A 70,525-nucleotide genomic window follows, 5' to 3' on the forward strand; every position below is an offset into this window, starting at 1 on the left:
AGGTAGTCGGGGCTCCCCTGGAGGCTGTTCAGCCACCACCTCTCAGCTCCCCAGCTCGGTCAGAAGTGGCTCAGGGCAAAGGGGCTCAGGGAAAGGTCCACCCTGCTCACTTCTTGGGACAGCAGCACAGTGACGCTCGAGAGCCATGATTTAACAGAGCTGGTGAGACGGGTCAACAAGAGTGACATGCCATCTACAAGATCAGAGCTTGGGAAACTGTCTGCCCAACCTGAACAAAGGGGAAATGATCAACAAATAACTGGGGGTCCAAATGGCAAAGAGTTGAGACAGAAATTCAGCCAGCAGCCAGGAACCTTCTGCCAGGCAAGTCCAGAAGTCAAACTTCCAGGCAGGCCCCTACTGCACGAAACCAGAAGGTTTTGCCCTGAGAATGAGGTTCATCCCAGCCCCTTTGAGAGACAGTACGGGACTTCTGAGAATGTCTACGTAGCCAACTTCCATACTAATTTTAAGAAATCAGTATGATGTGCTGCTGGCCGATTATAATGTAATTCCGTGGTACAAATTAGAGCAGCCTTCGATGGCTTTGAAATGTAGCGCGTTAAGAATGGTGCGCACAGGTTGAAAGACGCTGATTCGGAACACCAGGATTTACATGAAATTATCACACAGACTTTGATAGAGCCCTGGACGGATTCAAAAGAGCAAGTTTCCAAGGCGGCTGTCTCGTCCCTTTGAAAGCCCTTGATCTCCGAGCAGTCATCTATTAATCATATTGCACGTAAGGTAAATAAAGTGTGCAGTGTGGAGACGCAGCCTCTTTCTTCTGGTGGAGATGCAGCCTCTTTCTTCTGGTGGAGACTCCAGTAAGACTCCTGTGCAGTCTGTGGGCAAGGAGGCCCAGCAGGGCGACCTTCGGGCAGCAAGGGCTATGGCCAGGGCTAGAGCTGAGGCCTCTCCAGCGCAAAGGGAGGCCCTTCCTCCAGGTTTGTCACTGTTGCTTGCATTTCTTTCTTTCCTTTTCTTTTTTTAAACTGGGAATGGAACCCAGAGGCACTGAACCCCTGAGCCACATCCCTCACCTTTTCATTTTATCTTGAGACAGGGTCTATGTAAGTTACTTAGATCCTCGCAAAGTTGCTGAGGCTGGCCTTGAACTTGTGATCCTCCTGCCTCAGTCCCCCAAGTCACTTGGATTACAGGCATGAGTCACTGCTCCTGTCCGTTGTTTATATTTCAATAGACTTTATCTTTTGTAGCAGTTTTAGGTTCAGTGAAACTGAGCGGGAAGCACAGTGTTCCCATATGCCCCGACACACATCCACGTCTACCCAACCAACGTCCCAGCAGGGAGAGTCACCTTGCCATCAGCCCGCGCTGGTGAGTGTGCAGCTCACACAAAGGATTTTAAAATTTTTTTGACTTTTCTCTTCTATTCCTTAGACACCATCCGACTATGCTTGGGCTTGTGTAAAAATACCATAGACAGTGGCTCACAAGCAACAAGAATTTGTTCCCCACAGTTCTGAAAGTGGGATGTCCAGGATGGGGGTCTGGCAGGCCCCGTGTCTGCACTGTGGCTGAATGTGTTCTCCAAAGCTCGTAGGTCTGAAACGTGACTCCAGTGTCCCCCGTGGAGAGGGCCCCCTCAGCTGGTTCTGCCCCTGGGCGGGTTCTTGTCACTGTGGGGGGTGGTCTGTAGGGAAGGTAGTGTGACCCTCTCTCTCACTCTGTTTTCTTGCCCATTCACCTTCCACCATGGGATGAGCCACATGTGAGGCCTTCATCAGTTTCAGCCCCTTGATTTCAGTTCTTCCAAACTTCCAGAACTGTGAACCAAATGCATTTATTTTCTCTATAAATCACCCAGTCTGTGGCATTGTGTTACAGCAACACTAAACAGGCTGACCCTCTGCTTTCTGGCTTATGAACAGTGCTTTCTCCCTATGTCCTCATGTGGTGGAAGGGGCAAGGGGGTCTATTTGGTTCTCCCTTATAAGTGCACTAACCCCTCCACGGGGACTCTATCGTCATGACACAGTCACCTCTCAGTCCCCATCTCCTAACACCACCATCTTGAGGTCAGGTTCAACATATGGTTTGGGGAAGACGCAACTCACTGCAACATCGGGTGCAGTTTCCAGGCAAAGCCACGTCTCCCATAACCAGATGTACGGTGGGATCTGCTGCAGGTTTGCCATGGCTCAGGGATTGAAATATGGGTCCTTTCAACCGTGGAAGAATACATTTCTCTCATCCATGAGATGGCACGCCAACTTACATGCAGTAGCTCGCCGTGTGCAGGTAAATTCAGATTTGCCTTTTGGAAAAAGCTCTGATTTGTGTCTACACCATGCTACAGGTTCTGTGGATCCCAAGTGTTCAGTTCTGTCAAGGATTCTAACGTCTTCTGGTTTGTGAGGAGCTCAAGCCCCCCACAGGAGCATAGAGCTGGGCTCTGGCATCTGGGTGTGCAGCTCTCAAGGCAAACCTAGCATCTCAATCTGCTTGGTCAGCCACTGTGGGCACCACAGAGGGGCCCAAGTCACAGCAAGTATTGTCACATGTTCTGGAGGCTGGACGTCCAAGGCTGAGGCCTGGCAGGGCTGGCTCCTTTGTGGGCCTTTCTCCGTGGCTTGTAGACTCCGTCTCCTCTTCTCTGTGCACACCCCTCTGGCCATCCCTCTGCATGGGTTTGGGCTGGCTTCCTCTTGGATGCAGATCCCAGTTGGATTGAACCCAGGCCCACCCTAAAAGCCTTATTTTAACAGCATCACCCCTCTGAGAGCTCCACCCCAAGTCCAACCACATCCTGAGGCTGGGGCTGGACCACAGCCCACACCTTCTGAGGGGCATGGCTCAAACTTAGGGCAAGGTGTGCTTTGGGAGCATCGTGGGGCTTTGGCCACAGGTAGAGCTGGCCTCTGACTGTGGGCCGCCCCCGGCCAGCAGAGGACCCTCAGGGTGAGGTGTTGCTTCTCTCCTCCATCTTCAGTCTTTGAAACTGGCTGTGCCTTTGCCCTGCAATTCAGAATTCCCAGGCAGTTCCCCGAAAGTCTCAACAAATCCTGGGCCTTTTCTCTTGTGCTCCTTGCCTTGTTTGCAGTCCTTGCACTGGTACTGAACACTGGCTCCTTCCCCCAGGTTCTTGACTTCACATGCATAATGGCTGACCTCTAGGTATGGGCCCTTACTGTGAACTACCTCAGAGCATTTTTAGAAATGGATGGGAAATGAGGAAACACCATTATGTTAGCTTGTCATTGTTGTCACCAAAATACCTGACCACAACGAATTAGAGAAATTAGAGAAAGAAACGTTTGCTTTGCTTGGGCTCATGGCTTCAGAGGTCTCAGTCCATGGTAGACTGACTTCTTTGCTTTGGGCCTGAGGTGGGGCAGAACATCGTGGAGGAAGGGTGTGGTGGCAAAAAGCTTCCCAGCTCATGGCAGTAATGAAGCAGAAAGATAGAGAAAGGGAGAGAGAGAAAGGGAGGCAGGGAGGGAGAGAAAGAGAGAGAGAGGTAAAGAAGGAGGAGGAAGAGGAGGAGGAGGAAGGGCAGGGTGGGAGGAGGGAGGGTGCAAGGAGCCAGGGACAGGTAGTCCCCAAGATCATTTCTCCAGTGACCTACTTCCTCCACCCACATCCCACTTGCCATTAATCCATTCAAATTATTAATCCTCAAATGGATTAATATGCTAATCAATCTACTTACAAATCTCATAATGTAATCATTTCACCTCTAAAACATTCCTGCATTAGCCAGGAGCACAGGGACCTACCTGAGATCAGCAAGTTGGGAGGCTGAGGCAGGAGGGCTGCCTCAGTAACTTAAAGACACACTCTCAAAATAAAAATAAAAAGGGCTGTGGATGCAGCTTGAACCCCTGGGTTCAATCCCTGGTACAAGAAAGCAAGGAGGGAAGGAAAGAAGGGAGGAAGGGAGGAAGGAAGGAAGGAAGGAAGGAAGGAAGGAAGGAAGGAAGGAAGGAAGGAAAAGAGAGAGAGAGCATTCCTGCATTAACACAGAAGCTGTTTTTCAGGGACTCCTCATCGGTAAGCTCCAGGCATCCCACAGGGTTTGGGGCACTGTGTTCAAGTAGAAGCTGTGCTCATGGCCTTACTGTGAACTGCGGGTGGCCGTGTTCTTCATTGCTTCCACCTGACACTCCAGAAGTGCTTTCCTGGAAACCCTCCCCTTCCTGGCTGTGAAAGACTCTGCATGCACAGTCCCCTCAGGCGCTGTGTCCTGAGCGCTGAGGGCAGTCGTCTCTCTGCAGCCTACGGTTCTGGGAGCTGGAGGCAAAACATTGCACAAGGCCAGAGACGGGGTGCCAGCTCCCGGAACAGCGAGAAGTTTCAGGCGAGGGGGCGATGCTTGTGGTTCTAGACGGATGCATCAGTAGATTCAGGGGAGATATTTCCAAAAGTAATCTGCATCAGGAACAACTCCGGGCTAGGTTTGGCCATGTGGATGCACATTTCAGAGAAAATAGTGAGTTGTCTCTTGTGTTGAGGAGGAAATAAGTACTTCTGGTCAAAGACTATTTAACACCACCTTTGAGATGGCTGTTGAAGCAGGTTGAGTAGGAAGTGGCCACAGACCTGCTCTGGGTCCCTTGGCCACAGATCTGAGAATGAAAACAGGGGCCTCACTGTCGTGGTTCAGAGTTAGGCAGAACCCTGACCTCTGAGCCACTTGCCAACGTCCCACATTGCAAGATGGAGCAGTGCTGGGTTGGAAGGATGTCTCTCCACAACACGCCAGCCCACTTGTGTAACTGGAGATGCCCAATGTCAGGAGTAGGGCAGAGAACACTGTCCTTCCAATCTCCATCACTTCCCCAAATATCCCGAATAAAATAGCTGTTGCACAAAGAGGCGACTCCAGAGCAACCTGTCCTGACTCGACCCCAACACCACCCATGAGCCCCAGCACAGAAATACCATGAGTGTCCCTCGTTATTCCCCAGAACATTCTGAGACTGGCATCCCACTCCCTTCCAAGAGGCAGGGCCCTCCAGCATGGGAACGTGAGAGGACCTTCCGCAGCCTCCTGAGGACTAAGGCATGCTGCCCTGAAGACACCTGGCCTGACTAACAGGTTCCAGGATTGTCTGCTGTGCATTCAAACTGCTTTTTGGCTGTAGCTTTTCACTTTATTTATGTTTTGTTTATGCCAAGACCATAATGATAAACTGCAACAAGTATCCATTTATAGCTACAGGGAACTCAATTTCATAAAAATTCGTTTAGCTAGCTATTAATCCTAACCTTTTCATTAAGAAGGGAAAATAAGCTAAATGAATTGTGAATGACTGCAGTGGACACAAAGATGGGAAGCCTCATAATCTCAGAGAGTCTGTTCTCAATGCAACAATGACATTTTCGATTGAAAAATCAATTCTTCCCCTTCGTTCCTTTTAACCTCGGGTGCCATCTCCTTCCCTTCCCTGGATCCAGATAACATAACTCACCATGAAAGCCAGACAGAAACAGCCCTGGGCATGTCCGCAGGAGCTCAGCCCCATCTGAGCGGAGAAGGCCGCTCTCCTCCGGCGAAGGCTCCACACCCATCACGCCTCTCAACTCTCCTTAGTAATCCTTACCATTCCTGGGGACAAGTAAGTCCAGTAGTTTCTTGTTAATAATGCAGAAAAGCAGGAGTGCAGGCCGGGCAGGTCTGGAAGAGAGGGTTGGGGCCGCTAACCAGACGCAGGGGCAGCCTGAGCACAGACCAGTTGTGCAGCACCAGCTCTCTGTGCCTTCGGCCCTGCGGACTGAGCCTCTGGCAGAGCCGCAGGAGCACTCTGCAAGGTTCCAGGCCTCTGGTCCTCCCAGATAGGGGCCTAAAGAGGCCCAAAGAGGATAAGGAGGAAGGCCTGGGAGACAGATGCTTGGGATCCAGGCTGGGCACAGTGACACTGCTCAGGCACCTCCTGAGGATGCGAGCCAGGCTGCAGATGGAGACTCTGCCCAGTCAGCCAAGCCCTCCTCTCTGGATATGGCCTGGCTTTTCCTCCCTGTGAACCGGGCTCCTGGGATCCACGAGGCTGGCTGCCTTCATGCTCCCAGCTTCCTCTGCCCTCCCATTGACGAGAATCCTGGAGCTGGCTACGCTAGGCTTCTGGAACTCTCATCCCATCCCAGGGTCAGCCTTTCCAGGAACTTGACCTGCAACGTGTTGGAAACTTAATTTCTCCAGCTACCAACTGCGTGGCCCAGACAAGTCCCTTGACACCCCCTGCGTGTCAGTTACCTCCTCTGGGAGGTGGGATCAGCTGCTGCCACAACAGTGGGTGCTTTGTGACCTCCTGACCCTTCCCACCACCCAGGAATCCAACTGTTCACATAGGATCACATCTCCATTGGTTCAGGGTCCTCTCACCAAAGTGCCCCAGCCAGGCGGCATAAACAGCAGGCAATGGTGTCTCAGGGAGGACGCTCGTGCTGCGTTGCCACATAGTAGGTGGGCAAGGTGCCTGTCTAGGCCCTCAGCACACCACGAGGGCTGGGCCTCAAGACCTAGTCACCTCCAGGCCACCATGCAGCAATGTCCACGCAGCACTGTGGAGACACACCCAGGGCACAGGTGGTCTCAGGGAAGGGGGCGTTTATGTCTCCCTGTGAAAACCTCATTGCCTTCTGGGAAACCATGCTGAAAGGCGTGTGTATGGGATGGTATTGTCATCTGGCAAGAGACAAACCCTGGGGCTCATAACCATGGGGAACGTCATGGGATTATACTTTTTAAAACTTTTATTGGTTGCAATTACCATTCAGTAGTGAGGCACAGGAAAAATCAAATGACTTTTCCAGCAATCCAGGTAAGAGAAAGGGATGTACTGGACCTTGGCCTTGGCTGAGGAATTGGGCAAAAGTGGTGGGATTAGAGAGAGATGTTGGAGGTGGTGCCTGCAGGATTTGCCAGAGGGTTATTTGGAAAGGAAAGGGAAGAAGTCAGGGTCACCCCAGGTATCCGCCCGAGCACGGAACAGAAGGTAGCTCTTCCATTCACTCTGAAAGGCAGGAGCATCAAGGACAGGTTGGAGATGGAGGAGATCACAACTCCTTGAGGATTTCCAGGTGGGAATGCCCTTCAGGCACCTGTGGAGCACCCGGCTGGAGGACCTTGGATTCTTCTGCCACCCTTGCTATTTAAAGCCCCCCAGGTGGGTGGGATTGGCCTGGGAGAGAGACTCTAGAGACGAGAAGATGACCATGAGTCCTGCAGGACGGGAGGGCAGGAGAGAGGTGGCTGGTGTGCATAAAAACTCCCAGACGGCACAAGAGCCCAGGTCTGGTCTGACACAGTCATTCCTCAGTATCTGCAGGGGCTTTCGAGACCTCCCTCTGAAACCAAAACCCACAGCCGCCCAAGGCCCCTGTGCAAAAGATGAGGCCTTTGAAGAGATCCTTGCACATCCTTCGGCCTCCTGTAAACCTCTAGCTACTCAGAATCTCTGTGCATGCTCAGAACAGTCAGAGCGCCGCAGGCCAGCTTCACCCTGCACCACAGCTGGCTGAATTCAGAGGCCCACCCCGCCCCAGGGGGCACTGTTGGAACTCCTCTCCAGCTCCAAGGGAGAAGCAGGCCAGCTGTGCTGAGTGTCACCAGAACGAGGCACACCACCCTTTCAGACCTGCCCAAGTGTGAGGGCTGTGGAGCTTGATAGGAGCTGAGCAGAGAGGAGAGAAGGTGGCTCTGGCAAGGGGAGGTTGGGGGAGCCCAGGAGGCGAGGCTGCAGACCCCGGCGCCCAGGCGACCTCAGCAGGCATTCCAGTGAAGAGGTGGTGGTCAGGAGGCAAGGTGGTGCTGTTCTGCTTGTTGATGGTTGAAGGGAAATATGAGGATACATCTGTAGACTGAGCCAGCAGAGAGGAAAAAACTTTGAGAAGGCAGAAAAGACCACACATGAAAAAACTGAGCCCCCAAAGCAAGAGAAGGACACAGGACCCCAGGAAGGCAGGGTTTGGACTCAGAGGAACAGGTCCTCCTGGGACTGAGAGGGGCAGGTCAGCAGGACAGGTGCCTGGTGTAGGAAGATGGGCTCCTTCCTGGCTGGGAAGGGCAGGGGCGCTGAAGGCAATGGGAAGAAGATGCATGCAGTGGCTTTGTCCCTGGGTGAGTGAGTCCACAAGGCACAGTGGACATCCCCCGGACCCTGCAGTGGCCCACCACTGGCTGACCTCAGGCCTCATGGCTCCACAAAGGAGCTCAGCTCATGTGTCTCTTCTTGCTCCACACAGGCCATGGGGAGGATGGTGACACTTGTAGCTCTACATAGTTCACAGCAGACTTGAACCTGTGAGTTCCGAAGGTGCCTGGCCAACAGGTGTCACAGGATCCAGAGACGGAGGGCAACAGTCAGCAGACACTGGGGCCAGTAGCTACCTCAGGTCTCCGCCTGTGCCCACATGCACTCCCTTGATCAAACAGAGAGCTCTGGCCACCCAGCGTCTACAGAACATGGTACTGCCCTCTGTGACTACCTGAGCCTGCCAAGGGACCCAGTCTGCCACAGTGAGACTCTAGGAGAAGCTCATCAGCAAGCTTAGGAGAAAGATTTCCCTTGCTTATAAAAGAGAGAGAGAGAGAAAGAGAGAGAGAGGGATCAGTAGGGACAGTCCATCTTCCTTGATGGGTGAGAGAGCAGGCATGTGACTCCTGCAACAGCTGGGACTTCCTGTGACCTGGGGGGTACACATCATCTCTTCCCACCTGATGAGAATGGAGAGAGAAAGATGAGGTCCTGGGCTTCTGACAGCATTGCTCGGCTGCCCACCAAGACACGATGTCCCTGGTTTAAGGTCTGCACTGTGGGGAGAAAGTGGCCATGGCTTTCAGCCACACCTGGGGACTGTTTCTGCAGGACACAGGCTGCATACAGCAGTGATCACACAATTGCTCTGACTGAATTTCGCACACTGAGTCCTGTGCTGGAGGTCTGCTCCCAGCCGGGCTATTGCAGACCAGCTGTTTAGCTGGTCACAACAGCACTTCAGTTGCCGTAGCATGAGGCAGAAGCCACAGTGCCTGTGCAGATGAAGGCGAGTGTGTCCCCGAAGCCCTTCTCCAGCCCTGAAGGGGCAAGGGCAGGAGCACCTCTGGCCCTGTGCTTCTGTACTTCTGAAGAAGACTGGATGTGAAGTCGTGCTAAATGGTGTTGTCCAGCCTGAGTCAACGGGAGGGCCGGCTGCCTCGCCCCAGCTGCCCACTGAGCTCGGGAGGCAGAAACAGCAGCACCTGAGCCAACCCGCGTCATACGGCACCATGCAGCTAATTGTTGTGCAGTTGTTGCTGAGTGTGAAACAATCACAAGTGCCAATCATTAGAAGACTCAGAGCCAGACTTCTGGAAGAAGGTCTGGAGGGAGCAGTGAAGGATAAGTTAGGACCTTGCCTTTCACAATTAGACATTACAGTTCACTAACCACAAAACACAGTCTCCGAGCGGAATCCACAAGAATGTGGGCCTTGCCCTGGGGGTTGACAGAAAATTCCAGGACTCTGATCAGTACCAATGGAATTCCAGAGCCATACAGGGGTGAGCAGAGGCCTGGAACATAGAGAAGGCCAGGAGGACAAGCCCATGCTGCCCACTTCTTCTGGGCCTCTTGTTCTTTAGCTCGAAATGCAAGTTATAGCCAAGACATTGAGGTTTGCAAGCTTATTTTTGTAAACAGGAATTCATTGGGCAGCTGTTATCTGAGACACAGTCCTGGTGAGGGTTTGGGGACAGGAAGAACCTGGCCTTCATACTGGTTCTTTTATAGATAGACCAAGGCAAACGTGAACCTGATGGGGTCTTTCTCCAACAGGACACAGAGTTGGTGGGTTCAAATGTGTAGACTCAGCACACATAGCACCAAGACCACGTGTGTCTGAGAGATGCTTATCATCTCCACGAGGCACACGGAATATGGAGGGATTTTTGTTTTGCTTTGTTTTCTGCAGTGCTGGAGGTAGAACCCAGGGCCTCACAGGCCTGGCCCACACTCTGCCAATGAGCTGCTCCCACCATCTCACAGGGACTCTGCCTGTGTACCAGGGATCTGCCTCTACCTGCTTGTGATGGAGCACGCGCGCACACACACACACACACACACACGCAGGGGTTGTGTGTGATTTTAAAGGACATTTTGAGTATAAGTGTAGGATGTCTCAGAAAGAGGTTGTTTAATTTTATAACCTGAATTGAAAATTATTCCAAAAACCTTTACACTCTTGCATGTTTTCTGAATGTAAGACTTTTTTATCTCATTAAAAAGTCACAATATCATGGTAAGTGAAATCAGCCAAGCCCAAAAAACCAAAGGCTTGTTTCTCTAATGTTTTCTCTAATATGAGGATGCTAATTCACAATAATTGGGGGACATTGTTAGGGAAGAATAGAGTGACTTTAGATTAGGTAGAGGGGAGTGAAGGGAGAGGGGTATCAGAGTAGGAAGGATAGTAGAGTGAAACAGACATTATTACCTCATGTACATGTATGACTGCATGACCCACGTGATCCTGCAACATGTGCAGTCAGAAAAAGGAGAAATTATACCCCATTTATATATGATTTATCAAAATGTATAAATGCATTCTACTGTCATGTATAACTAATTAGAACAAATTTATATTTTCTTAAAAAGTTATTGATCTTAAAAAGGTTTTTAAAAAGTTCACAAATTCATATAATTATAGATAGAAAACATAAATAAGCAACATCGCACCACTTAATAGGAAAGCACAGTGCATGTTTTTGTGAATTTGTCTCTTAGCCCGTTTGGTATATAAGTGAGTAAATGCAGAGATATGGTCAGTTTTTTTTCCACGTCTGGGACAGACTCACATATGTGGTCAATATATATCTTTTGTCACTTAGCACTGTTATAAAAACATTCTTGTGTCTGCCATCATTCCGACATGTGTCATTTCTTGGTGAGGACATTGCGGATCTTCTCTTTAGCCATTTGGAGATACACAACTCATCCTCCTCACCTGCCAGAGCCAGGCTTCCTGCCTCCCCTCCTGTACCTGTGGACCGGCTTCTTCTCTCCACTTCCATTTATTTTACGGAAATTAAAAATAACACTATATTTATTTTTAAAAATTTATATCATTAATTTTTTAAAAACATGCTTTATTCCTACAGCTTTCCCATTGGAGGCTAGAAAAAAATTCAATGAATTGATCCTTTTCTTGGCATGTCCAGGTGGGTTCCCTGCTTCACTTCGGTACCAGTGAGAAGGATCCACAGCTCCCCAGGCTCCAGGCTGTCTTCATGCCCTTCCTTGCCTTCTTCCTCTCCACCTTTACACTTTCTGAGCAGCTCTCTTTCTTTTTCTTCTTCTTTTGATTTTAGCAGGAAGAATTCCCCTGGACAGCTCTTGGGTTAAAAGTTAAAGCTGGTGGCATTTCCTGGGTTGAAGTTCACTCCGCAGGGTTCCCAACAGAGGCCGACACAGAACTTGAGGGAGGAAATTCGAAAGACAGAGTCCCAGGTGGGTGTCTGGGAGGCCTGTCTCCCTCGAGGGGTTCGGAGGGAGTAATTGAGAGATGACAGAGCTGGCTCCTCAGCCACCTCCTTCTCCCTGTGTTTCAGGATGGATGGAACCCAGGGGCTCAGAGCACAGAATCTTCCTGTGACGCCCACAAGCACAGACTACACGTGGGGTGTCAATGTCTCCTGGCTCCTAGGACGATGAGCATTTCAGCTCCATTCTACCATCCCCCACTTATGATTGCCAGAATGTGCTATTGAAGAAATCATTAAATCAACCATTTTGCTTTTTTTTTCCATTTTGCTTTTTTAAAAATTTTTCTTAGTTGTAAATGGACACAATGCCTTTATTTTATTTATTTATTTTTACGTGATGCTGAGGATCAAACTCAGTGCCTCACACATTCTAGGCAAGCGTTCGGCCACTGAGCTACATATACAACTCAAATTTAGTATACTACTAAAACTTAAAAAATTCCAACAAGTAAAATGTGCTGTACCTCTCCAGAAAATGAGATTAATGACCAGAGGGTACCCATTCTGTGGGTCTGTGGACTATGCACAGACAGTGTGAGGACAGCAGGCCTGTGCATGAACTGCTCCGAGCAGGCTGGCCCAAGCCTGTGGGAATGGCAATGGCACCTTTCCCCTTGGGACGTGCAGATAAAGTTCCAGGCTCATTTTCCTGGACTCCTGTGAGGGGCAGAGCGGAACACAGGAGCAGTTGCAGAACACAAGTCACTACTGGGGCCTTTGGTCCCAAAGTGGCAATCTTCCCTCCGGGGCAATAAAAGTCAGGTGCCATTCCTCAGCAATACGGACTCACGAGGCTCATCTGAGCTGTAGCTTCTGGAATTTCAGTTCGTCTCACCACCACTTCACCTCCTTGCCCAAGAAAGAATTAGAACAAAGCCCTTGGGCCTCACATGCCTGCCCCAGCTTCATGGCACCTTAGGTGCAAGAAGGGAAGAGGTCCTCTCCATCCACTCTTCAGATGGAAACTGAGACCCTAGTTCACTGGGACCTGCTTGAGATGCTCATCTTCACATGTTGGGCCTGGGCTTGAGCCAGGTCTTTTCATGCACTGTCCTTGAAGGAGAATGACCACATGCAGGGCTATACCCGCCTTCTCCACCCAGCTGTGTGGACGTAGGCTGCTGCACGGGAGGCTCTTCCTGAACATCACAGGGTGCTAGGCAGTGTCCCTGATCCTTGTGTACTAGATGCCACGAGCAGCCTCCTAACAGCTCCCAGATGTCGCCAGACTCTGGGGATGGGTAGCCACATACCACCATGGAAAACCACCAGCCAGTGAATGTAACCCAGCAAAAACTTTCACCACCAATGCCCATATGCAGAAATTAATGGTGAATATTAGTGAGTCCCACCTTCTGCTGGTTGCGACTCCCTGAGAAGTGCCCCCATAGAATCCTGGGCATGCTACTATAGCAACAGATGCATGTTCACATTGACAGCAGCAGAGTTCACAATAGCTAAGCTATGGAAGCAGCCCAAGTGCCTGTCAACAGAGGCATAGAGAAAGAAAATGTGATATTACACACAATGAAGTTTTATTCAGTCTTAAAGAACAGAATTATGTCATTTGCAGGAAAATGGATGGAACTGGAGAACATCATGTTAAGCAAAACAAGCCAGACTCAGAAAGCCCAGGGTCACGTGTTTTGCCTCATATGTGGGTGCCAGAGGAGAGAGGGCTCTCATGCAAATAAACAGGAGACCAGAGGATGGAGGAAAGGATGGGTCGAGTGGGGCACAGCACGGGGAGGTACTGGGGAGTGAAACTGGGCAAATTTTATCACGTTCAAGTACAAGTGAGTCACCATGAATCCCAACATGATGTGCAACCATTACACACTGACAGAAGGACACACACAGGGTGCAGGTTAGAAGGCTGCAAACTGACGCATGCTGACCCCTGTCCTGTGCTCCTGCCCTGCAGGGCTGCTCCTGCTCTGCACATCTTCCTGCTCCATTTTCTCCCTGGCCTCATGGTCTTGCCTCTGCTGTCTGGGTGGACTATGCCATCCCAGCTCTCCTGACTCACTTGCTGTGACCTGCATGAAGCCAGGGCCACCTGGTGCCTTCTGAGCAGCCCCAGAAGAAGGCACACATGAGCCCTGGGTTGACCTCAAGCATGGAGCTGGTGGCTTTTTTCAACCATTCAGCCAATTTCAAGTGACACCAGCTCTTTCAAGCTCTGCAGCGAAATGTTAGGACAAAATTTGGTTGGTGAGAAAGAATCACGCCAGCATAGATCAGGAAAAGGCGACTTGACTTTAACAACACAACTTACGGTTCCTGTGACTCTGCTTTGCAAGCCTGGTGTGGCACCTGTGGCAGGGAAGTCTCTGGTGGACCCAGCAGGTCCTTGCTGGGGCATGCAGTGCAGGCACGGACAGCGGACCTCAGCCATCGAGGGGGTGCCGCAGGTCCCGGCTCCTGCTCGGGACCGTGTGGAGCCCGCTGTTGAGGAATGGCTTCCAGGGCTTGCACCCCTTGCTCTGAGGGCCTCCCACAGCTCTCAGAAAACCAACAGAGCAGGGTCATTTCTTCTCGTCCTTGGCCACGGTCAGACCTCCACAAATGGCTCATGCTTGAGCTTCATTCTTGCCTTCCTTTCCTGCTCACAGCTTGTAGAACAGGACATGATGTCATCACAGAGAATCACAGTGGCTCTGTGGAGGGACTGGAGCTGCACTCTGAAAACCCAGGCCACCACCTGGGCTCCTGAGGACTCTGGAAGCTTCCTCCACCCTGATGCTCAGGCCTGCGCTTCTGACTTCACTCAGTCTTCTCAGTCCCTACCCAGAAACCATGACACCAGGGCAGATCTGTGTTGTCTTTGCAACATTTCTGTTTGATTCACCTCCCAGGTGAGCTCTGCCTCTCACAATGATTAACTGCAAAGTAATGGTGACAGGGCAGAGCAATTGGGGATCAAATGGAATTTAGAGGCATTTGTTCTCACACCTTAAATGTCCTTAATAGTTATGATTGCAGGGAGAGAACCCAGATACCCTCTTCGTCCTGCCCCTGTAGGCTGGGGCCCCATGTAGTGCCAGAAACCACTGCCACCCAGCCGGCATGGCCAGCACAGAAGGCCTGCTCCTCCTGTCTGCTTACGACTCCGATGCCACCGACTATCCCAATTAAGTTGGGCGGTGGGGATGAAGGGAGAATGGGGACGAAGGAAGACGTACTTGGTGTACCACGGAGCCTTTGCTCTCCTGCGGGAGCATTTCCCAATGCTGTGGCGGCAGGTGTAGAGCAGAAAGTTTCTACCCTCCCGACCCGGAGTCCCGTGTGGTCCCTGCCTCTGAAGGGTTGCCTGTGTGCCCTCAGAGGCTGCTGGTGACCTGTTTACTGGTCAGGAGCTTTAGGAAGCGAAGTCAGGAAGTGAAATTAGGAAGTGAAGTGGCGTGTCCACAGCCAGACAGCAATGCATCCTCAGGAGATCCAGGTGGCATTTGGAAGGAAAAACTGGATTTCACTGCATGGATTGGAGGTGCTGCCTCTGCTGTCAGGAGCCCAGACAACCCAGCATGGGCGCTACCTGCAGCTGGCGAGAGGAGGGCTCCTTCCGGGAAGCTCGCTTCCTGCAAGGAGACTGCGGTCTAAGGTGCCACCCGCACGGTCAGGTTGACACTCAGTCCAAGGAAGCTGACGGGAGAACAACTTGCCTGACCCCAATAAGGCTGTTTAAACACAATTATGTGATTTTCCTCTCACTTTCACTTATGGGAAAGATCAACAATCTGTCTGAATTACAGAACGTCGCCTATTTGCTATGGTGCGTTGTTAAAAATGCACTCATAAAACTTTAGTATTTACTTCATGTTCTGTTCTTGGAATGCACTCTTTGGACACATCTCAAAAGACAAGACAGAAAGAAACAGTTGTACTTACTTTGTAGTGACCTGAATTCGACATCAGATGTGAAAATCGTGACATGAGGATTCGTCGGGGAGATAAAAGCTGGAGCACATGCTGCATGATCTTTGCCGCAGATGGGCTCGTCGGAGGGGCGATGGCATTTCCTCTGGGCGGGCAAATGTGCTCCTCCAACTTGGCCGGAGCGTGAGGAGCCAGGAAAGTATGCTTTGTTCCCGCGCCCTCACATGGTCTCAATATCGGCAGTTATCGCCTCCTTGTATTTTTAAAATCAGCATCATCCTGCCCTGCTGCAGATGCGGCCTCCGTGCCGCCTTGGAACCCGCCCGTGCAGATGGCCCTTCGTAAATCTCAGCGCCATGTGCTAAAAATAAGTGCAGCGGGATCTATGCTTTTCCTTTTTACTCAGTCCAACTAGACATACCCATACGCACATTCCTACAGATATAGGAATTATTTTCTCTGTTGATCCCTGTGGTCCTCAGGACCTTTCTCCCAGAGCCGACACCTCCACACATAGCTCCCTGCCCCCCAGACACCCATTAATTGACTGCAAACGCAACTTTATTGCAAAATGACTTCAGCTTTATTAAGCAACTGGATTTACAGGCAATAACATAATCAATATAGCATTAATATAGCACATAATTAAATAAGATTCCTACAAGGTTCTGCCTGTATCCTGAAATATAGAGACGTTAATTGTTTTCATCAATGGCATTAACCAGGGGCATCTGAAACCAAACTAGGAGGAACACAGTTTCCAGTTGTTCTTGTTTTCTTAAGTATCCCATCTGAAACGCACAGGGAGCAATCGTGGCAACCCACAGGAATGCTGGATCCCCCTTGCTCCCCAGGCCCCTCTCCCAGGCCCTGGGGGGCACAGTCACTCGCCTGACTAATGCTCTCAGGATGCACTGCAGAGCAAAGGGCGAAGAGCTAATTGGATTTAATTTGTTTCCCCACCAGTAGAAAAAGGCCAAGCTGCCAAGGGCTCTTGGAAAATTCCCATAGAATCTTCCACGTCTGCTGAGAAATGAACTTGGTCCTGGAATGACATCAGCAGCGTGGCTTCTGGGGTCACGTGCTCACGTTTAAAGTTCAGGGAAACCCCTTAGACCTCCTTGCAGAAGGCTAGAAAGAAGCTAAGAGGCCGCGCTGCACGCGTACATGTAATGGCCACCAGGGAGGTGATCCACAGGCCACCAGAGGAAGCTGCCGTGTCTCCAGCGCCACGTGGATTTCACTCATCATGGCTCCTGTGCCAGCCTTTGGTCCTGGCAGCAACTTAGCCAGGATCCTGTGACTCGGACCCTAGGAAGCCAGGCGGCTTTCCCGTTTCCTGCCCTTCCTTGCCACCTGCCACGACCCAGCACTCAGGTAGGTGTCTGACGTAGGTGAAGTAGCTGACATCTGGCAGCCCTTGGACACGGGGCTGTGCAGAACGTCGGTGCCCTGGGAAGTGAGGTATGCCCAGGAGCAAAGCCCTCCCAGGACCCGCACTGCCTGTTTCTCTGGCCCACCTCGATGCAGAAAGACTTCCGCCCTTGAGAAGGGCCTCCTGGTCCTGGAAGGAAAGAGAACTGCTCAGGCCCAGGTGCCAAAGAAGCACCTGAGTGCCTTCAGATGTGAAGCTGCCACAGACACTGAGACACCTGCTGTCAGCTGGGAGTTGCAGCTGGCCCTACTCAGGGCTTCAAGTCTGCTGCTCCAGGAGGGCCCTGCTACTTGGTACGAAGACAAAGTTGCTACCAGGAAGCAACAGTGGCCAGGATGGAGAGTCAGCATGATGATAGGGTCAGTGTGGCCGGCCCAGGGGACTCCAGGGTGCTCAGAGTCCAGGGTGAGACCCCAGCAGTTGCCCTGGCCCAATTCAAGGTCAACGACCATCACCTGCTGGGTCATGTCAGAGGCCTGGGGAACAAAGTCAGGAGATGAAGCTGACCCAGGGAAAGGGCAGCAGGGGGGTCACAACCTAGGATGAGCATGCTAAGCTGTGAAGACCTGAGGCCAGACCCTCCCCCCAGGCATGTTAAGAATCTCCTTACCCTTCTCTATTTGCACAGAGACTCATGGGTCCTTAGGAAGTTCACAGGAACCTGTGAGGGTCACTTCCGCACCTGGGGGCCTTGTGATAGATGGTGAACAGGAAGGCTCAAGGGCTTCAATTACTGAGTGATGACCACGCGGACCCAATTAGCAAGGTTTATCCTTGTCACCCCTCCCTAGCATCTCTCAACACGTACACACACACACACACACACACACACACACACACCACACTTGGCTTTCCTCTTAGAATCATCACAAGCTCCTTCGCATCGTGCACTACACTTGAGCTCAGCCAGGAGGTGGGCCTCCCAACCCCCAGAGGAGGCAGATTTCTGACCCACCTGATGTCCTCTCCCTGGGTCAGCTTCATCTCCTGACTTTGTCCCCCAGGCCTCTGACATGACCCAGCCACGGTCTGGGGCTACCACACCTCCTTCTTTCCCACGCTGGCCTATCTGCATCTCACTTGCTCCTGGGAAGTGTCATGCCAGCCGGGGCCATTTTCAGAGTTGTGCATGCTGGAGTCTGAGAAGCCAGCGGAAGTTTGGCCGGGGGAAGGAACAGAAAACAGAGACAAAACAGCCAACACTGGTCCCTCCGCCTTTTGCCTCTCAGCGGCTGAGCCCTTCCAGACCTCGCTGGCCTTGGCTTTCTCTTCGGCCCAATCCCTGCAATGTCTGGTTGAGTGTTTATCGGGTGGGGCCGGCGTTTGTTCCACTGGCTTTGTATGGAACTCACAGCCGGAATTGGTGGCATTTCTAGGTCCCATCCTCAGGACAGGTTCGGATACCAGGACTAAGGAGCACCTGCTTAAAACTTACCTGGGTGAGAGAAACACACGCACACACGCGTAGCTTGCGGATGCCCGTGAGCAGCTAGGTGACAGCCTAGGCCGCCCACAGCTCTGCTTCTGGCACTAGTTCACAGACTCAGGATCAGAGGAAGCCGTAGATGTCAGCAGCTCACGTTCGTCCAGCACAGAACGTCTCTCACCAGCTCGGGCCCCTGGTGTCCACCTCTCCTGGGATACTGCCTCCTGCCCTTTCTGGGAATTCCTCACACCCTTCACAGATGAAGGGCTCATGAGGGAACATTCTTCCTACAGAGCTGATTTCTCCCTTACCCTCCACCCACTGAAGCAGTCCCAGCTTCTCAAGAGAAGGGGGACATCCGACCCTCACTTAGCCTGGAGTCACACGGGCCTTACCCTCTGCTGACAGGCACCTCATTCCATCAGCAAAGTATTCCCACCCCTCATGCAGCAGGAAGCCCCACTGAAGGCAGGTGACAGACTCAAAGTAAAAGCAGGACCAGGATGTGGAGCGTGGAGTGCGAGATGTGGCGTCCAGCAGGAGACCCTGCTGAGGCATGCTGGAGACATGGAAGGAACACCTTCAGAGCACATCTCCAGACAGTGGCCCGATAATCAGGGGACCGAGAATCCAGAGGCGGGTGCCGAGAAGCAGGCAGCTCCCTCAACCAGGAGAGAGCCACGTGGCTGGGTGCCATCTCAGTGTTGTGTCACCTGCAAGTCACAGGCCCAGCGAATACCACAGTGGGGCACAGAAGCCACGAGTTAAGTGGGGTTCTCGCGACAATGAAGCGGGAGATCAGGTCTGCCTGTCTCTAGCACAGGAGGAAGCAGTGTGTCACAGAGCCAGAGTCTGCTCAGCCTCTAGCACAGGAGGAAGCAGTGTGTCACAGAGCCAGAGTCTGCTCAGCCTCTTAGCAGAAGGGCGAAGAAGACTACATTTTTTAAATTTTGCCTTCTTAGGAGAGGTTCAAATAGTGGTCCAATGGCATTGGCGTTCCCATTTCACAAGTAAGGAGAGCAAGAACAGGTGGTCTCAAGAAGAGCAGGACGGGCACAGGTCTCCAGCTCTGCTGGGTCTGCCGGAAGCCTGAGCTGTTTCCAGTGGCTCTTGAGCCCTGAGACCTGCAGACAGAGTATCTTGGGAAGCAGAGACCTGGGCTCTTGACCTTCAGTTTTGAAGGTCAAGTGCAGTCCATTCACCAACCCACAGAAGGAAAACCCTTTAAGCAGAGATCTGCTCTGCACCTGCTGGCAGGGCTTCTGGACTTAACACTAGTTGGGGATGACCTGCAAAGGGCACACTGTGACACTCAGAGGCATACATATGGGTAGGCTGTGGGTCTCCCTGTCCACCCTAGCCTGGCCATGGTCCATGTGGAAGATGGGGAAAGGCGATTAGGTGTGAAGAGCTCAGTGGAGGACAGACAGGGAGGCCAGGAAGATCAGCCCAGGAAAGCTCTTAGGGTCTGTGGTACATGGAGCTCAGATGCCTGCCACCACGGAAAACAGGGTCTTCTTCCTCCAAACAGAAGGCTGGCGCTTATGCCAGCCTGTCCTAGTCAGGCATAAAGAGAGATGGAACTACATACTGGTGACAGGGAGAAAATGCAACCAGGTTTTTTTTAAAGAAATTGGCTTTGGAAAAGGCCACCTCCATTCACAGGAATTAGCAGAGCCATGGCAGGGTCCTCAGAAGTTCATCAGGGAGCAGGCAGTTCTACCAGGTGGGCACACAGCATACAAAGCCCGCACAGTAGAGCATCCTGGCCGGCAAGCCCTCAGACAGGAAGCCACGAACCAGTCACATACATGCTACAGGAAGGCAGGACAAGAGCCGGGCTCCTCTCCACTGTCCGCTGTGTTCCAGCCACAGGACGAAGCCCAGGCTTCTGAAGGGACTCCTCTGCCAGCCCCATCGTCCCTTAAGTTACATGAAAACAGTCCTGACACTATGTGAACTACAAATGGTGCCCGGTGCCCAGCAACTGCTCGATAAAGGTCAAGTGTGCTTGTTCCAAGTCAGGCCTGAGACCACATCTCAGCTCCTCGTGCTCAAGTCACACTCTGCAAACTCTCTGCACCGCTACAGCCTGTGAGTGGGCCTTCGCTGTCCGCAGGTGACTGCGGCCAGCGCCCAGGCCCAGCACTGACCTTAGACTCACTAAGCAAAGCTCATGTTTGGGAATCTCTGACCAGCAGCAGAATCTTCAGGGAACTTTACCTGGGTCTGAGCACTTCAGAAGGCAGAGGCAGGCCTGGAATGACAGGCTGAAGGGAGCAGGGGGAAGTGGGGCAGTCTCCCCCGAGCACTGTGGCTCTCTCTCCAAGACGAACATGCAACCGGCTGGGGAAGCCCTTTTCATTGGTTTGGTGCTCCCAAACGCCTGTGTTAAAAGATCTGCAGTGACACGCAACACGAGGGCAAGAAGATCCAGCAACTTTGAGACATTCCCTCTGCTGCCAAAAGCAAACAGAGCTCTCAGGCCTGAGAGAGCCTGGTGGGTGGGGTCCTGCATCTCAAAAGGCATTCAGATGAACAGTGGACCTGATAGCTGTGAACATATCAGAAACACATGCACTGAATTCAGTCCCTCAAAATTATGTGTAGCACAGCCTTGGAACAACCAAAGCTTTATGAAAATGTTTGGGGTTCAAAACTAAGTAAGTGTTTCAGGGAAAATCAAAGTCACATGCTTCTGATTCGTTTATTTTTAGCTTATTAAAATGTTTGTTTCTGTTGTTGTTACTTCTAACAGGTATTTGATGCCTGAGAAGTTTTAGGGATTTCCTTACTAAAGTTTTAAAATATCTTCCTACTTGAGCTGGATGTGGTGGCCACGCCTGTAATCCCAGTGACTCAGGGCTGAGGCAGGAGGATCTCAAGTTCAAGGCCAGCCTGGACAATGAGGTGAGACCCTGTCTCAAAATAAAAAATAAAAATATATATATATATAAAGGACTGAGGTGTGACTGAGTGCTTCAGCACCCTTTGGTTCAGTCCCAAGTACCAATAAACAAACAAAAATAGAAAAGTTAAAAATCTTCCTTCTTAGAACTGAGGCACACTTCCCAAGAGAAAATGAACTTCAGTCCCATAGATGAAACCAGTTTCAAATGTGGCTAAGAAATTCTTTTCTCTTTATGTTTACCTGCGAATGGTGGAAGGAAGTGGTGCAGGGGCTTCCTGGCCTTCCTGTCTGCTTTCTCCCTGGGACCATCTTCCCAGTTCTGCTTTCTTAGCCCTTCCTTCCTCCAGGGACCCGTATCCAGCGCTCAGCTCTGATTCCATCTTACACTCTCATTTTGTTATCTGTTTCTAAACCACTGTATTATTACTGAAACTGGAGCTGCCCTGTACAGTGTGGGCTGTCCATCAGGCACCCTCAGTCTGTCACTCCCGAGAAACTCTAACTCCTATTCTTTCAACTAAGTCTTGGACAACTGCCACCTTCTTTTGGAATTAGCAACTGCATGAATAGTAAACAGGAAAAAAAGGACGTAGTGCACCAGCAAAGGTTAACTATATGCACAAGCAGAGACTCCCGAGTGAGGAGTGAGTGGAGACCCACGCATGGGACTGTCCCCAGATCAGAGTGCCCAGAAAGGCTGCTGCGGCCGCTTGACAAACAGAACCTCCGTGCACCTCAGTTCTCACCTTACCTGGGGCCCAGGTAGCATTATATTATCACCTGTCTTACCCCAGGGAGTTGGTGGACGGTCCTGCTGCATGGGCCAAGTGGCGCGCCCCTGCAGGTCTGCTGTCCCCCTACAATTCTGCACAGTTATGGAAGTGTCTGCTGTCTCGTGTTGCTCCAAGGGGCTGGCCAGAGGGCGCAGAGGGCTGCAGGATGCCCAGAGCACCCCTCCCTCTGGCTAGCACAAAAAATATCCACCATTAAAGATTCATTCGCCTGGTTCAGAAACGCAGTTAGACATTCCAGCCCCAGTTCAAGTGTCAGTTAGCCTGCAAGGGTGACACTGGCCCTTGCCAAAGGTGGCCTCTTTAACAGGAAGTGGCTGAATGCAGCTCAGGACCCAGGCAGCACTTCCTCAAGAGCAGCCTCCACCTTCGGCTTCAGAAAGCACGTGTCTGAGTCGCACCTTCCTGGGCCCCAGTCCACCCCTGGCCAAGTGAACTGGGGAAGGGGCTGCAGGACAACAGACAAGCTGAACAAGTGAACAAGTTTCTCTGAAGGGGCTTCTTCCCCTTCTCCAAGAGGTAAGGCAGTGAGAAGTATATGGGGAAGGAAGTAGAGAGGGCGCAAGACCGGGAAGGGGAGCCCGGCTCTGGGCCTCCTCCCACCCCGACTCCTCATGCCAACCTGAGCAGGTCTCCTGAACCCATGCACACTAGGCCGCCTGCATCTGAATGCAAAAGGTGGGGCCCACCAGGGCCCTCCTTCACTGTTCTCCCTGCTACCAAGCCAGGTGCCACACCCTCCCCTCTGGGTACCCTTCCTGACTCAGGAGCTCGCACTGACTGGCACTGAGGACATCTCAGTACGGCAAGTTAAGGAATTCCAAGAGGGTCCACTGGAATCACCTCGTCAGTAGGTCTCTGCAAATCCTAATTGATAAGTTCTAGTGTCTAATTATTCTTGGCAGTGATTCAAAAGCACCTAATGCTTCTTCAGGAGCATCTGAGTCACAACAGTATGTTCTTTGTATTCTACACACACTGCCTTTCCCGCACAGCTCCATATGTTTCACTATCATTATTGCTACATTTGTCATTATTCTTTTTTCCTTTTGAGAACAAAGTGCTGTCTGCTGACTTGTCTGAGGTTAAATTTGCAAACCCCTCCGAAGATGGTGCTGAGCAAGGACACCAGACTGCTGGCCACAGCGCCTCAAAGGAAGGACTGCTAGAGAGAAGCCCCTGAGTCTCCTTCAGGAAATGCAAACAAAGGGTGATGGGAACACAGGGGCATCATCAGGGTGCTGATCTGTCCACACAGCATCTACAGCAGGGGCAGGTCAGTGCCCCAAACAGAACATGGATGCTCTGGTAAGTACTATACCCAAGATACAAAAAACACTACTTCATGAACTTGGAGTAGTTCATGACCTTATCAGAGCCTAGGGGTGGGTCGGTGATCTCAGGAAGAGCAAAGGAAGGGAGACATTGACATCTGCTTCTTTTCTGCCCAGGGGGCAATGCAGAGGCCTGTGGCCAGGTCCACATGGCATAGAGACACTTGAAACACACACAGCCCAACAGGACCATCCTGAAGGCCTGCTACCCAATGTCCTCCTGACCAGTCTCTGGGGTGGCCCGGAGAGACAGGCCCTTTTCTGCTGAAGCTCTCAGGGGTCATGGTGTTGGGTGTGGGGGATCAGGCACCCCATTTGGGAGATAAGTGGATTTTCAGTCAGAAGCCCACTGAAATTCCAGTCCTGGCTACTGCAAGAGGAGATTCCTCTTCAAGGAGGTCAATAAGCCACAGAGAGCATATGCAAGCTGGTAACCAGGAACTGATGAGGGGAGGACGGACCTCTCACGGAAGCGCCCGCCTGGAGCGGCCTCCTTCGTCCCATCCTTCCGACTGCTCAGAACAGACCCACACGGCGCTGAGATGCTTGTGTGGCTGGCTTTCATTTTATTCTTTCACAACTCGCCACAGGAGAGCAAAGTCAAAAATACACCATTCTGATCCACAGGACACATCTGTGGTGAATCCACACAGAAGCAATTAATTTCCTGGTGGTATTTTTACACTAGGGGCCTAATGCAGGTCCCCATTATATAAACAAAAACTCCAGACAGCTCCTGCTGCCTGATAAAAAATAAATCAGATTGCAGAGGGCGGTTGGCCTAGGACTGCTACAGGCTATGGCTTGTAATGAGGCATCCCAACACTAATTATGGAGCTTATTAAAGAGAATTGTCAAACTTGTAGTAAAGTGCACACTGTAATCACGTTAAAGAAGGCGGCCTCCGGAACAGGCAGCAGGCAGTCACCTTGTGAGCAGAGAGGACCACACGGGCACCGGGCACCGTCAGCATGAGGATCAAATCACAGGAACAATACCATTGTGTTTGGCAAATTGGTCAGGATAAATCTGATGGAGGGGCAGGTGAGCATCAGCAGCTTGGTGATAATTCACACATCAGAGCCTCTCTGCATTCTAACATCTGCCAGGGAAGGGTCCAAGAAACTGTCAGGAGCAACCATCGCCAACAGTATTTTATTATTAAACTTGTTCTGACTCTTCTCTAAGGTTGCAAAAGCAATATTTCAATGTACTGTTTCAGGAGGGTAGAAAAAAAAGATTAATAAAGATGTTAGGAAGCTGAACCGCTGTGAGATTTGTTTAATTATTCCCCACAGGACTGCCCCAGCAATCTGCTGACATTTAGCCCCGACCTTGCAAATCCTCAGTAAATATTAATATATCAACTCAAACAGGACCGTTGTTTTATTGGTTCACGGAGCTCGGAGAGATTCTCCACAGCAGTGAAGAATAAGGCGGAGCGGAGGAAGGCCGCTTTGATTTCACCTGCGGCTGCACGCGGGAGGGAGCGTCAACAGGATGCAAAGGCGGCGCTCCACTGCCACCGCCGAGGAGGGACACTTCAGATGCCGCCGCCGGCTTTGTACAGCCCGCTGCAGTGGTCCCCGAGCCACGGTGGCCAGAGATTAGAAAGCCAGCAGAAGGGGAGCCGAGGGGAGAAATCACACTTCATTATCTGGGAAAGTGGAAATTTTAATAACGCAGAAGGCTCGTGTTCCAATCTGACCAGCTCTGCCGCAGAGGCCGGCTGAGGGTCAGAAAGGGCCACAGTGCCACGCTGGGCAGGGTGCCGGCCTCCCTCCCCCGTCACCTTCCTACGCCCTCCTTCACCTAGGTGCACCGGGTCCAGGTGCATGTCTGAGGATGGAAAGGCTCCGGGTGACTGAGAGTTCGTTTAAAGGAGAACCAAACCCAGCGGCTTCTTAACATGCCGTCCACGGCCGTGTGGGGTGCCTGCCCTGGAATTTGGTCTTCTTGTTTTGGTCCCTGAAATTTAGAATCTACTACTGAGTTGACCCTCATGGGTTCTGAAGTCCCTGGTGGCCCAGCTCTTGCTGTGGGGCGCAGGGGCCTACAAAGTTCTTGGGCATGAGTAGGGGCTGCCGGCCACATTTGGCTTTCAGATGTACTGTGCTGCAGAGTTAATGCGTGATTAATTTTATTCATAAAAATGTTAATCACTTCATTGTGAGATCTTTTTAGCATTCAGTGCAGCAAGCACCTTTTTAATTTCTCTTGCCCACCATCTCACAGATGTATTTAATATTTCCAGTCATTGCTGCAACTATCCAAGGAACTGGCAATTAAGCATACGTTTAAATTTCACTAACAAGCAAAGCTACAGCCCAGACAAGCAAACAAACAAGCAAAGAGAAGAGACAGGAGACAGCCACCAAGACTGAAAGCGACAAGCCTGAGACCCAGGTGGGGAGGGCTTACTTGGTATTGTTACAGCTACTGCAGTGTCAACACCTCCTGACCTTCCGGGCTTACAGATCACGACACACAGTAGAGAAATGGAGCGCAGCCGGCTGGGAATTAAACTAAGAGATTAAATATCGGAATTGTAAGTATTATAATTATAATTCATTCTGCCACCAAGTACCAGCCCTTGTGGGTGGTGGGGCTGTGTGCCTGTGGGTCCCGCTGCAGCCTGGCCATGGTGCACAGACAGTAGCTCAGGACAGTCAGAGACACGGGGGTATCTCTGGAGCCAAACAGCAGGCACCGCAGAGAGGCCTGCCACTCGGGCCTCGCCCAAAGGGGAGGCAGAGGGTGACTACTTAGCCTCTACCACCATACAGTCGAGGCCCCAGCTTCCTTGCTGCCTGCAGAAGGTCCACCTTTCCTTTCCAGCAGGTAAACTAGTCAGGAGTGGTGCCGGAGCGGCAGGCTGCGGGGCTCTCGGATGCCTGCTTTGTGGTCACGGGTCAGAGCAACAGCCTGGGGTCTTTCAAAGCAGTCTAGCCCTGGGGTCCTGGCTGGGGAGAAGACATCACTCAGCTCACATCTTGCTCCCCACTGCCCACAAGGTCTCAGGGTGACCACTCTTCTCTGTTTCTCCATTTAGGACACTCCAGGAATTGAGGCCACACAAGGGACCTCCTGGAACCTGCTTCACCAGGTGAACTTCGCAGGCCTCAGGTAGTCCACCTTCAAGGCCCCTTTCCTCCATTGAAAGTAATTTTTAAAAATTATGTTCTGTGACTGGGTATAAAGATAAATGATAATATTATATTAACACTTTTTTTGGATCTAAAAATTACCTTTTTATTGGAAAAGAAACAAACATTTTCTTGAGGCCCTAAAGACAGGAGGCTGAGTGCTTGCCATGCTGACCGGGGACCCAGCCTCCCCAAGCATGTGGTCCCTCTGGACAGGGCTCCCTTTCAGACACCGTTATCCAGCTAAGGCAGGAGATCTGCAACTAGCCACCAGTTCATGGGCACAAAGGCTGCCAGCAGCCCCACAGGATGACCTTTGAAGGCCTTTCAGCTCAGGAGCCATAATTAGAGCAGCCAGCTCAGCAGGGTGCTCTTGAGATCTGAAAACTCCTTCCCCAGCAGAACAGGGCTGTGAGCGGATGCACGCTAGATGCACTGGGTTGGTCAGCCTTAGCCCAGAAAGTTCTCAGATGGGCATGGGCCACAGGGCACCTTGGGGATGGGCCTTGCTCTCTCCAGGTATCTCCTTATCCCAAACCTAAACAGTGGAGTTCAGGGAACCCCCAAGGTGGATGTGCTCTGCTCTGTTTATGCTCCCTTCCCAGGGCCAACCCTCCCATGCAAGCCCTCCACACGTGGAGCCACATTCTTGCCTCAGGACCAGGGAGATGTCAGGACTCTCCATAGGCCACGATAGTCACTGGCTACCAGCTGCATGCTCATTCTCAGTGTGGGACACTCCAAAGCTCCCCTCCTGTCCCAGGAGGTTCCAGAGCCTGACTGACTCCTGTCACAGTGATCCATTCTACAATGTGACCAGAGACAGCTGGAGGTTTGTCTGGCCTTGATCCCCAGATCTCAATGCCTGCTGATCCCCTACCCAGTCCTGCAAGTGACCCTCTGGGCATGGCTTCCGTCCCTCCTTTTCTAGTCATTTGCAATCATACAGGCAAACTGGTACTTTCAGGAGCACATTTCAGATTCCAAATTTCCCAAATCAGTGTCCACAAAACCCCAGTCTCTACCAGGAAGCCCCCTGGCATATCCTGCTTGCCCAGGTGAGCCCAGCTGCCTGCTTGCACCCTCCAGAAAGGAAGAAGGGCAGTGGGAGACTGAGTGTCTCAGCTTGGGCAGGGTCTGGGGTGGTTTGACCAGAGCTGAGCGGCCAGGGCTGGCCTCCTCCTTCAGGGAAGCTGGCCCAAGGCACTGGGGTGCTACTGTTGCCGTCTTCTCTCTCCCTCTCCTTGTCTCCATCACTCTGCCAGAGTTCCATCCACCGGACTTACTGACACGTCACAGCCCATGATTCATCAGGCGGTACCCCTAGGTGTGTGTCCCACTCATCAGCGTCTCTCAGATAGGAATATGAATTCTCCATTTCACAGGCGAGATAAATGTGCTGGTGAATATAACTGCTCGGAACAGGAAGGGCAGCATGCTGGGAGCAGGAGACCTGAGATCGGTGGCAGGCCAGCCCTTAGGGTAGGCCCACTCCCGGGCTCCCCAAGTCCAACTGAGCTAAGCGGGCTGGCCTGGTGCGCTTTCTGTCACCAGGGCAGGTGTCCCTGGCTGCAATGGCTTCTGGACCTCCCTCCACGTGCATACTTCCAATTCTCTGTCCTGACATGGTCTCCTCTCCCCAGAAGGAGATCCTAAAACTAGAGCCTCAGTCCCACGGACAAGCCTTAGCCTGCTCCCTCTAGGGATCAGTCTCTGCTCCCTGCTGCCCTCTCAGAGCTGCTGCCGCTCCACCTGTTCATGTGGGGGTGGGGAGCGTGGACAGGGTCAGGAGCGCCTTTGCTCAGGCACACCCTTCAGAGGCAAAGGTGTCCTCTGCACATTCCATGTCCACTCTGGAGTTTTCAGGAGATGGAACACTGGGCACCTGGAGTGCTTGCCCCGCCATACCTGTATGATGCAGTGGTGAATAAAGATGTAAACAAATAGCTCACAAAAGAGAAAAATGTCTTTCAGGGCTTGATTAAAAATTTATTTCTTGCTTTTCATTGGAGAAAAATAATTCTGAGTCTGGCAGTCTGATTTCTTTACATGGGAAACTTGACACTCAGAAAGATCCATCCATACGACCTTCATAACTTCCAGACCACTATGTCCAGTGAGCTGAACTCCTACCAGCAGCCACATGCTGTCCCAGTCTCTCCGGTAGGAATCAGCAAGGTTCCAAATGTCTTGCACAGAAAAAATCAAAACAATACAAAACAGAAGAGAATGGAAAAATTGGGTGGCCTTCAGTGGACGTCTGCATGGACCATCCAGTGTGATTCAGGGAAATAAAAATATTGAGCCTGGGTGGCAGCACAGGAGTCCACCTGGATCTGCCTGCTAGTCCCACCATTACCCAGAGAGGATCTCCCGGCACATTTTGTCTGCCTGAGAAGTAAATCTGTGGGGCTGGAAATGCCATTCCTCATCTGATGCTCAGGTCAGGCGCTGTCTCTCCAAGGACAGAGGACACATTTGGCCTCTGCAGTCAGGGGGAGATCGGAGGCACGTTTCAGGACCTCTGGGGGACTGTGAGGCTCCTTGAGGCCCAGCCCAGAAGCTGGACCAAAAATACCTCTCTGACTCGGCAGGCCCCACACGGACAATGCAGTCCTACAGTGTACAGCCGGGCCCACGCTCTGGAATGCCAGCTGACAACTCAGCAAGCCCCAACCCCGCCCCGAAAACACACCCGCGCACTCACAAACACACGCGTGACCCCAGAAATACAGAACAAACCCCATCACCCCAAACCCAGACTCGTGCTCACGGAGGGCCCAGCACCCCCAGATTGGCGCCACGCCCCAGAGCGACATCATCGCGGGTCAGGGCCCCATTCCGCTTTCCGACCATAGAGGGCGCCTCGAGCACGTCCATTCAGACAGAAACTGCTCTAAGGTGGCCGCAGCCTGAGCGGGCCGGCCCCGCGGTCCACTCGGCAGCGAGACCCAGCTCCTCTCGGGGCTGCAGGCCACCCCTTCCCCCCGCGCACTGACGCGCGCTCCCACACGTCCGTCCACTCGTCGCTGCAGCGACTATAACGCCTCGGCCCTGAGGCTTTTCTTCCAGCCTAGGGGCGCGGACACTTTGCTCTGAAAAGACTGGCAAGGGAGGAGCGCTGGGGAAACGCAGGCGCCGCGAGTGGGGTTCGGCCGGTAGGGAGGTGTCTCCTCGTGCTGGAGGAGACGTGCCCTGCAGCTCGGCAGCGGAGGCACCATGGGCCTAGAAGACACCCTGTCCGACTTTCCCAGCCGCGGTGGGCCCCGCGCCCATCGCTACGCGAAGCCTGAGAGCTAGCGGGTCTCGAAGGGGCGCGGAAGAGGGAGGCGCAGGGCAGGCTCAGGGTGGAGGTGGACAGGGACAGGGTGGGGACTGTGCCCGACGTTAAGACCCACACTTCTCCCCACTAAGCGGGTTTCTCCGCAGTGCACATCCTTGCAGGCAGTGTTTGAAATGTCTGCTTTCTCAGGATTCACGAATTCAAGTCGCCTGCGTCCCAAGAGCCCCTGCGCAGGGTTCCGGGAACCACCTTTCGGGCTGCTCCCAACGCGCGGGTGGCGCGACCCCCAGACTGAGTGCCGCAACTAGGACACTCTTGCACTCGCGCGTCCCTGGCCAGCTCCTTCCCGCATTGTTTCCCCTCGTCTCTCCCAGCTGCCTCCTCCCCTGCCGGGCCCGGCATCTGGCGGATTATTTGTTCTTGGCTCACTCGGTGCGCGTTGTAGGGCAAAGAGACGCAGGCGGGGCACGAGGTTAAAGGGGCGTCCCTGGCAGACCAGTCCCCTCCGGTCTTCCTCGACTTCCACCGCCGCCACGCCCGGCTCACTCGCTGTCCCAGAGAACCCCAGAACCGCACCGCTTCCCGCCTGCCTCTCTGGGGAATTTACAAGAGTCTTCCAAGTTCTCCAGGTTACGTTTAACCAGATAACTAAAAAGTTTTTAAAAATTAAAAATACATTCGGAGCAATATTTCATACCGGATTATTTTCATACACCACGCAGACGACAACCCTACACCAAGAGACACTGTTCAGACTATGAATTGATTTCTAATCCAAATTTCTCCTTCGAGGGTGTGTTTCGAAATTCTTTCATTTACCCCCATTTCTGCCCACTTAAAAAAATCACTTTATAAACTGTAAAATAGAACTCATTTATGTCCCAAGAAATACGTGCCCCAGATAAATGCTTGCCTAAGCGTTGAAAAGAATTGACCTGCCAACAAGAAACTGTTCTAATGACAATATTAACAAACTCAACCACCACAACAAATGCCTGTTTGAGACCCTGGCTTCAGAGTGGGAACGCTCTCAGCAGGCCCTCCCCCAGGATCCTCTCTCCACAAGCCACTGGCCCTGGAGCCCTGCCCAGGATCCCAGGATCCTGCCCACCCCCCCCCCACACCAGGCGCGCACACGCACAGCCACACACTGCAGCAGGAGCGTCCGGCTTCGTTTCATTTAGTTTATTAGACAAAAATATATGATTTAGACCAATTCGCTGACGCGCTATTTACAATCTGAAATCACTCTATATACAGAAAGAAAAAAACAAAGAAAAGAAGACACAAGCACGTGGGGTCATTTACCGAATCGGATAATCAACCCGAGCGTGGTGACAGCCACCGGAGCTGCAGGCAGAGGCCTGGCCACCGGGGTCGCGAGCTCAGGCTGGACGAGCCCCTTTCTGCAGAAAGCGATGGATGAGAGTCGTTGACGTCGTTGTCATATTTGTCCTTTACACCAGTCTGAAATATTTGTCTTAATTCCTCCCTCATCTCCTCCCTCCCAACTCCTCCCCCCTCCCCCCGCAAAAGTAAAAGAAGACCCTTAATCAGGCGGACGGGAGCGCTGCTAGGATCCGCGGCGTTCCCTCCTGCGGGGCCAGCGAGCTGCATGGGAAACACGGCAAAAGAAGACAGGAGCAATGTCAGTGGGTGGACGCTGCGCCACCGCGTCGCCGCTTCTACCAGCAGAACCCAGGGTGGGGGCTGCAGCCCGCGCTGGCTCCCGGCTCCTGAGAAACTCTAAATCTACTTTGCTGGTCCGCGGCCGGCCTGGCGGATAGCAGAGCTACCGTGATGGGCGACCCCCACAGCCTACCCGCACGCTCTGCCCCGACCTAGACAAGCCCCCCCAGCTCCACCCGGTCCCTGGGCAAAAGCAAACCGCACTCACTTTTCGCGTACCGGCTGGAAGGGCGATTTTAACGGTTGTGCGGGCGAATCCGGCCTAGGAATGAGGTCTCTCTCTGCGGGGAGGGGAAGAGGCAGAAGGTTAGGAAGGGGAGACCCGCGGAGGGGGAGGGGCAGGGCGGGCAGCGAAGGTTAGAGGGCTCCCTCCCCACGCATTCCTGCCCCCTGCTCAGGCAGGTTGGCGGAGGGAAACTCCCTCCCCTCCCCTAGCAGGAGCTGGTGCCGGGCAGATCACAGCCCACTCCCCAGAGCCCCTGAGCCCCAGGGCCCAGGCCTAACCCCCCCACCCCCCGCGTCAGGCTTGCCCCTCCCTCTCCAGGATCTGTTTTCCCAGCCTCAGTTCGGGTGGACAAGGCGCTGGTACCTGGGAGCGCAGGGCTGCTATGCGCCGAGGCCTTGTCGACGTGGAGTGCTCCGGTGGCAACAGTGACGGGCGGCTGTGGCGGTGGTGGCGCTGGCAGGTGCGGCCCATGGGGCGCGGCGTGGGGCGCCCCGACGCCCAGGAAGGAGCGCATGTTCAGCAGCGAGCCCTGTGCTAGGAACGCGCCGTTGGTCCAGTTGGAGAACTTGCCGATGTGGCAGGTGTACAGTCCGTGGCTAGGCAGAAAAGCGGGGTGTTGCAGCGGCGGGCCGGTGGGAGGCCCGTGGGCGCTCGGGTGGCCCGCGGGCGGCGGCGGAGACGCCTTGGGCGCGCCGTCGGGGCTTGTGGCTGTCTCAGCCAGTGACCAGATCTTGGGTTTGCTGTGCGGCGCGCCCTGCAGGCCGACTGCCGCGGCGCCAGGGCTCAGCAGGCGAGTGCTTCCAGGTTCTGGGACCTCCTTGGCCAGACCCAAGGGCGAGTCTTGAGGCTTGAGCATGTCGGCAGCTGCTAGCGGCGAGCCCTGATCCCGGGCGAGAGCAGCAGGAGCAGCGGGCGCTCGAGGCGCCTCTGCCTTGTCCTCCTCGTCCTCATTGCTCTGGTCGCCGTCGTGTTCGTCGATCTTGTCAATGTCAATGCTCTCCAGGTCTATCTCCTCGTCGTCCTCGGCTTTCTCGGGGTCGCCCTCAGTGTCGCTGCCAAAGAGGGCACCGTCTTCCTGGTCCTTGCTGCGCGCACCCCACGTAACCTTGTTCTCCTTCTTGAGGCGCCTGCGCGCGTTGGCGAACCAGGTGGAGACCTGCGTGAGGGTCATCTTGGTGATGATGGCCAGCATGATCTTCTCGCCCTTGGTGGGGTAGGGGTTCTTGCGGTGCTCGTTCAGCCAGGCCTTGAGCGTGCTGGTGCTCTCGCGCGTGGCGTTCTTGGGCCGCCCGGGATCCCCGTATTGGAATTGGCCGTAGGGGTAATAGGCTGGTGCTGTGTGGGCTGCGAAGGTGGCGGGATGCACCCCAGGGTTGTCCTTGAGTTCGTACTGCGAGCCCTGCAGCCATGGCAGAGCGAAAAGAGGAGAGAAAGGAAGGAGGTGGAGAGAGAAAGAAAGAGAGGGAGTAGAGGTGAGTCCCCGAAGCCGGGAAAGTCGAAGCAGCCTCTCCCGACAGCCCCAGGGCCTTCTAGGAGCCCGATCCGCTGGACTTTCGCGGGGCCCGGGTATGCTCCCAACGCAAGAAGGCCCCAATCCACTCCTGGGGGGGGGGGGGGGGAGTGGGCACTGGCCCGGGAGCTGCGCTTTCCATCACAGAGATCGTTTTTGTCACTCTAGAAAAACTTACAGAAACCGTGCATTTCTAGAAGAATGCAGCTAGAGAGCCATAGCCCCCTTGAATTTCCCTAGGCCCCCTCACAGTCCCCCAACAACTGTGAAATCCGGATTTCCAAGTTTATCTTATGCTAGCTAGAGGGGAAAACCTTTTAACTAGGCTCATGAAACAGCTTCTCCAAACGCGAAGGACCCAGAACTCAAGCTCCCCCCCCCCTTCCGCCCTGAAGGGGTCAATCAAAATAAACCATCACGGTTTTCTTCGGGTCTAAATTCACCCGCAGTTTAAAACGAAAGCACACTCCTTTTACTTCCCAAATTAATCTGCATGGAATGATCCCCTCACACTTAGAGGTCTGTAGTGGTGACAGGTAATTTAAAATTTTAATCCTGGCCATCATCCACAACAATAACAAAAACACCATTTTTTTTTAATACAAAAGAAGGGCTTATCCAGTAAAATATTAACGCTGGGGCCTGGAGCCAGCGGCTGCAAGAGGGGAACCGGTTCAGTTTCCTGGGCCTCTTCTCGGTTACTTTATCTCTTAAGTTTGACTTTGATCTGGAGCAAGCAAACACAAACTGTTTGCAAGGCATTTGGAGGCGGTGATTTATTTGCAATCAATATTCTTTTTATCATCAGTAGTAAAACACAGCAAGTCAAATTATCCCATCAGGTTTTTTGGTAAATAACATTTTATCTTTCTAACAACCTCATTAGGCCTCATTATTACCATAAATTGCCCAGACAGACGTTTGCTCACAATTTTATCTTTTGACTTCCAAATACCCAATCCTAATGGCTTGGAAACCTAGGCCTAGAATGGGGTTTGAGTTTGGGCTTACTTTCCAGAAATCAGCAGGAGACCTGGAGGTAAGGCACACACCTTGGTGGAAGCATTTAAACATATTATTCCCTTAGCAAAACAAACAAACAAACAACAACGGAAGGAAAAACCTAGCTTCCCCTTTCCCACTGAACCACGCTGCAAGCAGGCCCTCCCCACAAGCTCCCTCCCCCATAGACACACAGGCGGGGTTCCCAAACAGCTCACATCTGTATTCAAAATTTCAGTAAAAAGATTATCATCCTCCATAAGATTTCGTCTAGTTACTATTAGTGAGGAGGAACTCCAGGCTCTTAGAAAGTTGTAAAGAGCACATTTCTTTGACTAATTCTTTAGGTGATTGAGACCACACAGAAACGATTTCTGTGGCCAGAATTCGTTTTTGCTTAGTCTTTGCAAAATATAGGTTGCACTTTTCAATGTATTTTGGTAGTAATTGTAAAGAAGACATTTAGGCCTCCTCTCTGCTGGGAATTCTTTTTGAAAGGACACCTTGTAAATCTCTCATCGCTTCCCCGGCATCCCCGCAGCCTGAACAAAATGGGGGCTGATCTTTCTGGATAGGAAGCAATCTGAAAGGCCGCTGGGGCCGATTTCAGAGAAATAAGCTTTCTTTCGGAACTACAAGAAAAGTTACAGGAAAACATGCCTGCTGCTTTGCTCCTGCACAGTTGGCGGGCAGTTAGTCCTGGTCTCCTCTTCGGGAGTGAGGATAATTTGGGGGTGCCTGGAAATTGTGTTATTCAGCCCGCAGCAACGCAGGAGGGGGCTGCCTCCTGGACTCTGCACCCACCTCGCAATTCATGAGCAGCCTGAAGTTTAAAGAGCTCCAACCTTGCAGTCAGACCAAGGAAAATGGCTCATTTGGATGGACCGACTGGCCAATGCCCCTGCAGAGAATTAAATTTGCAGCCCCCTCCCCCATCTGACACCCACTGGGACAGAAGACTGAGAGGACACCATTTATTTTAAGCCTAGGGACACTGTTTTCTTTAATCCTTCATTATGTAACGTGAGAAGTTAAATGCTTTCGATACAAATGAAATGAAAACTTTGGCAACTTACAAAAGTAGAAGCTAACAGCGTTTCAGGCGCCAACATTTATTTCAACTTTATGTCTTTTTAACCTTAAATTTGCACACACGCCATTAAAGGACCTCGCTATTCCTCCCGATGTCTATTGTTAGGATGATGTTGAGGGACTCTAAGCTTTACAGGGTTCCCTCTGGCTAACTGAGACAACTATCTGGGCTCTGCCAAACAGAGAAAAGCAAGTCCTCTTGACCCAGTTCAAAAGCTGATGAGACCGCGCGAGCGAGGCCTGCGGGCAGTCGATGGGAGTCCTGGTAAACTGGGCCAGGCGGCGGGGACCCGTGGGCCTGTCCTGGCTCCCAGGCCGCACGGGACGAGTTTCCTTCCGACCTCCAGCGCCGGGCCGCTCATCCCCGGCCTGCTCCAGCGGCCTCTACTCCCGCGCGACCCCCTTCCTGGCTCGGGCCTTCCGCCTCCCCGGGCCGAGATGGCCGGGCGGTTACTGGCCGAGACTCTGCCCTCCTCAGTCCCTGGGGGTCTCGGCCTCCGCCCACTAGTAACCCGCCAGCAGAACATTTCCCGCTCCCAGCCTGAGCCAGGTCTAGGCGTCCTCTGTCCCTCCCGCGGGTCAGACACCCTTGTTTGCCTTGCCCAAGGTGCCGGGTCCGAGGTTAGAGGCCGGCAAAGGCGAGGAGGGCGCGCAGGAGGCCGCTCAGGAGGCCGCGCAGGAGGCCGGCGCACTCACCATCTGCGAGAAGAGGCTGAGATCCGCGGCGTAGGGCAGGAAGGCGCTGTAGTTGGGCGCGCCGGCGTAAGGTCCGGCCGCGGCGTACATACCCAGCACCGAGGTGACGGCGGCCGCGCCCGCTCCCGCTCCCAGCTCCGCCGCCCCGGGCCGGCCCGACGAGGCGGCGGCGGCGGCGGCGGCCGCAGCAGCCAGCACCCCTGGACGCTCGCCGCCGTAGGCACCCGGCCCCGCGGCGCTCAGGTACTGCGGGTAGCCCAGCTGCGGGAAGGACATGTCCGCGGACTTGGCGGCAGCGGCGGCGGGCAAGTATTAAAGGGAGGGGGAGGGAGCGGAGGCCAACGGGGGACTGGAGGGGACCTGCGCGGGGGGAGCGGGCGGCGGGCCGGGCGCGCTCGGGCCGCCCGAGGGCGGGGGCCGGTCGCTCTTCCTCGGCCGGTGCTCTCCGGCGCCCGGCTCCCGGCTGCGCCCGGATCCGCGATCGCGCGCCGACTGCGGCGGCCGTCCTCCGCTCGGCGGCGGGGCTTTCAGACACAATTTGAAGTTGATGCTTTGATTGGCATCCCCTTGAGCGCAGGCCCCGCCCCTGGCTCCCCTCCCGCCCCCTCCCTGCCTCCCGCCCGCCCTCACCGTCCGCTCCCGCCCCTCCCGGCGAGCACGTGGTGCCCCGCGCCGGCCGGGCCACCTCCTCCTGCGGTGGGCGCGCGCTGCTGGGCCGCTGGGTCGGGGTCCGGAGGCTCCAGGCTCCTTCCGGACCAGCTCCCGAGGCTGTCTGACAACCTGTCGACACGGGTTTACAGCTGTCTGACACCCCGTTTTGCAGCTGAGGTGTGTCCCCTTTTTAACAAAAACAACTCGGCAACTGCTTTTCTACCGCTGGGGCGGCGGAGAAAGGCCCGCAGCCGGTGGAGGGTGACAGCCGGGGTCCAGCGGCCCCTCTGAGCCTAGTGCTGCCTTTCCTCCCCGGGACGTCTTTGGCAGAAGTGCACCGGGAGTCCGCGCGCCGGTGAATCCGCGTGACGATACACCTCCGACGCAAGACGCGGCGTCCCGCGGCCCCTCTAGGTATCAGCAGATCATCCTCGGTTGATGGTCGATCTCCTCGTACTTGGAAAAGAGGGAGTGGCCGAGCTCTGCGGGCTTTTGCAAATGTGAAAACTTTGAGAAGGAGCAATCCAGCCGAGAAGTCACTGCCCGGGGGAAAGATGCAGTCCGCGCGGGGGGTCTGCGGGAGGAGGGGGAGGGGAGGGCCTTTTCTTCCCCGAGGAAGCACCACTGCAGCCGGAGGAAGCACCCCCATCTCTCTCCTGCCCGGGCCGCTGGAGGCCGGCGCGGCCTGGACGCCCTGGTTTGCTTCCTAGGTGTGAGAGGCAGGAAGTAAACTTGTGAGGAGCGCGCGACCCGAGGCGGCGCCGCGGCCGGCACCGAGACAGGGCAGTCGCCTGGTCGCTGGCCCCGCGTCTTCCTTCTGTCTCCGCCTTCCCTTTCTATCCTCAGACTCGCTGGAAGAGACCGCCGTCTCAGCGGGCCGCGGCAAGCTCGGGAGTGACTCTGGGTCGCCTCGCCTGGCCGCGCCGCTCCCGGGAGCAGAAGCCGAGCGCAAGGCCCTCCTCGCCCCCGGGTGCTGGGAAGGCCCCTCAGGCAGGTCACTTTCGAGCTGCTATCGCTGGCTTTGGTCCAAGTGGCGCGGACTGAGAGTGCCCAGGTACCAGCCCCTGTTCCTGGGGCCACTTTGCACGCCACTATCTACAAGGCGGCAAGACCCGGAGTGCACCCCCCGCCGCCAGGTTACCGCCTGCTGGATCCCTCCTGAGTTTCATTTGCGACTCAGGACTGAGTTTGGGCTTAGGCGGTTGGAAACTGCCAGATGAATCTCTAGCCCTAAGCCTCCATCCTGTTCATGTTGTGTTGTTGGTTACTGGAGCCATCAGGACCCAGTACGCAGGCCTGACCCCCTCCTCCTCTTCCCCCTGGAGACTTGTGAGATGCGGGGGAGCTTCCAGGCACCCGGGAATCCTACAGCCTCAGGAAGGCTCCATTTCCCGGGCCTGAGGACACGAAGCTACCTCCTATAATTAGACACAATAAGGTGCATAATAGTAATTACTAATTACCAGCTCCAAAATCGGGCTTAATTTTTCTACTCTGAGTCAGATCTTCCTGTTCCTCCCCGTGACAGCCTGTCCCTACACACTCCAGACACCTCCACTCCCACCTCTAGCAAACATCAGGCCTCCTCTCCAGCTTTGACACAGATTCTGGGTGGCCAGCAGCTAGCACTGGGCTCTGCAACTCTGGGAAGTCCTTAACTGCAGGTTCCTCCTAATCACTGGTCCATCCCCTCAACTTCCAACTCTGAGATAGATCTCTTATTCCCATCCCCCTCTCCATACCCAAAGCAAATCAAAAGGATACAAGTGAATCACTGTGTGAGAAATGGGCCAGCCATACCACTGTCCTGGTTTAGCAAACCTAGTGTCACATTTCAAGGCCACAGGTAAATACAGGTGAGATAAGCCTTCCTGTAGGACCCAGAGAATGAGGTGGAATGTTAAGTCTAGAAACACTTCCTAGTGCCAGGATTTGACTGCATGGATTGATTACCGCCTTCCCACCTGCTCACAACAGTACACCCTGGTTAGAGGTCTCAGATAACCATTAAAAGCTCTAAGGGAGGGGACTGGAAAGGAGCAGTGGTGGCTTTGTCCTGACCCTCAACCAGCCTGACAAAGCCATCCCTCTGTGCTATGGGTGTATCACCTACATCAGGCATCCAATGCAGGTAAGCTCTTGGAAACATCTGAAGGTAAGTGGGAGACCTTGGCTGGGCCCTGCTTGGAAAGTTCTCTGGGAACACATCTGAACACTACTTGGCACCCACAGATTCCTGAGAAAGGTGTAGAAGGTTCCATTGTGGCCTATTCTCTGCCCAAGGACCAGAGATGGACTGCACCCCAGTCCTCTGGGCTTAAATCCCTTTTCCAGGAGGTACCAGCAGAACCTTGTGGGCCCGCTCTTATTTCTCTTTGCACCTAACCACAGAGAGGGAAAGAGAGGGAAATTAAGAGGAATAAAATTGCCTTCAAATTCTCCAATTAGAGAAGGGGAGAGGAGGGGAAGCAGAAAACCTCCTGGCTCAGCAGACCCAGGAGAACCCCACCCCTCCCACACACATGCCATAGCATGGGAATGTGTGTGCCAGGCCCCAGAGCTTGGTGGCCTCTGATGTCCATACCAGAAGAACACAGTGGCTGGTAGCCATTGGCCTAACTTGAATATCCTTTTAAAGGGATTCAGAACTTTTCCCAAGGAGGTTAGCTAGTTCTGCCTCTCTGGTGGCCCAAGAGGCAAGTGGCAGAAAAGAGGAGAGCCAGTGCTCCCCATCAGTGCAGTGGGTGGGAGGATTTGGGGACTACTCTGTGGGGCAACTGTTGAAAACCGATGTCAGCAGTGCTGTGCTGGGTTGGAAATTGGAACTCAGCTTCTTGACCCTCAGATGCTGTCCCCACCTACTGAAGGGTGACTCAGGCAGGCACATCCTCTGAGGAGGCTTGCTCCTGGCCAGAGATGACACATTCTATAATTGTTGAGCCTCCAGCTTGCCAGAGGCAGAGTCAAACCCCTGCAGTCACACAGACCCAGGGGTCTCTGCATCGCCTGTGGGATCTGAGCTCTGTTGCTTGAGTCCAGGGTCCAGACTGGGAGCCTGCATGCCTTGGGACACACATCAGCATGAAGCTCAGCCATGTCAGGGAAATAAGACTCCCAAGCAGGGACCCCAGGACCCTGGGCACACCGCTGCCCAGGGTCGACATGGGCCTCTGGGTGTGTGTGCAGAGCAAGCGCACTGCACTTGGCACCAGAGGGCTTAGAATAGGCCTCTGTGGCAGAGGCGGAGGTAGTGTTTGGGATGAGGTGGCTAACAATGTACCTGTGAGCCAAGTGAATTTTTAATCAGGTTTTAAAGCTCAATGGCAAGTGTACCTGTTTGTTTGGTACCATTTTGCAAATGAAAGAAAACATCCCCACTTCGGAGAACAGGCTTCCTTTTGCTCTTCCCCCAACCCCTCAGCCAAGCTGAATCTTCAGTACTGTTCCCAGCCACCCCCAAGGCGCTGTGGACCTCAGGATGAGAGTAGAGAAACCCCAGGGCGCCCTCATTTACAATTTCATTTCTTCTGATTATTTTTCCATTGCTTTCGAGGCTCTGCTGTCCCGAGTCTTTGGCGCAGAAGGGGAAGTTCGTGTGCTTCGCTCCGGAGCAGTCTTTGGAAACCGCCTCTGGCGCCAGGACCTGGCGTCGCAGACCAGTCCCAGAGATGCGAGGGCGGCGCCTGGGTCCTGGTCTCCCGCCATTCTTTGCTCTAGGGACGGCGGGGCTGCTGAGCCGCGCGGTGGCTAGGTGTTGGGGCTGGGCGGCCTGACTTGACATATACCGCGTATCGCACGGACCCGGTCAGCCCCCCCACCAACAAGTGCGCCCTGATGTAAGAGTCATATTAAACACTCTTTGGGGCTTTGCACCTTTCTCCAGCAGATGCCGGGATGCCATTTCACTCGTTGACAGCGGGAAGAGCATCAGGCAGTCCGCGGAAAGAGGCAGAGACCCGCTACAGCAGAAGAAGCTGGACTCCCACTTACAGGCGGATCCCAGATCCCCACCCAGTGCGGCGTCCGCAGGTCCCCTAGGCCCCACTCCTGGGTGCCAGGCCTGTGTTCTCTTGCTGCGCCAACCGTGCCCACTCGGGGTCCGGGGACGCCCCTGGTGACCCCGGACCAAAGTCCCAGGCAGAGTGCGCCTTGAGAGCGCGAGGCTGCAGGGACCTGGCGTCCGGCCGACCGTGCACTGCTGAAGGAGCCAGTCAGGCTGGCGGTAAGAGTTGGAGCCCAGTAACTCCAGGGAGATCCTGGAAGGAAGCGCCAGGGAGCCAAGGACGCGCCACCGCCAGGATTCAGAGCCGCGTCCTGCACCGCCCGCACCGCAGTCAGAGCGGTGCGGAGCCACCCTGAGTGGCGTAGGGCGTTGCTCCCGGGAAGCTGCGGGCCAACGGGGCCAGAGCCCGAAGTCTCCCGAGCGGGGCCCGGGTTTCCCACGGAGGAACAGCTCACAGGGGCCGGCCTTGAGTGTCATGAAGTCGCCTCCCCGAGGGTTGGAGAAAGTGAATTACATGCGTGTGCACACACGTAAATATTTTATAAATCTGGTAATTAACCAGATCATCTCCATTATTCCTCCAAAATGATCAACAGCGACAGTGTGAGGGCTTTCAGGGTTTATAATTTGATGTCACCAGACGGCTGCTCGGGGGCAGAGGCACAATCGCCGCGCCAGCTGCACTTGTATTTATTTGTTTTTCTGCCGTGTTCCTGTAGGGCTCCATTATGCAGTTTTTAATTAGTTTGTGTTTGTATTTCACCCGTCCCAAATCAATGCCATCCCAGAGCAAGGCCATGTAAATTCCTGCAGTACAGGTGTCGCTGCCTGCTCCGTACACTGGCAAACGCGTGTCTGACAAATGAAAGCGGGCTGCCACGCCGACTGTCAGCTCTCTCAGCAGCCACAGCCTCGGATCAAAGCCAGCGGGGACTTCAGCGCCCGGAGCGCCATCGTGGATGCCGCCCCTAATGCCATTAGAGGGAGTCAGGCAGAGCATGGTGTCCAGGACAAAGTGACTTTTCGTTCTCCACAAATCCTGGTTGTCCCAGGGCCAGCGACCGTCCTGGGACCCCTTCCCTCCGGAGCGTGCAGCCCCAGAGACCTGGTGCGGTAGTATTCACTGGCAGGCGACCTGGAGCCCACAGAAGAGCCCTGTGACATCCTGCGTGGTGCCACTAACATTAACCAGCGCAAGCCCGAACTTACTCGGGAATTTCCAGCCAGGCCAGGCAGCCCCAGCCCTGGTTGACTGTCTCTTCCTTCTTGAAACGACCTCTGTGGAGTGCATGTAAATCTATTCCTCCAGTCACCAGGGAATCCTCTTAAAGCTTTCTTTTTTGTTGGGAATAAGAGATTGTTCATCTTTAACTAGGCCACATAGAAATTATGATTCAACAGCAGTGTATATTTAATTAGAGTAATCTCACTTGAATTTAATTACCTAATGAATTATTTGTTTAAAAGGTAGAATGTCTTGTTTGCCAAGTACCAAGCAGACCTCTGATAAGAACTTCTGTTAGAAGGACGTTGCAGTTTAAAAGTAGGTATGCTGAGGTCTGTATCTTAACTCGCTGGACGTGCAAGGGTACTGCGCTGTGCAGACAAAAGGTCCTCTTTCCTCTGCACACGTGTCCCTCTGCAAAGTAGTGTCCTCTTTTTGTCTTGCAAGTCTAGTTTGTTTTTAAAAATTGTTTCCTGTTGCTTTCAGTGATTTTTTTTTTCTTCTAGCAAAACAAGAGCATTTTCTGTTAGAGGACTCAACTTACGATTAGTATTTACAATGAAGAGGCACATCCTTCAGAATCCTGCAGTCACCTGCTGAGGTCCAGGGGTCTTCCTGTGTTCTTTCAGCTCAGTTCCTCTGGGCACCTGAGGTATCCACACTGGTTCCTGGAAATCCATCTGATGCGTATCAAACCTTATGGAAATGGAAGCTAGCATAGACCAGACTTTGACCCTAACTTTTAATCCCTAATGTGTGGAACAATTCCATTTCCTCCTGTTTCCGAAAGCAAGAAAAAACCATGCCTGACCATGCCATCCTTCCCGGGAGACTCCCAGGTTGTCCCTAGGTAATGCCAGCAGTTGTTGCACCTGTTGCAGGACCTGGTTGAGGGAAGAGTGAGCCTGCCTGGAACTCCCGCCCTGTTTCCCACTGTCCTGGGCCATTGCTGTAGAAGCAGAGGATCTCTTCCTTCTCCATCCCCTTGTGAGGGAGACTCAGCCAGGAAATGCACTGTGAGGTCCAGGTCTCACTGAAAAAAGGACATCTCAAATCGACACGACTGACTCTTACTGTCATTTCCATTAGCATTTATTCATCAAACAATTTCCAGGCATGGCACTTATCACATAAATATTAAATATTATAAATATTGTGTCCAGTCAAGTAGGAATGGGCCTATAGAATAAAGACCACACTGGAGAAGAGTTATTAATTTTTGGTTTCTCTTTACAATCCCTGATTTTTGTGCATTTTGAAATTGATGCTCTAACAATCAAGAGTGGTTAAATTATAAACTCAATCACATTGAATTACGGTTATGTAGTATATTTCTTCCAAAGAACCAGATTTACATGAATACATTTTTAAAGCTTGTTTATGAATTTACTTCACATATTCCTCCAAATAACAACTGACAGTAACAACCAGAGAGGATGTGAGATAATAGCTTAGGATTGATAATACATTTCTCAGATCTGAGCAAATCCAAAGATGATTTCCTAGTAAAACCCTCAAAGGAAATGATATGTGTGGGATGGTAGAATGGAAAAACTCTAAATGGCATATTTATGTTTGAAGCTTCCAAAAATGTTTGAAATTTAGACCAGTGTTCTATCTCCCATGACTTCATATCAGCCCTCCAACCACGTATATTATTAAAGATAAAAGTCTACCTACTAGAAATCCCTTTAAAAATCTATCAACAAAAATATGCCCACACAATACATCCTAAGGAGAAAGTTTAATGCATTCCAGATTCTAGGGGATGTACACACCGAACATCGTGGGTCGATAGGTTAATATCTGTTCATCAGACATTAGGGACATCAGCTCAACAAAAATGTCAAACTTATGAATGTCTCAAAGGTTAGCACACATTTTGGAATTTCAGGGAAAAGTTTCTGAAAGTTTTGAAGACACCTAGGGTCTCCAAGCATTTCTCAATACTGTTGTTACAAGAAAAAAAAAAAAAAAAAAGAAGATGTGGGATATGAAATGGAGCCAAGGAGAAAACAGCATCTTCCCTGAGGCAGGCGTCTTTGACCTGCTCTTGCTCTGACTGGCCTCTCAGGGAGTTGCCACCAGGGTCACCTCCAGAGCTGCTGCGCAGTGTGGAGTTACTGACTGCGGTACCCCCGGTTCCGTATCTCATTTCCAGTGCCAGATGCAGTGCTTGGGGACTTCAGGTCTCCTGATTCTGGATCGCATACAACTCTGGGAGACTGTGTGTGTGCGCGTGTGCATGTGTGTGAGGTGGAAAGAGCCTGGGAGAGAGGGCGAGAGGAAGAGGAAGGCACGCTCCAGGGCCAGGTGGTCCACAGACATGACACGGCAGCCCAGCAGGAAGCCAGTCTAGGCCAAGTTTGCAGGTGGGAAGCTTCCCTTCCCTGTCCTGCCTGTCTCCTAGGTGTCCTCCCGAGCCCTTCTGACCACCAACTGCAGAGATGTCTTCGGTGCCACCTGCTCCAGATGGAGGGGCTCTCTGCATCTTACAGTGGAAATCCAGAAGACCTGGGGTCCACTCTCCTGGGAATAACTGAGGGAACAGCAGGCAAATCAGAGCTTCTAATTCGATCCAGGATTTTTGTTAATTGACGGAGATGGGTGGAGTTAATCCCCTGCACTGGGAGCACTTAACATTTTAATAAGGGGCCATCAGTGCCTCAACCCACCCTCCTTAGGGAGATTATACTCTGGATGATTTGAGGGAAGGGCTTCCCTTCCAGTGGCCCTTTGGGGTGGGGGGCTACTTCCTTCCCTCTTATCAAAGTTGCTCCTCTCCAGTTGCTGCTGATGGCAGTAGCAGGCCTGAAGAAGGCTTTGGAACCCTGCCCATAGGTATCAGGTTACTAGGACCACCATAACAGGGTACCTCACACTGGTGGCTTTAACAACAATTTATAGCCTCCCAGTCCTGGAGACTCAAGGTCCAAAACCTAAGTGTTGGGTAGGCTGGTTTCTTCGGAGGTCCCTGTGCGTGGCATTCACCTTCTCTCTCCATTCTCACGTGGTCTTTCCTCCATGCAAGGCCCTCCCTGGCATCTCTCTTTGTCCCAAACTCCTTCTCTTATGGGAATGCCAGTCATTGGGTTAGGACACATCTTATAAGCCTGATTCTTATAAGCCTGATTCTTGAAGGCCTTATCTCAAGATTCTGTCCCATTTTGAGGTACTAAAGGCTAGGGAGAGCTTCAGTGCATGAGTTCCTGGGGGGCATGACTCAGCCCTGACACCTCCCATGTCCACCTGTACTCCTTCTAACCCAGGTGACACATGAGTTCATCAGTGGGACCCATGTCACTTCTGGCACTGCAGTGTACCTTCAGCTGTGAGGCACAAGGTCTAGGAAAAAGCTCTGGTGTTCACCCTCTTCAGGGTTAAACCAAAACAAGGCCATGTCTATGCTCTTTGGTAGGATTATATTATTCTACACATTAAAACATTTTAACAATGATTATTATCAAAGGCTAAGCTTGCCACCCTATATGGTCTGTTCAACTATAGAACACCTGTGTTCATATGGTTTGCACACCCTAGATTTGAAGGAAGCACACTTGGGGAAGTGACTATCACCTGGCATCAAGCAAGGGCAGCCTCTTCCCTGTTGACTCCCATCTTGTCCCAGCAGGAAGGGTGGATCTGTAGACCATAGAAGCTGTTGTGTAGACCCTGTTTCTTGCAGTAGATGTGCCAACTGCAATATCGTGAAAATCTCTAAGCTACCAATTAAGTCCTTTCCTAAGATTTGCAAAAGAGGAACCTGCTGCCATTCTATCTGTCATGAGGATCCACCCGGTGCCCAGGCCCAGGCTCACTGCATGTGTATTAGGCTTGGCTTGGTGAAAAGAATTGCCAGAAAAAGAGACAACTGGAGTCTACTCTTGTCTTTGATCAGCAGCTGCGTGTCAGTGCCAGCCCAGGTGTCACCACTACAGTGCTGATGCAGGGTGGGGGAACCAAGGATCCGCAATCATTTTACAAGCTGAAGACTTTGTGACATTATCTCTAGGGTTGAGTTAAGTGGTTTGTCTAAGGTCGCTCAGCAAGTGTGCAATAAATCCAGGATTAGAACCTTGGCACCTGGTTCAACAATCTGCGTGCTGGGCCAGGGCAAAGGGGCTTGTTGATCTGATGTAGCCCTCTCCTCCCAAACCCCCAGAGCCCCGGCTCCATGCTCTTACAGGGCCAGCTGCTCGTGCCACTGGGGCCAGACTGCCACTTAGCTGCTGCCAGCTCCTGACGGTCTTACTCCTTCTCTCCCTTGCTCCCTCCCTCCTTCCCATTTATTCTTTTATTCTCTGAAGCCTGTAGTGAGACCCACTATAAGCAATGGACAGTATGTTTTGCTGAGGGGAAGCTAAGGTAAATCAAGCAGCCGTCTAAGTATCTCAGGGTCTAAATCGGGCAGTTAAGTGCAATACATGCAGAAACTGAATTATTCTACACTGCAGAAATAAGTGCTAGGACAGATGCCAGTCACGGCATTTTTGTCGAACTGCCCCACCTGCATTCCTCTCTGTGATGCTGGGGCTCTGAGCTGCCTCCTCCTCTCTGAGCGAGCCACCTTGTCACCAGAGAGAGCCTGCGGAGGAGAAAGCAGTTCGGCTCCCCTGGGGTGGCTCCCTGCCCTGCTCAGCCTGAGCAGGACACCGCTTGCACCAGCAGCAGCCCCTGGTCCTGTTGTCCAGGTTCCCAGCACAGGGATCAGAATGTCCGGTTCCCTCAGAAAGGCCTGGCCCAGTCCAGCAGAGTCGCTGCCTCGGAGCCTGGGGCTCAGCTCTGTGAGCTCCTCTTTCCCTTCTGCCTCTGCTTTCTGCATTTCTCTTCCCAGTGCTTGGTGCCCAGTCCTCCCCTCGAGCTTGTGAAGCTCTCCTTGCGCTGCCTTGGCTAGCGAGGGCAGCCTAACTCAGCACCACAAACAGGGCAGCTTAAGCAACTGAGTCATCGTCTCTCAGTCTGGAGGGTGGAGGCTGGAGGCTGGAGGCCAGGCAGCACCAGTTGAGCTGGCTCTTTTCGGGGTTCTGAGGGAGGATCTGCCCCAGGCCTCTCTGCCCTGGTTTTGGTGTTTGCCTGGCCTCATGTTCCTTGGTTTGGAGACTCGCCGCCCGAGCCCTGCCCATATCTGCAGGTGATATTCTCCCTGGGTACTGTCTGTGCCCACATATACTCTTCTTATAAGAGCACTGGCCACACCTGACCAGGGCCACCCTCTTCCAAGATAACAACATCATACATAAATAATTACACTGTGACGAGCCAGTTCCCAGATTAGGTGGCCCTCTGAGCTACTAGATTAGGACTTCCACATGTGGATTCCAGGGGATCTTGATTCATCCCCTAACAAAACCTAGCTCAAAGTCCTTCATTCTAACTTCTCTCTGTCCACATACTTGGCGTCTGAGCCGTCACCTAACAAGAATCTGCCCGACTGATGCTGCGTCCGAGGGTCAGTAATGAATGCTGTCGGGAAGGAGAGAGTGCAAGGACACCATCGCTGGCTTTGAAGGGCGACTTGGGTGGATGGAGGAGATCCTGAGTGAAGAGGGCATCGTAGTCTTGGGCAAGTCCTGGGAACCTGGGAGGGCACTGGAGAGGCTGCAGGACAGCCAATCAAAGGATGCAGGAAGGGCCGCTGAGGACGAGCAGTGTGGACTTCAGCGTCGGAGTAATGAGCGTGGACCCTGTTTCCCAGATGTTGAGGAGTCGCCACTGGTGGCTGAAAAGGAGTTGCCAGCGAGTATCATGAAGCTGGTTCACATGGGCGCTGTGGACTGAAGCCCAGCGGTAATGCAGTATCCGTGCACAGAATCTGCACATCCCCTGAGTTCACGTGCATGGGGGTGAAGAGCGAGCCCCAGGTTGGGAGTCAGACCTGGCTTCCCACCTGACTGCTCCACCTGCTGCCTGTCCTGGAGCCCGGGTCCTCCCATGGGAACATGGGAACAGGCTCCACGCTGTGGGGGTTCTGGGGAGGCTTTGCAGGTAGGCTTCCTCATCCCTCAGGTAGAACAGCTACACTTTTCTCACCTTAGGCATTGAATTCCAGAGAAGTTTTGCTTGAACAAAGGGTTTTGTGCTTAATTGTGAATTTGAAAAATCATATTCACTGTTAGGATTGGATTTTATTATCTCCAGCTGATTGTTATGCAGAACGCTTTTATTGTTTGTGAAACACTGTGAATGAAATGACCTTCCCAAGGTCAGATCCAGTGGGTTTTTCATAGATTTGTGGAGCCGGTAGCCATGTCCTTTATTACAAAATTTTATAACATTTGGTTGTTTGCTTTATGAAGTGTTGATCGTCACACAGAAATCTGGAATGGCAGAGATGCTGGCAGCACAGTGCTCTCGGACAGGGTGACCCCCATTATGGTGGCTGTTGCTAAGGACGAGGTCCTTTCTGCACGGCTTCCCTGCATTGGGACATCTAGCCTGCGACACCAGCCTGAGCTAACAGTTTCACGGGAGAGCCAGCCCAGCGGATGCTGGCAGAGGGGCCATCCTAAGCTACCCCACGGAGCTGCACAGGTGCGGGGAGGAGTGCACCCCGGCAGGAAGAAGCCAGGCTCGCCTCGTCCCCCGCTCGTCCCACGCATGCACAGTAGATGCAGAACATGTCACCGATTGCATCTGCCACGAGCAAGAGCAACGTGAGTTCAGAAGCTTCCTCAAGGCACTACGGTGCCTTCTCTTGGGGACAACCCTGCACCTCACTGTGCCAAGGGGCTTCCGGTGCAGAGGAGGAAGGGAGCAGTGCTACTGCAGATCTGTGGCAGTCGGTGGAGCCCAGGGTCTGAAGCGCCTGCACCTAACTTTTGGATGTCACCGTGCAGTGAGCTACAGAAGAGGTTGTGTGATGCCGCTCCACCGCCACACCCCTGCTTTGCCCGGAGGGGGGTTTCACCTGTTGGAAGGGAGGTGCTTTTGCAGAGAGTTCTCGGAAACGCGCCTGCGCAGGGGACGTCCACGGCCACTCAGGGACAAGCCCCTCCTCCCGACTCGCTCCGCGGGGTTCCGCAGCACTGCCCGCCTGGCACACGAGCCTGTCTACTCCAGAGTTTGATTGCTGCCGACTTCCTGTAAGTTCTTCCTCACTGCGTACGTCACCCCTCCCGCTTCACTGTGCAGGTGTTGAGGGTGCTGGACGCCATAAGGCATGGGGAGGTGACAAGACCTCAGAGCGACAACACCGGCAGGCCTGGTACCTTGATGAGCCGGCCGGCTACCTGCTCTCCTGTGCCCTCTGTATGGGGTCCTCTTTCCCACTTCACCACACACTGGGACGCATCCAGCAGGCCTCAGCAGCCACAGAATCATGACCTTAAGAGACCTCTTTCCTTTACAAAGTGTCAGATGATTCTGTTGTAACAATAAAATGCCCCAAGCTCCCCATACCCTGTCCCTGGGTCCCCCTTCTGTGCGTCACCATCGCTGGGAGGTGCATTCAACGTGCATATGCGCACAGGTGTGTGTGCAGGTTTGTGCATGTGTTCGCATCAACAACACACTCTCACTTTGCCATCTGCCTGCAACCCATTTCTCCCCTTGCCAAATCCCTTGCTGGGCTTGTTGATCCTTGCATTGCCTGTCATACTCATTGGGCAAAACTGGAGACGGGTGAAGGACATAGGGGACACAGACAAACTTTCTGGAAAACCACTTCTTTCAGAGATAAAAGGAACTGGCAGGGTGCACTTTTGAGGCAGGATTAATCTGAGGCCAGAGGATGCCTGATGCTGCCATTGGCCCCCTGGGCCAGTCCCATGGATGTCCTAACTGGACACATTATAAAGTGGGCAGTTTGCTGTGGGTATAAATGAGGGGCCCACAGACACTTCTGCTTGGGGTGCCCCATGGGAGAGGTAACTCAAGTGACCCTGAACAGGATTATGTGGGGGAGAGAGCCACCCATGTAGTCCAAGGTGAGCCTAGTATCTGGAAAGGTAGGCTGAGAGGGGCTGCATCCAACAGAGAGGGCCGTATTCCCAGAGACCAGTGCCCAGCATATGCTGCTCAGCCTGGAGAATCCAGAGCGTGGACAGCTTGTCTGTGAGGAATGGACTCCCAGGACCAGGGTCACAGAGGGTAGAAGTTGGCAAGGAAATGTGTCCCTGTGTCTGTGTACCCCTGAAGCCAGCACCCAGCATGGCATCTGCCAGTCAGTGCTTCACGAGTCTGCATTGATGGACCGACCCGAACAAGTAGGTTTGAATCGACGGCGCCCACCCTATTATTTAAAACGTAGGTTGTTTTTCTATTCTTCGAATCCATTTTAAAGGTCTAATTCAAACTTCAAAATCCTTCACAGATTTTTTCTGGAGTAGTTGTCTAAAGTATAATTGGCCAAATTTGCGTGAGCTAGGGCTTTATTTCATTTCAGTCTTTCGGAGCTGCTGTGATTTTGTCTACCCTGGCGTTTATTCTCAAACGGACAGTCTGCTGTTCTCTCCCAAACTGCCTTGGCTGTCGGCTGGAGAGGGGTGCATTTTGCTATAAGCTCACAGGGCCACTCCATGAGAACACCACGGTGTTGTCACACTCCTCCCTGTCCCTCTGCTAAGTGGCAGGAAAGTGGGAGGAAGCTGTTATGTAGTTGAGTGGGCACACCCTAAGGGGTCAGGTTTGGGGCAATCCTACTTTGATCCAGATAGTTTTAAAAATTGGAGTTGTGTGTATGAAACATTCTGCTCTTGCCTGGTTCATGACTTCATATTCCTGATTACATTTCCTCCCTGGAACTTTCACAGGACTGGTGACACAGCAAAGGATACCTTAAGAAGGAGGAAGGGCATCGCGGGCAGGGTGGCGAGTGAAGGCGGTCAGGTGCAGACTCCTGGCCTCCTGCTGCCTCTTTCTCCTCTGCATGCCCCCACCCTTCAGCCCTGGTTTCAGGCATGACATGAGACGCTCATCCAAACCCTGCAATGGCCCAGACGTTGCATCGTTGAAAGGATTAGTTACATCATGGCAATTAGATTCGAATACCAGACACCAGAATATTTAATTATTTTTCTGTCTGTTGGGGGTACTAATGATTGAGTTCAGAGCCTTGGGAAGACCAGGCAGGTGCTGCACCACTGAGCTACCTTCCCTGCCTTCTTATTTTATTCTAAATCACTCAATCACTGAGGAGCCCAGGCTGGTCTTGAACTTGCCATCTTCCTGCCTCAGTCTCTCCAGTAGGAGACTCTTGAAAGCTTATCGCTTTAATCCAGTTCTCCTGGCTGTGGCCTCTTGTTCCTCTGAACAGACTTGGGAATTCACACAGTATTCTGGAATATGATCTAATCTTTCGCTTCCTCTGCTCAGGGAACAACCCTCCATAAATAAAACACAAGGTGGAAAGGGATCTGCTTAGAGTCCTCCCACTGTGAGCTGGGTCCTCGGGGTCCGGCCATGTCCAGAGTGGCCACTTGCCCGCTCTCACATGTGCTCCAGGGGAGAGGCAGGACCCAGGGGACCTCTCTCTGAACCCAAGTTGAAACCTCCGGCTCAGGACGCACCACACGCTGGCAAAGGGACCAGGGGCTTTATGAAACACTTAAAATAGTGTGGAGAATGTTCTTTAAGAATTGCTTTTATGTGTTTTGAAAGTGTAAAGCTTGGTGACTTACCGCCTTGGATGGTTGGTCTGGTTCCCCGCGTGAGGTGCCAAGGGCACACACGGTTTTTCCTTAAGTAGGGTTACATAACCCAGGAGAAGACGGCTGCTGAACAAATATTTGCTGAGCTACCACCACAAGCTAGGCCCAGGACTCGGCTTTGCCTTCCGTGTACCCTCGAGAGGGCTCCGGCGTGGAGCTGGAACGACCTGCTTGTCGGCCCAGGGCCTTTGAATTTCCAGAGAGGACATCCTGCCTGCGCAGTGCCGTGCCCGTGCCAGCTCCTTAGCAGAAGGTTCTCCCAGACATGGCCCATCCTGTGCACCCGGGCCAGCCCGGCCTTCCCAGGGCTCCCAGGCCTCCGGGGCCGGCTTTGGCTGCTGCCAGAGGCCCAGAAGATGACTTCCACGGGGCGGGGTGTCTGGGTCTGCAGGAGCACAGGAGGCCACCGTCTTCCCCACTCCGCCTCAGCAGCAGCAGCACATGGCTCAGAGAGCCCTGGGGCCCTGGAGAGCCCGGGGCGGGGCTCCGTCAGTTCCTGCAGCTGCTGTGACAAGGGGCTGCAGAGCAGAGTTTGCTTTCCTCAAGTTTCACGGACCAGAAGTCTGAAACCCAGGTCCCTGGGCTGCCCTCCCTCCAGCTGCTCCAGAGAAAAGCCATCCTGCCACTTCCTGGTGTCCCCAAGCTTGTGGCAGCTTCTCTCCAGGCTCTGCCTCCGTCTTCACATGACATCCTCCTACGCATGTCTCTCCTGTTTCTTTTAGGGTCACTTGTGACAGGATTTAGGGGCCAACCAGAAAACCAATATATATATATATAAAAAAACCAATATATATATATATATATATATTTTTTTTTTTTTTTTTTTAATATTGGGAAACTTAAATTAGTTACATCTGTAAAGACTCTTTTTCCAAATAAGGTCATGTTCACGCGTTACAGGGATCTGGTTCTGGGTGTATCTTTTGGGACCACCATTGGAACCACCCCAGGGTTCTTGCTCTTGGTGGAGGAACTCTTGAACAAATATATGATGAATGGCACATGTAGGAGGAGCGTCTTGCCACCACCCAGAGAGCTGCATTCTGGTGTCACCTGGAGGGACAAGGCAGGGAACAGCACCCTGTGGCTCCTCAGTCTCTGTTTGGTGACATTGGGACAGTCTCAAAGATGGTCAATGGCTCCAGTCTGTGCCCAGTGAGAGGGGTGGGACAGGCCCATGGTATCCTGAGCCCCAGGTCTGGCAGCGTGTTCCCCTCTGTCACCTAATGAGCGTGACCCACAGTTTACTGACTGGTACTTCCCATGGCTTTCCCAAATACTCTGGTCGTCCTACACCTGGGAGGAAAGTTTCCTTGAGGTCTTCACTCACCTGTCCTGATCATGTGACAGCTAACCCTCCCACACCCCTCCCTCTCCACGCTGAAAGCCAATGAGCACTCGGGGTTGCATGTCACCTGGACCTCGGTGCTCACACACTGAGCTGAAGCACATTTTGATCTGTCTCTGGCTCAGCTGAGATTCCATGCTGTAGGAATCACAATTGATCAAATTAAAGAGGTGGAACTGCAGACTTCAGTGTGGTTTAATTAAAATTGCCCTCGTTAAAGACACAGGAGAGGAGTGGCTTTCCTTTAAAACTCTTTCAATTGCTGTAGCCAACTATGGGATTCTCACATTTTCAGTTAATTACACTCTGAGTTTCTAGCCAAAGCTCATTTAGAAGTTCTAAAGCACATTCAAGGTACGCATGTCTTCCAACCAGCCAGGGGCAGAGGTGGCAGCCAGAGTCCATTGAGAGTCAGTCATTCACACTGAGTGACATGTGCAGGGTAGATTCTGGTAGGGAGCACATGACTTCAGGTGTATGCTCTCTCCTGCCGGCAGCCGGCAAGCCTGGGCCAAGCAGGCCTGCTGGCAATCTCTCTCTTCCTGTTGTTCTCCTGCACCTTCCTGATGGGGGTCTGTGGTCAGGAAGGCTCTGCCTACGTGTGGCCCAAAGACCCTGGCCTCCCCACTTTGTCCCACAGCCTCCGGCTCTAGAGAGCACCTCCTTCTGCTTTCCTGAGGAGTTGACAGCAGACACCTTCATAGCTGTGTCTCCCTTGCCCAGGGCCTAGCCCAGAGACGTGCTGAGTCAGTGTGCAACTACCAAATCAAAGACTAACTGACATTGTGCCCTGCACTTGGACTCTGCAGAAAAATCGCCGTATGCCAGCTCATACCACTGTACCAGCGTCTCCATCGCCCACTGGAATTCACTACCCTCAGGGTTGCCTCACTGAATATTAGGTCTCTGTTGCGATTTTGCTATTAGTGTTGTTGCAGTTATTACAGACCTGTGATCAGCTACAAGCGACAAATTATCTGACTAGTCGTGACTTAAGTAGGAAAGTAACTCCAGTGCCCAGATGAATGGCTGGAGTGTGCAGGGCAGTTGGGTGCAGGCCTATGGTGTTGTTGACGCTCATGACCTTTCTGTTTGTCTTCCCTGCCATCCTCTGCTTGTGGAGGTTGCCTCATGGCTTCAAGATGGGTACCAGAGCTCCAATCCTCACATCCTTACAGAAATCCATTTAATGAGGAAGAGCAGCATGAACAATGACCGGGATTTACTTATACCTGGAAGAGCAGTCCTTCCCAGAAAGCCCTGGCAGAGGCTGGCTTGAGAACCCTTCTCCTGTGGTGGTCTCCTGGTGCACACGGCGGCCTCTTCAGGAGGCAGGCGATGGCTCTTCTTCGTCCACAGAAGACTGGTCGTGACTGAAGGCTGCCTGGAGGAATGTCTGTGAGCAGAGGAGCATGAACCCTTCCTCTGCCCCCGTGCTCCGAAGCTTGTGGACAGGAAGCCCCACCAGCCTGGGATCCTAGTGGGGGCCATGTGTGAAGTGGACGAGAAGTAACCCCCACTGACAGAATCACAGAGAGTCTGGGACTGTTGGCCGCCATGGCGTAGGCAGCCCTTCCTGACTGCCTCCCCAGCACCCCAGCTCCCTTGGCTCCATGGCCAGGACCCTGGAAGGGAGGCAGAGGCAGAGCCGTGCATCTCAGGACTCTGCCGGTGCTCCCCTACACCTCCGCCATGGTACTCCCCAAACAGCCTCTGCCGCTGCCGTGCCTCCTGCTTAGCATGATTCCTGGGCTCAGTTGCTGCTTCAGATATCATTCTCCATCTTTTAATTTTTATTTATAATCAACAAATGATGGATATATTTATGGGTCCAGTGCAATGTTTTGCCATATGTATGCATTGTGGAGTGACAAAATCAAGCTAACTGAGACAGCCATCACATTATATTTTAATGGTGAGAATATTTAAAAGTTAGCACTTTGGAAACACACAATATCAATATGCTTTCATTTGCTGTTCTCATGCTGTGCAATATTCCGGGGGGAACACTTGCCTCAGTGCAGGAGTTTGAGATAAGCATGGGAAACAGCAAGAACGTATCTCAGGGACAGCGGTGGTGGGGGCGAGCGCAGTCACTGATCTGAGATTCTGCACTGCTCCCGCGATCAGACCTGGTGGCCATCGTCCTCACACCCTTTTTAATCCCACATGTAAGTGAGATCGCGTGGCATTTGCTTTCCTGTGCCTGAGGCTGCCTGACACAGCAGCCTCCAGGAACACAGTGTTGTGGCCGTCCTCTTCTTAGGGGGCGAGCCGTGCTCCCGTGTGCATCCATTTGTGCTCTCATCTGCCGATGGCCGGTGGGTCATCCTGTCTCTTCACCGCTATGGACAGTGTTGCCACAAAGACCAGCGTGCGGACAGCTCTTGGCCACACGTCTCGCTGCCCCGGCTGCATGCTCGGGAGTGGAAGGACCGGGCCATACGGCGGACTGACTGAGGTTGCTGGAGACCCTTCCCACCTCTCGGGGAGGCCGCGCCTCCTCACACTCCCACCTACCGCGAACAGCACTTGTCTTCTCACACGACAGTGCCTTTCCGCTCCGGCAACCGGAAGGGTCCTTCTCCACCTCCAGGACATTCCTTATTCTTCTCTTTGAAAATAGCCATCTGACAGATGCGGGGTGATGTCTCAGGTAGTTCTGACCTGCGTTTCCCTGATGCTGGTCCTTTCCTCCTACAGCTGTTGGCCATTTATATGTCCTTTAAGTAATGTCTACTCAGGTGACTTGTCTGTTTAGAGTCAAGACACCTGTCTTGTCCAACTAGAGTCATTTTTACACTACTGAGTTTTATACTGTTGAGTTTCTTACAAATTTTGGTAATTCACTCATCAAATGTATCAAGGTTTTAAAGATTTTCTTTCACTCTGTATGGTGTCGCTTCACTTGGTCAACCCGGTTGCTGTGAAGAGGATTTTTAACTTACTTTAATCAATCTCATTGTCTATTTTTGCTTTTGTTGCTCTTGCTTTTTATTTTTTTACTTGTCCTTTTTAGATCCACATGACAGGAGAGAGTATTTTGACATATTGTAAAAGCTTGCTTAACTTGCTTTAAGTAGGATCCCATTCTTGTGGTTGGACATGATGTGGAGTCTGATTTTGTTTTGAGGTCATATCCACAGTTCCCAGACCACTGTGATGGAGTTGCCCCTGTGCATCATTTTAGGAATTTCATATCTTATGTTTAGGTTTTTCATCCATCCTGATAAAAGTCTAACTTATGCTCTGGTGTCTGGCTCTCCAGTTCTCTCAAGGCCCTTTGTGGAGGAGATGGTTCTTTCCGCGTGTGTTCTTGGCACCTTTGTTGGGAATCCGCTGGCTACAACGTGAGGATCCCTTGCACGTTGCCCAGTCCTGCTCCCTGGGTCCCTGGGTCTGCTGCTATGCCAGCACCATGCTCTGGGTCGTCATGGGTTTGTGGAATATTTTAGAGTCAGGAAGTGTGAGGCCTCCTCTTTTGTCTTTTTGACTGAAAATTGCTTTGACTCCACAGGAGCTCCTGTAGTCCCACATGAATTGTAGGAATCCTTTTTAAATTCCTGCAGTATGTGTAGAGAGAGTGCGCTCCATGTATGTGTGCTCTATCGAAACGTATAAATGCATTCTCTTGTCATGTTCAACACATTAGAACAAGTGAAATATTTCCGTGAAGATGTGTGTTGGAAGAGTGTGCGTGGCACTGCAATTTGCTTTGGAGAGTGCAGCACCTCAGCACTATCGGTCTTTCAGGTCCCTGAGCACAGGAGAGCCTTCCATGTGTGTCCCTTTCCATTTCTTTTATCAGCATTTTATCAATTTCTGTGTAGAGATCTTTCACTTTTGTGGACAAATTTTTCCCTAGTCATTTTATTTGTTTTGTAGGTACAATAAATACGATTGATTTTCTTTTCCTTTCCTTCCTTTCCTTCCTTCCTTCCTTCCTTCCTTCCTTCCTTCCTTCCTTCCTTCCTTCCTTCCTTCTTTCTTTCTTTCTCTTTTCTTTCTCCTTCTCTTTCTTTCTTTTCTTTTCTTTGTTTCTTTCTTTGTTTCTTTCATTCTTTCTTTTTTCTTTTTCTTTCTTTCTTATCTCTCTCTCCCTCTCCTCTTTCTTCCTTTCTTCTTTCTTTCATTCTTTCTCTTTTTCTTCCTCCCTCCCTCCCTTCCTTCCCTCCCTCCTTCCTTTCTTCCTTCCTTCCTCTTTCTTTCTTTTCTTTCTCTCTTCCTCCTTCCCCCTTTTTTCTTCTTTCTTTCATTCTTTCTCTTTTTCTCTCTTTCTTTCTTTCTTTTCTTTCTTTCTCCTTCTCTTTCTTTCTTTCTTTCTTTGTTTCTTTGTTTCTTTCTTTCTTTTTTCTTTTTCTTTCTTTCTTTCTTTCTTTCTTATCTCTCCCTCCCTCCCCTCTATCTTTCTTCCTTTCTTCTTTCTTTCTCTCTCTCTTTCTTTCTCTTTCTTCCTCTTTCTCTCTCTTTCTTTCTTCCTTTCTCCTTCTCTTTCTTTCTTTCTCTCTTCCTCCCTCCCTCCCTACCTCTCTTCCTTCCTTCCTTCCTTCCTTCTTTCCTTTCTTTCTCTCTTTCTACCAGAGGTGGCTCTTAACCATGGAAGCCACATTCCTAGCACCTTTTTTTTTTTTTTAATTAAATTTCAAGACAGGGTCTCATAGGCTGCTTACTATCTTGCTAAATTGCTGACAGTGATTTGGAAATGGCTATCCTCCTGTCTCAGCCTCCTGAGCCACTGGGATTATAGGTGTGCACCACAATGTCCAACGACAATTGTTTTCTTGACTTATTGTTCAGATAGTTTTCTATTAGTGTGCAGGAATGCTATCAAATTTTTAATGTTGATATTGAGTCCTGGAACTCTACTGAATTTGCTAGCTCTAACAATTTTGGTGAAGTCTTAAGGTTTTTAAAAATTTTTTATTTGTTCTAATTGGTTGTACGTGACAGTAGAATGCATTTATACATTTTGACAGATTATAAATAAATGGAGTGTAATTTCTCATTTTTCTGACTGTACATATTATAGGATCACATCAGTCATGCAGTCGTACATGTACATGAAGTAATAATGTCTATTTCACTCTACTATCCTTCCTACTCCATACCCCTTCCCCTCCCTTCACTCCCCTCTACCTAATATAAAGTAACTCTATTCTTCCCTAGTCCCCTCCCTATTTTGAATTAGCATCTGCATATTAGAGAAAACATTTGGCCTTTGGATTTTTGGGTTTGACTTATTTCACTTACCATGATATTCTCCAACTCCATCTATTTACCAGCAAATTCCATAACTTCATTCTTCTTTAAAGCTGAATAATATTCTGTCATATGTACACTCATACCACATTTTCTTTATCTATTCATAAGTTTTTTTTTTTTTTTTTTTAAATACGTAAGTTCATGTTTGTGCAACAGCCCATTAGACCTCTTCCTTGTGTCTAGAGTGCAGTTAATTTAGGTTTGTTGATTTTTTTCCTGGAGGATCTGTGCATTGAGGAAAGTGGGTGTTGAATTCCCCAGTTATTCCAGTTATCAGCCTGTTGCCTTCCGCTCTCCCTTCAGATGTATCACTAATTTGCCTTACATACTTAGGTGCTCTGTAGTTTACATAGATATAATTCTCTCTCTTCCACTTGGTTTACATTTGTTCTCCTTCACTTGCAGGCTACATTCGTGCTTGTAGCTGAAGTATGTCTCTTATAGGCCGCATGCAAGTTGGGCCCTAGTTTTTAAAAAAACCTAGTTAGTCACTCTATGCCATTGAATAGGAAGATTTAATCCATTTACAAAGTAATTATTGAGAGATAAGGATTTATTGCCATTTGTTAATTACTTTCTAGTTGTTTTGTAGATAAGTTTATTCTTTCTTCTTTTAGTACCATATTTGTTTCCAATTATGCGATGTTTCTCCCTAGTAGTATGTTTTGGTCCTTTCCTTTTAGCTTTCTGGTATGAATTAAAGGTTTTTGCTTTGTGCTTATCATAAAGCTTTAAAAAATGTTAAAACAGGTAACGCTCACAACAATGTCAGCACAAAAGCAAAACAAAACACAGTCCTCTCCTTTGGCTCCACTTCCCACTCGTTTTGAGTTTCGGTCCCAGTCCGTCTCTTTGCTGTTGGATCTCCCTTGCCGAGTCACTGTGGTTCTGGCTTGGGCTAGTTATCCCTCTGGGCCCCGCTGCACCGTGGAGTGGCACACGCGCACCTCTTGTGACTAGCTTTGCATGGGGCTGTGTGCGGCCTCTGCGTGAGTCTCCTGCTCTTGGTGCTTCAGGGCTGTCCTTGCGCCGTTCTCCTGGCCTGCAGTGAGCTTCTTTCAGCATTTCTCGGGCACAGCTATGGTGGCTATGGTGGCGTCAGCTTCTTCAGTGTGGGTTGCTCTGGGAAAGTCTGTCTCTCCTTTGATGTGAAGAGCAGGTTTCCTGGGCACCGCATCGTGGTTGGCAGTTGTTTTCCTTCAGCATTTGGAAAGCACCAAGCAGTTTCTCCAGGCCTTTGAAACTCCTGCTGAGAAGCCCGCAGCTTGGCCGAGTGGCGCTCTCTCCTGTGCGATTTGCTTCCTTTCCAGCTGCCTTGGGATTCCCTCCTCATCTGTGATCGTTGACAGGTTCATTCTAACATGTCTTGGAGGAGCCTAATTTGAATTTTATCTGACTGGAGACCTTTGACCTTTCTGAACCCAGATGTTTGTATCTTTCTCTTTGTTTGAAAAGAATTCTGGGATTTTTAAAAGGAAACATTCTACCCTTTATTTTCTCCTGTCCCTCTTGAACACCAGTGCCGTACGCATTTGCATTTTTATTGCTGGTTTATATAGCCATATGCTTTCTTCCTTACTTTCTGTTCTCTTCTCTTCTGACTGTGCATCTTCACAAAACCTCTTTGTGTTCACAGATTCTTCTGCTTAACTGATTCTTCAATTCATGCTCCATATTGCATTTTTAATTTTGTCCATTGTGTATTTCAGCTCAAGGATCTTTTCTAAGTTATTCCGATATTCCGTTAAATTCGTTCACTGTTTCTGAATTGTTTCTTCTTCTTTTCTTAAAGTTCGTTGAGTTTTTGAAAGCAGACACTGGGATCTCTTTGTTAGACACAAGCACATCTCTGTGTCTCTAGCACCTGTCCGTCCGCCTCGTCTCCCGATCCTCTTTCATCCTCATGGTCATTGAACAGGTAGGTGTTCGTTTTTGTCAACTTTTACCTTGCTGTGAGTCAAAGCCCTGACCAGAACAAGGTAGAGGAGGGAAAGTTTATTTGGGGCTGAAAGTTCCAGAGATCTCAGTCCACAGACAGACAACTCCACAGCCCTGGGTCCAAGGTGAGGAGGGCATCATGGCAGAACACTGTGGAGAAGGGCAGCTCAGGACACACCTAGAAAGCAGAGAGGGAGCTCCACTCCCCAGGGACAAAACACAAACCCCAAGAGCATGCCCCCCACAAACTACCTCCTCCACCACACCCTACCTGCCTACAGTTGCCAGCCACTTAATCCAGCAGTGGATTAATCCACTGTTCACACCTCCAAATATCTTACCATCTCACCTCTGAAAACTGCATTTTCTCACATGGGCTTTTGGGTAGACACCTTGTGTCTAAACTGTCTGGCTTTGTGTGGGGACATCCAGGTGCCTAAGCACATAGCCTGTCTAGGCCCAGGACACCATGGCACTGCCCTGGACAGAATCATACCCTCCATGAGGCGCCCACACCTTAGGTCGCTGAGGTCTGGCTTTCACGGGTAACTGACTGGTGCTGAGGTTCTGAGTCTCTCATTGTGGCTGCAGGGTGCAGGCCAGCACTTGGATGGGTGCAGAGACTGAATCTGCAGATGCTGGTCTGGAGACAGGGCCACAGAGCGTGTCCAGGGCTGGATCCCCTGGGGGGTGTGATATCGAGTTTCCAGGCAAAATTCTGTGCTTACTTCTTCCTTGCCCCCTCAGGTAAGCGGTCTCTCTGTGACTGTGCCGGTGGGAGATGGAGGAGGGTTGGCGTGGGCAAGGCAAAGCGGTTCCTCCTTCTTCCCCCACTCTCTCCTCTTGGTTTTATGATATGGCCAGGCACTGCGGTCTCTCACCTGGTTCCTTTGCTTAGGTAAAGGCAGTCTTTTGCAATGGCAGGTGTCCAAATTCAGTTTTCTGCAGGGGTTTGACCATGGGAGAGTCCTGTTCCTCTGATTTTCTGCTCTCTACCATCTCAGATCTTAAGTTTAAATTTTTAATTTATTTTCCTTCCTTCCTTCCTTCCTTCCTCCCTCCCTCCCTCCCTCCCTCCCTCCCTCCCTTCCTCCCTTCCTTCCTCCCTCCCTCCCTCCCTCCCTTCATTCCTTCCTTCCTTCCTCCCTTCTCCCTCCATTCTTTTATTTTCTCCTCCCTCTCTCCTTCTTTCTATCAAGTGTTGGGAAGCAAACCTAGGACCTCATGCAGGTCAAGCTAGAACACTACCACTGGCCTATAAACTCGGTCCTCTTTAATCCATCTTGGGTTGATTTTTTGCATATGGTGTGAAATAACAGGTCTAATTTCATTCTTTTGCATGTGGATATCAAGTTTTCCCGGTTTAATTAAGATCCGTTTTTTAAAACTTATCCATCACTCTGTATTTTAAGGAAGCAAAGAGAAAAGTGAACACACGGGGGAAATAAAAGTGGAAAGAGAGCCAGGAGTAACCTACAGCAGGATGCGCCAGGGGAGCGACTCTTTGTTTCTCTACGAGGTAGAGAATTCTTTCTCACTTCTCCAGCCCCGACCCTTCGTTCTCCTGTATGCTCCTGTATGATACCGTCACCATGACGATGTCCGGCTCCGCAGAATCGATTTTTCATTTGGAAATGAAAATTGTGAATGTGTGTGTGTGTGTGTGTGTGTGTGTGTGTGTGTGTGTGTGTGATGTAGGTCTGTTAGTTTAAAATAATTTTGGAAGTTCAATGCTAAAGGAATGTAATCTTTGGTTCCCCTTGGGAGAAGCCAGGAAAGATGAACAGCTTTTATTTTACTTCCAAAAAATACCCGCTTAGCATAGTCTTAAATATACTTGAAATTAAATGATTACCTCCAACTTATCCTTCAAACATTGCTACATCTGCTTGAAGTAGGATGTACCCATAGGTAGGATTTGTGCCCCAACAGAAAAAGACGCTGTCCCAACAAACCCGCCTTCTAGTCTGAGCTGTCTGCTGGCACCACTTTGCCCACATTCACTGTGCCGAGAGACAGACCCACGCATGCCAGTGAGTTCTGTTGTCCCTTTGCCATCTTCTGGATTTGTCCTCTTGATGTTATGAAGTTCAGTTTTTGAGGTTAGAGCAGATAAAAAGAAAATTGCCAAGAAATTTTCCTTCGGGACAATTCTGACCCTTTGCATATAGATGGTATTTATCTTCTATTTTTCTCTTGCTGCTGTTGTTGTGTTTTGTTTTGTTTCAACTCAGGGTTCAGCAGTGCAGTGCACCCCATTGCTGTTCTGGTAGAACCTTGTAGAAATAGGGGGTCTGGATGTGAGCCTTTTCAAGCTCAACTTTGCAATAATTTGCGATTTCATGAATTCTGACAGGAAGTTGGCCTCCAGATATGGGCAGGGCAGGGCTGAGCCTGCTGGATGAGTGGATGGACAGCAGAGCGGGAGAACACCTCCAGGTGATTGACAGCATGAAGTCTGCCCCTGGATGGGATGTACTGGGTGATTCATCCTTCATTTATTTATTTAAAAATAACGCCTTCCTCCAAAAATAGTACAATATGGGGAAAAATGTATTCTGTAAATTTTACTTTGTTTTGCTAATAGTTTAACTTTGGGTTTTGTAAAAATATTGGGTAATGGTTTTGGCAAAAATCTGTCAAAATGAGAATCTCTGAGTGAAATTTGAGGGTCACTACTTCCTTCAGAAGTTCATTCCCATCCATTATTTATCTGGAGGCATGTTTACCTTCTATCGGAAGCGGAGGCTGGTGGAGCAGAGACAAGGGTGGAATCTGACAGCAGGGAGGGCTGGGAAGTTTTGACAGGGTGGGGGTTCCGCTCCTGTCGGAGCCACACTCTGCCTTGACATCTGTCTTGGGAGGCGAGGCTTCTGCAAGGAGGCTGGTGCCTGGGGCGGGATGTCAGCTGGGCATCTTCTTCCCTTCAATTATCCAGTAGCTGATAAAAAATAAAATAAAGTCTAAAATTTGACACGATTCACTAAGTTAGTCATCACAAGTTGGCATGGAATTCAGCCGAGGAGCCCCGGCCCAGCCTTCCCAGTGGGAAGGGGTTGGGTGTGCACTTTGGGAAGCTGTGAATTCTCCTGGCCGCTGGGGCAGTGGTGGGGGAGTCCTCCGCTGGCCATCAGAGCTGGGAGGGGCCTGGTGCCCAGAGGGAGGGAGCTGCCCTCCACCCCAGAGCCCCCAGGCCTGTGCCCTGCCATGCAGCGGGGCCCTTCCTGCAGGGGCATCGTCCTGCACATTCTCTGCACTTGGTGCTCCACGGCCCTCAGCTGTCATTACTGTAATAGAGGGTGTCCCGGTGGTCAGGGCCTAGGCCTCTCCCTTGGCCCCAGAGAGTTGACCAGGGATGTGGTGCAGAGCTGCCCATAGCCAGGGGAGCGGGAAACTATGGAAAAGGGATCCACACATTCAGCCAAGAGGCAATGAATTTGTGCAGCTAGGACGGGTTTAAGTGGTCCCCTGACGGCTGCCAAGAGTGAGAGCAGGAGTCTCCACTCGGCTCCCCAGGTGCCACTGACTGTCCCAAATGCCCATTTCATCCACCTCGGTGAGTGGAAAAACTACTCTCATGGATTTTCTTCTTTTGATAAAAGTAATTTAGGCCTGTGAAAGAAAATGTAGACAAAAACAAAGAATATTCCTTTCACTCAAATAAGATCCCAGGCAATAAATATGCTTCCATCTTGTTGTCAGGCAGAGAAACACAAGCATGAATAAGAGCAGGATCATATTTTATATACTGTTTTGTAACTAAACTTTCTCAATTAAAATATCATAAACATTTCCTTCTGCTTCCTAATATTCTTAGAAAGACACCATCTTGTTAGATAGCTGATTCTATGTATCCATTCTTTTACTCTTAGATGTTCAGGGGGTTGCGGAATTTTTGCAATTTAATGCTGCCATTGATAATTGTGCACCTTGCTCTTTGAACCTTCAATCAATTCTTTAGAACATGTCTCTAAAAATGAAGTTCTCTGCTTTTGAAGTCTTTGGATAAATATTTCCAAGTTGCACCAAATTCATACCAATGTGTGCATACTCCACTGGTTAGTGGATTTCATCTCTCCATCTGCTCACCAACATTGAATATTTTAATGGAAACATTCAGAACAAATATTGTAGATGCACATTGCGCAGGTCAGGATTACTGTTGGTTTTATTTGCATTTCCTTAGCCCCATATTGCCATTTCTCTTGCCTTTGCTCCAGCTGGTCATTCAGTGCTCCGCCACTGTGCTGTCCAGCATGGGAGCTACTTGCTCTATGCGGTTGTCGAAGTGCAGAAACAAGAAAATGGCACTTTAAGTGTGGTTCCTTAACTTCGTCAGGCCAACCTCGCTGCTCCAGGGTCCCCCAGGGCTAAGGCTGGGGTAAGTCTGGGTCATGTCGCTACTTGCAAAAAGTTCTAGAGGACAGTGTCGTGCATGTCCTAAGGTGAGGACTGTGGTGTACGCAGTCTTAGTGAGGGGCATCCTCAGGAATGACCTTCCTGGGACCTTCACAGCTTAGACCTTCATCATGGTGATTTTAAGAAACCCAAGAGCACCTCGACGTCTATTTTAGATTCAGATTCAGGTCATGGTGACATGACAGAGACTTAACAGAACATCTGAGGTTTTAGGGTTTGTCTCGTTTCACTGAAGGCAGTTAAGTGATCCTGTCTAATGTGGACATTGGGACTTCGCAAATAAAAAGCAACGGGGAAGCCACCGTGGTCGTGATGCACTTGTTGTCCAGACTCGTTCTGAGATCCATGGTTCAAGAGATTCTCTGTCTCATATCTTTAGCCTTGACCATGGGAGGACCCTAGCACAGGATCAGGCTAGCTCTCAAGGACAAGCGTGTCCTTCCCAGCTGTGAGTGCCTCTTAAAGACACGCAGTGGCCAAGCTGGGGCTCCTGTCCGGGTCTTTTGACTTTTTGTCTGTAGTTTTTCATTACAACTTAGCTTTGAGAACTCCGAGAAATACCATCAATGTGAACAGTCTCAAAACAAACATTAGATTTGCCTTCTACTGAGAAAATGCTACGTTTTGGAGACCTGGTGACCTCGTGTTCAACCGATCGTGGGAGAACACTGGCGAGGTGTTCCCAGCAGTGCCTCTCCCTGTGCCATGGTGCTCTTGGCCCCAGTGGAGCAGAGGCCACCCATCTCCCCTTTCCCTGCAGCACCCTGAGCATTTGCTGAAGGCCAGTTCAGTGGGCACTCTCTCTTCCCAAGTCATCCCTCAGGAGCAGAAAAGCAAGGGCCCTCCGTGGATGGGGTCTGTGGGTTCAGGGACCACAGCACGAGGAATAACGGTAGCCAGGTCCGTCACGTGGCGGAAAGCAAAGGGGGTTGTACTTTTAACATTAGATCATGGAGTAATTAGCCTTAAGTGGTTTACTAGTGTCTATGCCTTTAATAGAATGTCCACCTGCTTCCCACCCTGGCCACATCCTGGGCAGTGCTACAGTGGGACAAGGTGGACCCAGAGGTGCTGCCCCAGTACATGCAGAGGTAGCCTTGCAAGGAAGCCGGATCTCCTTGCACCAAGGTGCGCTCTGCTGGGACCCTTCTTCCCGCCCAGGGGAAGCTCTGAGCCAGGAGTGGACGCCTGTTTGCCAGGCCCCTCCTGCTGTCAGCTGGAGGTCGGTCTGAAGGTCCTCCATGGGGCCTGAGCCTCAGGTTGTGGTGCGGTGGCCAGTGAGGACATCCCTGTTGCTCACTTGTGGCCGCTGCCTGGCGGGAGGTGCACACGGCTCTCCACCAACACCTGGCCTCAGCGGCGTGGCAGACCCTCCCGCGGGCTGTTGTCTGGCAGCGCACTGGATTGCTGCTGGGCCGGGGCTTTAGAGAAGACGCCTTTAGGTGCAGGAGTGGTGGACTGAGCCACACGTGCCCCGAGCCACACGTGCCCCTCTGGGTGTCTACCATCCGGGATGACTTAGCCACAGGACACCTGAGGTGGCCACTTGGGGGTGTGCAGGGCCTTTCCAAGCTTCATCACAGGAGAACTGGAGTCCCAGGCGCTTCCTCCATCCAGGGAGACCTGAGAATGCCATGCCCTGTCTCCTCTCCAGGGCGAGTGGACTGCGCAGGGACTTCCTGAGGAAGTGACCCTTCCTGGTGTGGTCTGATGTTTCTGAGGTGAGTTAGGCAGTTATGCCTCACAGATGAATGTCACCTACACAGGCCTCTGGCTTCAGGGGCCGTGCTGCCCACTGCGAGATTTGGTAGCATCAAGGAAGCTGTGGTGGGCATATAGCCTGCCCTCCTGCTGGTTCTCCTGTTGCAGTATTCTGAGAGGAGGGGTCTCCACACTGAGCCCAGAGAAGCGCCTGGTATCTGCTTCTGGGCCATCTGCCTGGCATGGGGCGGAGCCTTTAATCTAGGGCTTAGGCACAGACTTGGTGGCTGCCTGACAGAGGTGGGGCACCAGGTAAGAAGGGCCCAGTGAGGCCCAGAGAGAAGCCTGGTAATCCCAGCCCAGTGTCTGCGTCAGGGCTCAGCAAGGAGGCAGGAGCAGAACCCCTCAGCTTATTTACAGAAGGCCTGAGAACATTCTGTCTCCAAGGGAATGCTCTTCAGATTCTTTATGGTCCATTAAAGGGTAGGAGAGTATTAAATAAATTTTATCTGAAATCTGGAGTACCCAATGAGTAGGATAAATGTTTGGCTTTATTTTTGTGGTGTTGAGAGATGTCTTTGATTTCTAGTGCTTGCTAATCTTTTCGTTTTCCTGAGTACAGGTAATTCTATTATAAATTAACAAGGGAAAGTAAACCAACAGTGGGATTTTAATTGCAGATAATTACTTGGAATGCCAAAGTATTTTACAATTGAGATAATTTGCCTGAAAGTGTTGGTGTTTAGTGAATAGAATTTATGGTAATTCCCTTATTTTCCCCCAACTGCCTAGTAATCTTCGTCACAAGGAAGTGGAGGAGCACTAGGAATTCTGAACTGAAGCGAAGCCATACATGAAAGTGCTTAAAATGTATCTGTTTGTCTTTGTTTCAATAGGAATCCAAAACAAAGTTAATCTGATCAAGGAGGATCAATAGAAAAGTCAGTGAAGATTCCCGTTTCTTTGAAGCTGGCAAAGGCAGGAAATAATCCTTCCAAACAATGGAGCCTTTAATTCACAGGCTCCGACACTGAACGCCATTGTGAGGCAGGATTTGCTGGGTTTCAGGTTCTCTCTCATCTGGACGGAACAAGCAGGTGCAGCGTGGGGGACCTCTGTGGTTACACTGCTGCCACTCCTGGCCAGCAAAGTCCCTGTTAATCCAGCTGCAGGCATGTGACAAGGGATTCTGCAAGTGCCGGCGGCCTTCGTCTGTCATGGTAGCCTGCAGGTACTTCTTGTGCCGAGACTTGGTTTCCAAAGGGAGGAAAATGGAAACGCGCCCCGGAGAGTTCAGGTTCACCTCTGAAACAGGGAAACTCACCGAGACTCAGGCCTGGCCGTGAAGCTGCAGGGACACACACTGCCGGCCTCCAACCCCTGCCACAGGCGGCTGGACCCTCCCCAGCATGCCCTGCCCTTGGCCAGCCCTGGGTCAGAGCTTTGCTCTACTTCTCTGACAGCGGCCCCCCAGGAGGGGACAGGAGGCTCTTCTGTTCTTTATGTCAAGGGGAGTCTGAGACCGGCAGCTTCAGGAGGAGACCACCCGCACCAGCAGCAGAGGGTGTGGGACCCGAGGCTCTGGGCCAAACAGGGCACAGTGCGGCTCCCAAGATGCTGCCACGGGTGGGGGAGGGGGCGAGGAATGAGAGGACCAGCAGCCTCGCCTGTGGCCCCACTGTCCTGCACTCTGGCCCCGCCCGTGCTGATCCTCAGCCTCCTGCCTCGCTGTGCTGGCATTTTCCACGGCAGGCTCACATGCATCAGGAGTGAGGGAAAGCTAGTGGAGACAGGGCCTCGGTGTTGCTCCTTGTGTGGATGGATGAGTGAGGATCCTGCCCCAGAGCTCGCTGACCACGGCCGCCCACGAGGGGTGGTAAGGCGTGGATGCTCCTGCGAGGCCCGGGACCAGCTGGCGTGGAAGCAGAGACATGCGGGCCCCTCTGCTTCTCAGCATGCGCTCCCTCAGCAGCAGCTCCTCCGCTTCCTCCTCTCACCATGCACACCCCCTAAAGCCCACCATGCATCCACCACTGTACTGGGCTCCATGAAAGCCATGTGAAGAGCTTGCTTCCAGGCACTTAGAACAGAAAGGAGCAGAGGCATGCGGCGGAAAGGCGGGTAGGGGTGCCAGCTGCCGCAGGACCTGAGCGCAGCTCGCTCAGCCTTCCAGCTGGCTTATGGGACAGTGAGCCGGCAGTCACGTTGTGCCTCACAGGACTTCAGCAGTGCAGGAAGTGTGGCGGCTGGCCAGCGGGGTCCAGGCCGGGGGCCTGCGTGTGGAGTCGCGGCTCAAGATGGGCGGGAAGGGCCACTGGGCATCGTATGAGGCATTTTATCATTCCCTGCTCAAACACAAGGAAGCTGACTCAGGGACTTACGCCCTGTCCAGGGATCTCAGAGTCGGGAGTTGGACTCGGTAGCCTGACTCCATAACACTGGCTTAGACCTTGAGTCAACAGAGAAAGAAATACATCGAGATGCTTTGGTGAGCAACTCTAAATGGCCAGTCTTCCTGATAATGGCCAATTCAAGCATATTTCAAAATAGAAAGGCAGTCTCCTCACTTGGGTTTTGTCGATTCAGGATTCGATCTCACGGCCCAGTTTCTTATCTGACTTTCCATCTGCTGTTGGCTTCAGTCCTGTGGTGCTGTGGTCCCCTCCGACGCCCTGATCATCGGGGAGCCATGGAGATGAGGCGGATTCTTTCCTCCAGGTTTCCTAGGCAGCACCTCCGTGGGGGCTCAGTCAGTACCTACTGAATCTGCTCCTCGGTTCTCCACGGTGAAGCTCTCCTCAGAGCAGGGCCTGTGCGACACTTGCTAACAGACCCCTTTGGCCCACTGAGCGCTGCTGTCCTGCGGCTCTTTCGTGAGTCCCACCAACCTTCGGCGAGGCCTGCTGCTCTGGGATAGCTGCCCAGCCGTGAGCGGCTGGAAGGTAGCGCTGCGCCGTCGGTTTGCAGAATACACCCCTCCTTTGAGCCTTGGCTTCTTGTCATGATCCACCAGCCTCCCCCCCAGAGCGCTCTGCCCGCACTGTCCAGGTCCCGCCCAGCCTGACCCTCGGAGGCTGCTCTGTGCCCTCCCTCCGGGCTGCCTCCCGTGGCAGTGCCTCCTTCACTAGCTTGAAGGGCCTCGCATCACAGCCCCGCTGCTTCACCAGTGGCTACGGGATCTTTGATTAAGCCATTCCATCTCCCTCTCTGCACACTTGTCTCTGCCATTGCAGTTCCCATTTGAAGCTAATGAGACCTTGTTCGGCTGTGATCTTTCTTTAAATAGGAGGAGTTGCAGAGTGAGCGGAGTCCCTGCTCCACCTCGCTCATGTCCTCTGGGTTTTGCTTTCCAGCTCCTGGGTGTCTCAGGCAGCAGCCGTCCCAGGATTTCCATGTAGCCTCCACGCTGACTCTATCTTTCCTTATGGCTAATTTTTTTTTAGAGTTTTCTTTTAGTTAAATATTTTCTCCCTAGTTCTAAATTTGTCCTTTTGAAATTCATTGTTTCTGTGTCACCCAAAGGGAGTGCTCAAAGTTTCCCACAGATTGTACACTGGCCACTGAGCCCGGTGGGGTGCCCTGACTCCTCTCCAGTCACGTCCTGGACCAGAGGGGCAGCACCCCTTGTGAGCAGTGACTTACACAACTGATTCCTACGAGACCCGATGACGGAGGGTTCTCCTGTCACTCCCAGGAACACAGTGGTGGGTGCCTCCAGACGGCTGATAATCAGCTAGAACCCATGAAGAGGCTGCAGAGGCTCTGCTGGCTTGTCCCCAGAGGCCACATGCCCTGCTCTGTGGAGTGCAAGCTGCAGGTGGAGCGGTGTTTGTGTCTCTCTTGACTCTACAGAAGTCGCAGGCACTGGCTGTCCCTGAGGGCACACCTGAGCGAAGGCCAGCTGCAGCAGCCTCTCCACAGCCCCACCGTGAGATGGGTCCAGTGGGGTGGCAGGGGCTCTATGAGAGCAGGAGGAGGAGTGGTCCCCTTGGGGTCTCGTTGCCGCTAGAGGCTAGAGGACACCCGTGGCTGTGTGAGCTCCAGTTTCTGAGTCATAGTTTGCAGTTGACACATTCCAGACCTGCAGCTAGTAATTGAAGGCTTACTACCTCCCAACGCAAACCTGGGCCTGCGGTGAGGGCCGGGCCCTTTGGAGAATGTCGTGAGATTGACAGCACTAAAGATGAGGGACACTCCCAACCTCTGAGCAAGGTCCCTGGAAAGCCAGTTCCTCTTCCTGCACTGAGGCCACTGGTCATTGCTGTCTCATTTTCCATAACCCTGCGAAAGCCAGCCCAGCACTGCCCTGCAGGGCCAGGAGTGCGGATGCCCCTTCTCCAGGCAGTGCCCACGCTGGGCCCAGGCGATCTGCCATGGACAGACACGGGAGTTCACTGTGAGGATGGGGCTCCAGTGCAACCCA

General features: G+C 52.0%; 1 protein-coding gene and 1 long non-coding RNA gene across 3 annotated transcripts; one reads left to right on the top strand and one right to left on the bottom strand.

The window, feature by feature from the left end:
- Positions 1-30,857: 30,857 nt before the first annotated feature.
- IRX1 (iroquois homeobox 1) lies at positions 30,858-36,415 on the bottom strand. Its single transcript, XM_079144402.1, has 4 exons — positions 35,909-36,415; positions 31,972-33,007; positions 31,591-31,663; positions 30,858-31,304 (listed from the first exon to the last, which is right to left on the bottom strand). The coding sequence occupies exons 1-4, from the start codon at positions 36,182-36,184 to the stop codon at positions 31,247-31,249; spliced, it is 1,443 nt and encodes a 480-aa protein (XP_079000528.1). The 5' UTR covers positions 36,185-36,415; the 3' UTR covers positions 30,858-31,246.
- A 153-nt stretch (positions 36,416-36,568) lies between these two features.
- On the top strand, positions 36,569-43,698 carry LOC306663829. 2 transcript variants are annotated; one of them, XR_013764536.1, is made up of 3 exons: positions 36,569-36,973; positions 37,406-42,109; positions 42,294-43,698. It is a non-coding gene; the product is annotated as an uncharacterized lncRNA (long non-coding RNA). The 2 variants fall into 2 exon arrangements; XR_013764537.1 differs by having other exon boundaries at positions 36,574-38,690; positions 40,113-42,109; positions 42,294-43,693.
- Positions 43,699-70,525: the final 26,827 nt, after the last annotated feature.

The sequence above is a fragment of the Sciurus vulgaris genome, assembly GCF_902686455.1.
Source record: "Sciurus vulgaris genome assembly, chromosome: 6".
Classification (NCBI taxonomy): Eukaryota; Metazoa; Chordata; class Mammalia; order Rodentia; family Sciuridae; genus Sciurus; species Sciurus vulgaris.

Coding starts and splice junctions, on each gene's coding strand:
- IRX1 (XM_079144402.1), bottom strand. CDS start 36,184: ATGTCCTTCCCGCAGCTGGGCTACCCGCAGTACCTGAGCGCCGCGGGG. Junction 31,664..31,971: donor TAGCAGCCCTGCGCTCCCAG/GTACCAGCGCCT, acceptor CCCTCCCCGCAG/AGAGAGACCTCATTCCTAGG. Junction 31,305..31,590: donor TTCCAGCCGGTACGCGAAAA/GTGAGTGCGGTT, acceptor TTTCCCATGCAG/CTCGCTGGCCCCGCAGGAGG.